Below are 72,089 nucleotides of genomic sequence, written 5' to 3'. Positions count from 1 at the left end.
ACTGTTACATAACAATTATCTATTTACTTCCAAATTTTAAGAACCTCTTCTGATGAAAACCTAAACCACTTTCAAATTGCTCGATTCTGTTCTATTGCCAATATGGAAAAAGCTCAGAAGCTACTGATAAGCAAGAATATTTATTTCTCGTAAGCCCCGTGCAGGTCCGGGTGTCAAAAGAATTGGCCTGCAGCAGCGCTAAGCTTGTCGTAAAAGGCGACTAAATAGTGCTCAGAAACCTAGCCGGGGGATATGCGCTCTGCTCACAGAACAAATGGGATGTGTGCTCCAGGCAGTGGAATTGGGTACCCCTGGCGTGTTACATGCTGGGGTTGTCAGGCTATAATACGGAAAAACAGACCGCAAACCATAGTGGTGCACCGTGTTAGGAAAGATGTCACGTTCCTCCACGTTAAATAACCCTGCTGTGGTATTCGATTGGAGTAGGAACCTTTGTTCTCCGCCACAGGAGGCTAAATTGCTCAACCTTACCCATCCCTCCCTTTTTCTAGTGGCAATCAAAATTTGTCGACCCTATTATCCTTGTGTCCCATCCCTTTTTTTTTCATTTCATCATCATTTCATATTCATGTTATCATCCATTTCATGTACATCGTCTGAATATAGCTGAAATTTGCTGCTCGGACGTTAAACCCCAACAAATATATTTCTCTCAAATGATGGTAATTGATATGTTCAGCTATAAAACGAACAGTTTTAGGCGTAAGTATCATATGTCGTGCAATGTTTGATTAAGATAAGTTGACCAAATGGTACCATATTATTTAGGTTAGTATGATATACAAGATAAAATATGATTGTCATACAGGTTCTCAAACTCCTGTCAAACATACCAAATACGTTGCAATGATAAGATGGCATATTTTATTCCAACAGTACATTTAAATATATAGTATATACATAAAACACCCGGTGTTATCTGTTATCTTGATGATGGTACTTTTTTTAAGTGAGCCCATCTTACTGTGTTGGTCTTTATTAAAGGTTAGCAATAGCTCGTATGTTACAATATGCAAAATATATCTAGAAAAAAAGAATATCTGAAAAAAAAACAAACGTTGAAAGTCCTTGTTTGCATTTACAAAAATTATACAATGCAATTTATAGGGACACTGATTTTAAACTAGTACTGGGGGCTTGTTGTAACTTGTTTTCATTACTTAACCCATTATTAAAGTGCAGCTACATTTGTGATAACTCAATTTTGTCAATTTGAAGTATTTATATACCTTAGATCGGTTTAAATTCAGACTTTCTCAAAATCCCCTTCAATGTACACTCTTATGTATTACATTATCAATAGCAAATACATTGATAATAATTTGCAATTTTTGTGCACTCATATTATCATTTCTAATCACATGATCAGGTACAATCAACGATTACAACTTGAGCTGTAACATGGGCGTTTTACAGTGTTTTTATTGTTGTTTTTTTCGTAAATCTAATTATTTTTTCTTTCACCGAAAGTCTTCTTTTGATCAACAATAATAATATATATGTTACAAAAGAACAGTTTGATGAACAAACTTTGAAAATTACTAGTTTGGAAAACAATTCTCAATCGCTCGAAAAAGCAGTGATACAGTGCAAAGAAAACGTTCTTAAACTTGAAAATAGGATAACATTTTTAGAAGGTGCTGTAGCAAAAGGTAAGTTTTGATATAATACATTTCAGTCCATTGAGTTTTAACAATAGATTTTACTGGTATTTCACAATCAAGCATTCCTTATTGTCAATTCACGAATAATGCAAACAGGAAAAAAACACAAAACGAACGTACCAAAATTGTTTGTTTTGTAATCTTAATTTTAATCGAAACTAGACCATCAAGATGAAAAAAAAAAACCACATTCCACGATATCATGCAAATAAGCTGGAAAGCTAGCATGCTTGCGAAATGACAACATCGGTTAGTAAATTTCCTCAAAATACTTTCTTCTGATTTTCGGAATATATTCACGTTTCGAAACAAACTACACAATCATTATTATTTTTTTTTGTATTTTCTTTTGATTAATTTGATATTTTCATGGCTTCATGAACAATATTGAAAAAAGGAAGGCTCAACTGCTATATATATTGTTTTTTTTTTTTCAGACAGTGCAACCGTTGCATTTGTAGCAGAACTGACCAATAGTATAGTGAACCCCCCGGCCAAATTCCACATCGTATTTGACAACATTTTGTTAAATAAAGGAAATGCTTACAATTCTAGGCATGGCTTATTTATAGCCAAAGTCCCGGGTATATACCATTTTGCAGTTGAAATTACATCGCCACCACAGTCATTGGCTGGTCATATGATGCATATCCTGATAATGAAAAACGACAAACCATTTGCCGTAACATTCCTAGACAGCAATACACATCAATATCTAAGACGTACAGGATCCATTTTACTAGAACTAGCTGTCGGTGATGATGTTTGGTGTCAAACTGATCAAATGAACGGACAAAACACGATTTTCGGTGGAAACACATATTCAATGTTTTCTGGGTTCTTACTTAAATCTCTTTAAATGTATATTGTCTTTAAAAAAAAACATTTTAAAATTACTGACAAGAAAAAAAAAACAAAAAAAACAAAAAACAAAACAAAACAAAACAAAAAACAAATTATGGTCTTATTGTTTTTATTGAGAGTTCATGATTATTTAAACATGATACTATCTTAGTACTTCCTTTCACTTATATCAAAGTTCAACACATAATTATTTTCCTGATCACCATTCTTCATTTGTTAGCGTTTAAGATTTAATCAATGCATTTGTAATACAATTCCTTCAATATTATCTGATTGTGAAAGTGGTTACTTAAATATAAACAGCAGATTTAGTTCTTCTTAACCATGATATTTAACAATGGACCAATATTTTGTTCCATTGTAATTATGATGTTTTTAAATAAATACACGTAGATACAGCTAGAAAGATTATTTTCACAAAGCTTATTTTGTGAACAAATGAATATTTGATAACTGTCATTTATGTATTATACTTTATGTTGTGTCACATCAATTGCAAATCATAGATCAAACATATGTTACTTTAAAACTGGAAATAAAATCAAAGAATTAGAAGATGTGGTTGCTAGAGGTAAGGTTTTTGTTGCAAGAGTTAATAATTTATTATACCTAGATGTATATGTGCAGAATACATCAAAGTTCATAACTAAGTTATAAGTACAAAAGCAACCAATAACTATGAAAGCGGACGAAATATTAGTTTAAAAAAAAAAAACAATTGCAACGAAAAAGCTATAGAAATTTGTAAATCTGGTAAACTCTTGCATTATGTTCTTGTGCAGAAGAAAAAAATACTTTTGCTTTGCAATGTTGTGATTATAACATTGATAAGGTGGTAAATATATCAAATTTTTACAGGTTTTACAAAATTATTTTGGCCAGTAAATAATTGAAATTAGTGTTTTGGTATATACCATACATCCAGTTCCACACGCTGAACATAGATTAAGGACCTCTTTTTGTCACGTAAACTGTTTCGATTATAAAATAGATTTCTCAATAGATTTGGATGACGTTTATTATATCCGCTTGTTTCAAAACGTTCAATCATAACATTGTGATACTAAAATTAGAAACACATAAATATTTTGTAATTCAATGAGATATGTTCAAACAAAACCATGCCGATGTTTAAGTCTTATATTTTATATGTCTTGGAAGCTATATTTGTAATTTGTAGAGATGCACTTCATTTAAGTTTTTTATCGATTTTATTCAACATTTGTCAGGCTGCATTTCGTTTTCGTTGCTGAACTGACCAAAGACCTCGTGAAAACATTCCACGTTACATTTTAACACGTTGCCCTAAATATTGGAGATACATATAACCCTAGACATGGTGTTTTTATCGCCAAAAATTTTGCTAATATCATTAAGTAATGGACAGTGAAATCAAGGAAACATAAAAGAATGTAATTCAGGGATAAAAACTATAGACAGGAAAACTGACACACTGCATAGAACACGGAATAATAAAAAAATAATATGTACAAAGAAATGGAAGTAAATAAGACTCAGACTCTACTAAAAATTTGGAGGTTGGACCAATTGTTCTGAAAGTGTAAGTGTCTTTTGCTTTTCTAGAAACATCCGCCGAGTTGTTCATAAAATGTCAAGACTGGGGAAGGCAAAAATGAATAAAAAACGACACGATAAACACATTTTGTGAGCATAGAAGGGTCTGAAAAATTGCCGACTATATTAGAACTGTCAAATTTGCAAATGTTTGGTCGTTCGCTCCGCTGTGACATCTATCAACACCGCCTGTACCCTAGACCACTCGACCAGCTAGGCTATATAAAGATATTACTTTTGATGGATAGGTCAACCTCCAACAGTGCTGGACTAAAATCCATGTATAATCATTTTCGTCGGAAACTTCACATGTCATGCAGACTGAATATAAGACTTCTATAAGATCACAGCGGACTGGTTTCTTTATCAGCCCAGGAAAAGTCCATAACAAACAAGCATAAGAAATCTTGAAGTGAATAACTATTAAATGTTTAGGTGTTGAAATTTGATATAAAGTATATGATATAGATATTTTACAATTACAATTAGGTTTCTGGCACAGGGTTGTGTCAAGATTGAAGTCATTGCTACTGACGTTATATGGATCCGTACGGTGTAACCATCTGCACCATGAAAACTGATTTGTTCAACGTGTCATAGTTTTCCTTTCCTCTTTCGTCTACCCCAGACTTGACTTTTATGAGCAACTAGGCGGTTGTTTCTAGAAAATCAGAGTACGCTTACCCTACCGGGTTAAATGTGTTTTACCGTTTTAGGGTTTTTTGCTTGTAAACTCCATATCATAATGTATATTTTGTAAAAGTTTTTCTCCTTGTTTTGTCTGATTTATCTATATAAAAGTCAATGTTTCAAATTTTATGTTTTATTCGCGTGTAAAAGTATGGATAATTTAAAACATATCGAATGAAGTAGGCTAGCGCTTCATGTCCAAAATGTGCGACCGTTCCGCTTTGCACACAAATGAAACATAAAAAAGGAAACATTCAACTCTTATAATTACATTTGATATATTTCTTTCATTGTATTTCTATTTTAGTCTTAAAAAGTACATAGAAAATACACAATACACGGTGCTAAAAAACAATCCAGTAGCAAGAAGATGTGTTTATCTACTAATAAAAAATCATTGGAAAAGATGAGTATCCAATGAGATTAAGATATTTTAATTATATGCATAACGAAATAATTATGTACGCTTAAGTCAAAATATTGTTTATCAATACACATGTATAAATACTAAACATTCCGTAAATTTATGCGCAGCAACAATAACAAGCTAAACCAAATAAACAGAACAATAATTAACAAAAATAAAAATCAAAGTCGAACCAATAATATTAAATAACAATTATAAAAAGAAAACCAAAACCGATTGGGTTGTCTATAACTATATTTCACTTTTTCAAAGCGAAAGAAATGCACTATTCCCGCATACACCCCAGATCACTATAGTAAAATATCAACGTCAATACATAATTGCGAGTTAGTTCTTTTCTCTTCAATATATGATTCATATTTAAACGGTTAATTTACTTCTCTTATACAATAAAATATAAGAGTTTTTGTATATGCCCCACCTTACACACATTTTACCTGGTTCAGTGACAGTGAAGTTCTTTAGACACATAAATACTATTTGTAAAACATCTTTATTATCATTTCGCTTTGTTTAAGTAAACTGTGCAAAACGATTTTGTCCAAAACAAATAATTTTACACATGAGCACAACTACGTGACATTGCAAAATAAAACGATTTTGTCCAAAACAAATAATTTTACACATGAGCACAACTACGTGACATTGCAAAATAAAACGATTTTGTCCAAAACAAATAATTTTACACATGAGCACAACTACGTGACATTGCAAAATAAAACGATTTTGTCCAAAACAAATAATTTTACACATGAGCACAACTACGTGACATTGCAAAATATATTATACTTAATTTGAAGAGAATAAAACTGCTTCCTCAGTTATGTAAAGGTTTAATTGTCTTAATCACGGCTTACAATTGAAGTCATTACTATAGCTATCACGCGATGTGACGATTAAAAGATACCCAAACAGATAAAATAAAACAAAATATATCAAATTTATAATTGAAGTCGAATAACGCATTGAAGCAATTTCTCAAAGCAGCATTTTAATAACTATCAAATGACTACAGCATAGATTTATGACGTCAAAGTTATAGTTTTCCCTGTAATTCTTTTATTTTTTTCTGTCAGGAGAAAATTGTTTTCGCACGATTTATGGGGTTTTATTCCACATTTAACAGATTTCTGTGCGATTCCGATGGCTCAGAAGTCTAGGTTGATTGCTTTCTAAAAGAAAACCAGGCGAATTAACTTGACATGATATTCATCATATCGATCAAATCCTCACAATTGAAGCCTTCACATTTTTATTTTTGGTTTTGAGTTTTTCTATGCACTTGTATTATGAAATGTACAGTAATTCATTCAAATTTGTCTGGTCAAAGGAGATAATTCCCATAAAAATATAATAATTTCTAGTGTATGCCAGTGTCATTAAGCATATTTTTCTCCCTTAATTTTGAATTTTTCATTACATTCTATAAAATTTAATTATCCTAAGATCAAAGTCTATATTAAAAAAAAAAAAAAAAAAACAACCACATTTCTGTTGATTCATACATTTCAAACAAAATGAAAATAAAGAAAATATTTTTGCTTCCGAACCGTGTTTCACTTTTTTGTAGATTGCTACTTGAATGAAAAGAAAAGAAATTTATACGCGGGTAGTGAGATATGCACTACAGATATATTGGTAAAAATGATAAATGCCCACTTGAATTCGCACCGTTCGTTTAGTCTATTTGTCCCGTTCTCTCACTTTTTTCTTCTACTATTTACACTTCTTTATCGTTGTTTTGATGTTTCCATTTTTTGCTTTCGTTTTTGGTTTTGTTTCTATCTAAACTCTGAATATCTGATGCTGAATATTTCTGATAACAATCAAGGAACATGTCTACTGTATAACGCATACAAAACTAATGATTCGATAAAAATAATTAGTTTTTTTTCAATTCTTAAAAAAAATATTGAAATTAGGAAAGATATGTTTAAACATCATCTTTATTCTTGTTTGGATTGGTGGTACTTCGATAACGAAGAATACTATAGATGGGTTAGAAGAGATGAACAAGGGTGGTCGTAAAGCCCTCTTCTTCCTGGCGTCGTTCATTTAGCGTATTGGTTCTTCACAATTTTTATTGTTCGTAGGACGATGATCCGAACTAATTTTTATTTCATTTTGTCTAGACATTGGACAATCTGAAGAAATGTAAAAGAAATTTAATGATCTCCATAATTCGTTTTGACGTGAGATTAAATCTGGAAAACTTAAGAGGATAGAACTAGCATAATACTTGGTGAAGTACGATAATAATTGTATTGGGTAAACTCTATGGTTTATTGGATAGTGGGAATAGGAAGATGGGGAATGGTCATACAGTTCCTGAACCAATCAGTGCAACAAACATTGCAATCGGTCATCGATCATCGATCAGTTACCGATCAGTCATCGATTTGTCACACCGATCCATTTAAATGGTGATGGCACCACGTAACCACAGTGCGGTTAATGCATTTTACCGATTTTGTTGTTTTCTTTGTCAATTTTACACATATGAACATAATACAAAAGATTTAAACATTAATTTATACATAACAAAACTGCAATCAGATCGGTCACCGGTCATTGGTTATCCATCCGTCAGCGGTCAACGGTCAAATTGTTGCTGCGATCGGTTTAAAGACTGTAGTTAATTGGGAGGATGGTAAAATTATTTTTTCAAGTATTAATTTATATCAAACTTTAATTGATATAATTCGAAATAACAGACATATTGAAAAAGAATCTAAAAATAAAATAAGGTAAATATTTGATAAAGAAAAATGCAATGCATGAGGCTTCAATGGGGATTGAAATAAGGACAATGGGGAATCGGGGATGTTACATGAATATGGTGTAAACTGGAAGTTTATATCATTCAAGAATTGCATATAGTTCTAATTTATTAGAACATCGGAAGAAAAAGATTTCCAGAGAAAAAGAAAAAAGAAAACTGAAATAAAAATATATGTTAGAACAATTACATGTCCTTTGGTAAAACATCAATGTGTAAATTGTTCATTGACACAGACAAGTAGACAATACGGCAATGGTTTAGTAGTTTATAAAATATGTAAATTAGAGCTCAAATCTACAAATGAACGATTCATTAATAACTCAGCATGTGTTTAGATATTTCTTAAACTGAAAATGCCGATCCGTTTTTTTTGTAATTAATGTTTTTAATTCGTATGTTCAGACATCGGAATATAATTTTCAAATTCAATATCGAAAAAATACAAAAAATAAATAAATAAATAAATAAATGAATGAATAAATAAATAAATAAATAAATAAATAAATAAATAAATAAATAACACGATTGAACCACATTTTTTCTCTATATTTCTTTAAATGGAACATAGAAGAAATTAAAGTTTTTGAAAGAATCATGCAAAATAGTAAAAAGCAGAAACATGCATATACCAAGCCATGACCATTGCGGTAGTTTTCAACTTTTCTGTTTTTAACTTGGTTTTGCGATTTGTTGTACGAACTTTTCCACTTGACCATTTCTTTTGACTTTTTCCTCGAGTTGATCAGTTTGGTAATTTTAAAAGTAACCACCAGTTACAGAATGTTATATTTCCAAAATCATATATTTTTTTCAATTTTAAAGCACTGTCTGTATTCTTTTAGTCCTACAAAAATGTCGCATATGTTAACTAACAGAAATTCAGTCGAATATAGAATTGTTTTCACTTGAAGTTCTTGCACGCGTGAACATCACGCATACACACACACACACTTTCAGAAACAAAGACATTGTTTTTGGAGTGCTTAATAATGAGGTAGATGTTCACTGCAGAGGTGTAATTTTATCTCAAATAATTGATATACAATGAATACAAATCGATTTCGATGAGCTGTGCAAGTGTTTCATTAGCAGCATTAGAATCAAATACATAGGAAGCTCCAAATATACAAAAGTAATTGCATGCAAGAAGTATTCAAATCAAAAACCAAATTTATAACCAAGAGGTCTACAATGTGCAATACAAGGACTGAAACCTGCCTAAAATTTTGAAAGTTTTTGCAACAGTGCTAATTTTAATAAATAATACATATAACAAACTGCGGAAACATAAACTTGGTTGCATAAAGGACAAATATAGCACAATTCATTCACAGTTGAATACGGCATACATATGTATAAATACAAATACAAATGAACAGTTTTAAAACATACTATTACATTCGACTATACAATTATAAAGTATTGTATCAGAACAATAAATCTAATCATATCGATTGATATTTCTCGATGTAAATACAGTTGATATGTCGAAATCACACGATTCAAATATAGCATGCATACATTTGAATGTGAATGTTGATGGTTTAATTTATTGCACCACCACACCAAAATCTAATGATCGATAGCTTCTATTTGATTGATTAGTTGTCGCATTCAATTTGCGTTATCTATCTGGTGAGAAGGCGGATCATGTCAGCATCAATATTCTATTCTACTAGTAATAATTATATATTGATGTAGAGATTAATAAGACTGTCAATTAAATATCCGCTAGAGTCAAAGTTTTGAAGACTAATTTGGAGCTTTTAGTAAAGAGACATTTCCTCTCGAATATTGTTTCTTCTGATTACTCTACACTATTCAACATTAATCAATAAGTAAATGCATATGACAAAGACGTCGAAGAAATATTTGTTTTACAAAAACCATGTATTGTCTAGCTTTAAAAAGGCAATTTCCAAAACGAGTTTTTTCTCATTGTATGCCATAATTCTGATTCTACTAAGAGGGTTATTGTTGTAATCTTACCATTATTTATTAACTGATGACTTAAAATACAATGTAAATTGCCCCTTTAATACAACAGGAGGTTTTAGCAACCATAATTTATACAGGGCAATTGCCCTGTATTAATTTAATACAGGGTACATGCCCTGTATTAATTCTGGCCCTGTATAAAAGTTAAACTTGTCCGCCATTTTGTTTGAAACAGCAAACTTGGTATATTAATATAGATCTATATAGAAAAAAACAGTTGGGGTGAATAAATGCATCAAGAGATCTGGAGTGTTACAGTCTTCACTAGGAAATATGTCATACTGAGCTGTATTTAAAGGTTTGTACAGATTACTCCTGTTATTTTAAGTCATCAGTTAATAAAGGGATCATAAAATGGTTATTTTCATATTAATCCTTTATTAAGTCCTCGTACAGTCGTATTGGGTTTCGACCACTTGTATTGGCCCTCGGCTTCGCATCGGGCCAATACAAGTGATCTCAACCCAATACGACTGTACTTGGACATAATACAGGATTAATATGAAAATAACCATTTAATAACCCTATAATATTGACCGTTTTATAATTGCAATAACATCACTTACGACTAATCTGAATGTATTTGCAACTGGTATTGGTATATATAAAACAATTTTATTAGCAGCAAATGAATAATTCTTGAATTACTTTACTGAATACTATCAGCGTACGCAATACCCTGTCTTGAAGTTACCTGTGTGATGTTCAGTAAATATAAATGAAGAAAACTTGGAAAATGGTAGATAGACCTTTTGTAGCAAAGACACACAAGATACTATGTACTGGTTGATATATAATTAGTAATTGAATCTCTATCAATGTCATGTCTACAAAACTGAACAAAGACCTTTTCTATATTACAATTATTACGTTTGACTTGATATTAGGACTTCTTATAACATCTTGACAATGACGAACGTTACATTTCATTAACTGTCATGACAAATAACTTGGTAGAATTCTTAGCTTTCTTCCAAATTATACCATAAGTCAAATAGTGTTTCAATTACTGACAATAATTTCGTTAGAGTATTGGTGGTAAAACTGACTAATTACTCAATTTAATTAACTTTAAAATTCGAGAATTATAGTATGAATTAGATCGTGAATTTACTAAGAAGGTACCACTTAATTATAAATCTAAATCATGAACAATGTTAAACTTTTATGAGTAAAGCTGGGTGTTTTTACCTCGGCATCAATTCAATAACTAAGGCTAGTAGCATATTTTACATTTTCCAAGATTATTTGATTTTCAAATAGTCCAAGCAAAAACATGTGTTTAACATCATAAAGGCGCAAATGTTTAAGACTTGTAATGTGGTATATTATATGTGCATATAGAACACGACAATACAAATGACTTCCACAATTGTTTGGAAAGCAAAGGCTTATAAAACACAATAAAACCATGCTGTAATTTTACCTATGAATATTTGTGTAGACAAGTAAGGAATCTTTACAGTTCACAAAGTGATGTTTTTGTCTATTTTACCATTTGTCTGGATTTTGGTGACTTTATTCAAAGATTTTATTACTTTCGTACTTTTCGATTCAAGACGTTTTTCTTTTCAGAATTACGAAAAAATAATAAAATATACAACGATACATGTAACACAAGAGAACAAACAAACAAACGAACCAAAAATTAAACCTATTCAAATACAATGAAAATAAAAAAAACGAATAAAATTCATATATATGCTTTAATTTACACGGAGCACGTACGATATTATTAATGTTTACACAAAAAAAGTGGATGAGTGCTAATGTTATGATCAGACAAAGCATTGGAATAAATGTAAAACAGATCCGTCTTCATATTTGCTTTAGCTTTCAATTATCCTAATTATGAATGATACATTTATGAATCGCATCAATAATGACATTACCTCTGGTTTGCTCTGAGATTTCAAAAGACCTGTCAGACGCAAGAAAATGAATACGAACAAATGATCTATTAAGTGTTAGGATAATATCCTCATATGAATTCAAGTCGAATATCAGAAAGTGGTAACTTGAATAAATTATAAGTTAACTTCTAACAGAACCTAAAGGATTAGATATCGCAGTTTTGATTGAATATGATGGATGCTAAATTCATAGGTAATTGATATCGAAATTGAAACCGTAAAAGAAACTTGCAGATCTTCTATACATCAGTTAAAATTAACACGATTAATTTAATTCATAAGCCAATTTTAAAACATAATGACTCTTTTTCACTGTCAATAACTATTTCGAAAACATTTTTACTACTGTTTGTTACTACATGAACATGTATGAGTTTAAATCACAATTTATTTATTTTGCTAAATCACTTATAATTATTTTTTGTTGAAAAATGATTTACAACACGAAATTTTCAGCATAAATAGTATTTATAAATCGTCTTTATATTCCATTTATGTTAATATGAAAGTTTACTATACAAGACTCGGTCAAAGTATTCAGGCGAAAAAGTATTCTTAACTGGTAGAAAATAATACACACAAAAAAAATAATAAAAAAATATACAAGTTATAAATCATAAACAAGAATAAATTTCATTGGAATGTAGAATATATTTATACTGGACATTCACCGATACATGCCCTCACAAAAATAGTAAGATTTGTCATGCGCAAGTATAAATTAATTAGAATTATCGTCGTGATTGATGTCAGTACAAAAATAATTTTGATTATTAGATATCATTAAAATAGGATGAGGCAACAGATTGATTCCTCCGAAAGAAAAATTTCTTAATGATGAAATTAAGATACTTAAAATAGACAAAGAGTATCAGTTTGACTTGTTTTGAAAACAACCTGCTTAACAATAAACTGTTAAGGATTGTGTGGTCTAGTGCCTTCACAGTTACCCTATAATTTTTTATATTAATCGCAGTAAACGCCTTGAAAGAGTAATCAAGGGAACCAAGGTTATAGCAGTAATCAAAAGAATGTAATCTAGGGACAAAGACCAGACACGGAAAACAGATATATTCAACAAGCAATATAAAGAAACTAAAATCATACATACAAAGTAACAAAAGTAAATGAGACGGACTCCACTAAAAACTGGGAGCATGGACCAGATGCATCGGTAGGATAAGCGTCCTCTGCTTTTCTACAGACACCCGCCGAGTTGAACTTTCCCAATGTTATTATAATCTAAGAGCTGCTCGTGATTTTTCAACCATACTACAGGCCAAAAAGAATCGTTATTGTTCAATGCTAAAAACTGACTATTTTGTCATGCGCGTAGAAATATTGAATGTTTATCACTAAAATTGAGCTCTGGAACTTCAACGATCTGTTAAATGTTCAACCTCTGACAAAAAGCAAAACAAACGTGTGAATAAAAATAAACCTTGTCATTTGGATCAACACGACATATAACGCCAAAAGTGTTTAACATAAAGTTCAAAACTGAAATGATATGAAACCAAACACCAGAATACAACTTTAAATGTTTTGTAGAGCAAAACATATTACTCCATTGTTGTTCTGAATTCCAGACTTACTGACTTAAATGCATTGTCCGTATTTGTATTAGTTGTTTTCTTTAGTTTTAGTGTGAATGAATTTTACCTTTTTTGAAGTAAGTGTTGTTATTTAAAATTTGCTCATTTACGTTTTTTACCCTACCGGTGCACCTGGTCCATGCTCCCAGTTTTTAGTGGAGTCCGAGTTGCTCATTTACTTTTGTTACTTTGTATGTATGATTTTAGTTACTTTATGTTCTTTGTTGTGTATGTCTGTTTTCCGTGTCTGGTCTGTGTCAGGAGAAGTAAGGTTCTGGTTGATACTTCCATCAAGTTAGATATAGAGGTTGTAACCAGATACCTACTAAATGATCTTTCAATTTTGTGTAATCATAAGAAGTATTTTTAATTAGTAAACAAAAAAGTCAATATAGATGGTATAAGTTACCTCTTATAAATGCACTCCTGTGTTATTGCGTTTTACTAATGATGCATATATTTATTCTGATTGTTTTCTTTCTTTTAGTTCGCAAGAAATCTTCGATCGAATTTTGTAGTTCGAAGTCTGAGTTGCTCATTTACTTTTGTTACTTGTTTGTATTAATTTGTTTCTTTTATGTTCTTTGTTGTGTTTGTCTGTTTTCCATGCCTGGTCTTGTCTCTGGATTACTTCTTTTGATTTCCGCTAGAATCTTACTTCTCCTGATTACTCATAATGCTTGCTATTTATTTTTTTCTTTATTCCATTGTCCTTTCTACGCTCCCCCATGGTATCAGATAGATCCAACCATGTCAAGATAAATGGTCTTACTCAGATATTAACCTGCTTTAATCCAACTTTCATTTTGAAATGCTTGTACCAATTCAGGACCATTGGGGTGGTTTTCCAACTTTCCAGCTTTTGCCATGATATTGCCATTTGTTATACGGACTTTCCTTTTAGACTATTCTTTTTTTACTTCTGCCTAGACTCTATCAGTTTGGTGATTTTATTTTTACTTTTCATGTACATTTCCTATTGAAGTTAACTAAGTTTGTTCTTCTTATTTATGCGAGATGAAACATGATATTTTATGCAAATACAACAACGCATGTAATGTCTACTACGTTCATAACGGAACATGTGCATTTCTTTATACACGATTCCACAACAACATCAGATACTTAAAGATATTTTTGTTTCGTTGTAATGAAGTGCTTGTTTAACAAGAAGATTTGTGCCTTTCTTTTGTACTCTTCGTTTAATATCATGAATGATATTACGCCGATATATTTATAAAAATTATTGCGCTAATGATATGACATATATCTCCATTTTAAGCGTTTGAAAATCTGACTTTAAAGAACCGAATAGTAGCCATAAACATTCTACCCAAAACAAAATAAAAGATCTTTTTTGTTATGAATTATTAAGTTTGTAGACAAATACTTTTCGAGACAGCCGTATATTATTTAACGTTCTAAAAATAACAGCCGAATAATAATATGATTGGAACAATGATGAATCTTTAAATATATATTCGATATTACTTTTTAGCATTTTACGCTTCGTAAACCAGACCTCAAACTTTTTGAAAGATTATGCCTCATCATATAGCACATCAGTCACTTATGTCCATTTAAATTACATTTCTTGTAATTGCTAATCCTACAAGAAACTCAAGTTGTTTGGTTAAAATATGAAATGTAAAAAAAAACATCTGGTCAGCCAGTGTTTTCGTTTTATTATCACATTTTTATTATTATTATGATTATCTGGTATCGTGAACGCATTGAAATGCTTTGAAATGACCGAAACACCTGATATATCTAGCACTAGGATATCTTACATTTTATGTTGGAAAAGTACCACGTCTTATAAGGTAAAATAATACGATTACTACAGACGTGATGTTTTTTTTTTCGCGATTTTGACTTTTAGAGTGCCAATTCTGCAAATCATAAAAAATGAAATAATGGATATCTAGAATAAAAGTTGTTATAAAGAATAAAGAACACTAGCGTGTCAAAAGAATGAAAAATATTGAATTTAGAAATTCAACTGGTGATCATTGCAATTGTGTTCACTTAAGGTCTTTTTGGATGAAATTCAACATTATATTGATTAACCAAAAAAAAAAGAACTACTTAAACAAAAAACAAACCAAAAACAAACAAACAAACGAACAAACAAACAAACAAAACAAACAAACAAACAGCTTCATATTCTAATGTGTATTTGGGATACAGTGTAGGGAATAGGGTATAGGAATCAATAATGGGAAGAGTAATCAAGGAAACCAAGGTTATAGCGGTAATCAAAAGAATGTAATCCAGGGACGAAGACCAGACATGGAAAACAGACATACACAACAAAGAACATAAAGTAACCAAAATAATAAATACAAAGTAATTAAAGCGAATGAGCAATTCGGACACCACTAAAAAGTTTGAGCTAGAAACACCCGCCGAACTGCTTATAAAAAGCCAAGTCCGGGTAGACGAAAGAGGAAAAGAAAACTATAACAAGTTGAACAAATCAGTTTTCATGTCGCAGGTGCATTTAGATTTCTGTTTAGAAATATGTTTTACTTCTCCCTCTCAATTACAGTAACGTGTCACTTTTCGGATTATCAATTCAAATCAACATTTGACTTAATATGAAAATAAATATGATATCCACCCATCACAATAAAAGAACGAAATCAAGCTTACTAAAACGAATTACCATTCCAGCGCTGATAGAAAAGAAGACACATAAGTTAATTTATAAAAGTTCTTACTTAAATTTCGGGTGATTTTATATCTTCAATTAACTTCATTACACACATTTGTTTAAGAAATCGTTGTATGCACTATTCTTCATCATTTATATTTATGCATTGTCGGTAATCAATTCCATTTACAGCAATGTCTTTTCAGTTTAAGGAGAATTTTTACAAGAGCCGGGTTCGAAAGCTATTAGCCTATTCATCCTTTTAAGAAAAACAGTGGGTAATGAAGAACTTTGTCCTAATCGGTTGTGCCCATCTGCTAGTAGATTGACTTTGGAACGTTTCATGCCTGAGACATTTTGGTGAGGCCACTTGGCCTTAACACCACGAATACAGTACTTTAATGAGGTAAGAAGCTTCATATTATAATGTGTATTTGGGATGGAGAGTAGGGAATAGGGATTTCATATAGGGTATAGGAATCAAGAATGGGAAGAGTAATCAGTATTGTTTACAGTAACGTGTCACTTTTCGGATAACTTCAGCAATCAAAAGTAATAGTTAAGATGATTACATCTTAAATAAATATGTGTAATGGAGTTAATTGCAGATATGAAATCACCCGAAACTTAAGTAAGAACTTCTATGAATTAAAATTGGTTAAAATATCTTGTCTATGTCTATGATAATTCAGTTAAACTTCATTAGCTCTATATTGAACCGCGCTTGTATACTATACTTCATAATGGATTATAATCAATCTTGAATGTACATGTTAACAATGTAAACGATTCGTAACACCAATCAAGACATACTCAATAAAGGAGTTCAACCCCAGATTTTCCCGTGTAAATAAAATAAGTCAACACCAGGCATATTCATGTTAATAAAGGAGTTCAACATTTTAGAATCTGGTAGTCCAATCTAGCACCAAGAAATTCTACAAAGTGCAAGACAAGAGATAAAAATTCTGTGTTTTAAGCATTTTGAAATGTGTAATGTATTCGGGTAAATAATCTATGATTATGATGATGATTTAAATCGGGTCAGACAAGTCAGGCCAGTGAATTTTCTGGCACATTTGGTCGACCAAAAAGGCAACACACAATATTTGCTACATAAAAAAACTAGCACACTCTTTAATATTGAAAATCGGTATGCTGTACACTTGTTTTCAAGAGGAATTTGTCATCAGCAGCATTGAAATCAAAGTCATATGATTTTGTTCTGATAAATTCTAGCGATGGTTGGGTTTAACTGATTACTTAATATCTGTTATACATTTAAGGAGGGGGGTCCATGCAAAGAACAGGCAGTGGGTGGCACATGACGAATTTTGTTTAAAAAAAATATTGATCCAATTAGTGAATGCATGATATAAGAAGCATTGAAATTCAGGTAAAAAGGGAGACAACTTTTTGATTTTGTGCAAAATTTGGTTGTTCTCTTAGATGATTTTAAAATCGTTTTCTTAGCCATTCATCGTCGAATTGAAAGAATCTTCATACTATTTGACATACATATGATATAAATATTATATTGGAACACAAAATTCTGTAAGATAAATTATAGGAACATCCTAGTTTCTACACGGACTTGTGTAACAGAAAACAACACTAAACCAAAAACAAGTATAATTGACAATCTGTTAAAGTGAAAAATAAAACAAACAAACAAAACAAAATATAACCAAAAGTAATCATATTTTACGGACGTACGAATGCTAACACATTTCCAGTCGTCCGGTAAATTTCAACTATTTGTTAATAAACAGGCTTTATACTTTATAATGAGATTTATGATTATTCATTCCAAACTATCTACTGTAAGGAGAAAACCCAAATAGAAAATCCAATAGTTTCTATATTATCTTAGTATCTTTTACAGAGTTACCTCCCTTAATGTTGAATTCTAAACATTTTTTTCTCTCCAAAGAGCACAGTTATATGAAAAGCCACATCTTAATTTCGGTTAGCTTTGACATTTGAAACAAAATATCATAAATAAAAATATAAAGGCTTTCCAACCATAAATCACGTTTTGCATGATTCTTAACTGGGGTATTCTTAAAACGTTAGTAATTTAATATAATATTGCGAGAAATACATAGGTTGCAATATGTTTTTTTTTACAAAACAACAAATAATGTTCTCACTGACTTTATACAAATTGATCGTCCCTTCGATTATGTCCTGTTTTGTACTGATGGAAGTTATCTGAGATCTTTTGTCTGTTTAATAACGTATAAATATTGTCAGCAGCACACTGTTTTCTTTCATCGCTAATGCGTTTAGAAAATAAAAAATGTCAATAGGTATAGAATTTAAAGTTAACCCACGGTGAGTTTTATCAAAGCGTTAGCAATAAGCTAATACAAAACTTCATATGTACATTAGGAAATGAAATTTCTGTACTTGTTGATGTATTAAGTTAGATCGAAAATGCATTGATTTTTAAGATATGAGGAACTATAGATGATTACATAAGCGACTTAAGACCAACTTACTTCAAATATGAGTAAAAACAAACAAATCGAAAGAGAAAACTAAAAAGCAGAAAGTTTAATCAAGGAAACCAACATTCTAGAAGAAAATCAAAAGAATGCAATCCAGTGATATAGACCAGACATGAAAAACATACATACAAAACCTAAAATATAAAATAACCAAAATAATACATACAAAGTGACAAAAGTAAATGAGCAACTCTGACTTTACTAAAAAAAAATTGGATCACGGACCAGGTGCACCAGTTAGTTAAGCGTACTCTGTTTTTTTTTTTTTTTTTTTTTAAATATCCGCCGAGTTATTCGTGAAAAGTCAAGCCCTATGAAGACGAAAATGGAAGGCAAAACTATGAGATTTTGTTACCTTAAAGACTTAATCCTACAATTAAACAATATCTAAATGAACATATAATATTTTATTAACAATAGGGGTGCAAGATTTTCAATAATGAAGCATGTAAAAATAATCATAAAAAACCGCGTTTTTGCCCTTAACGATTGAATTCAGTTTACCAATGGTTATATTTGTAGTATTTTAGCCCGGTCCATTATAGTGTTAGGAAAATCAATGGAGCCAAGGTTTGAACGTCAATTAAAGGGGTATAGGCTAGAAACCACTAATTCCACTTCCCATAAGCTTCAATGCTAATTTCACAACATTCAGTAGTTTCTCTGGACTTTACCTTAACATTAACATACAGATGACTATATATATCAGCATGTTTCTACATATGTAAGCTGGCATTCCTCAGAACGGCATGTAGTGTTAGAAGGTTGGCAGTACAGTGCAGTAACGGTCAACGGAAACCGGAAGAGAAAGGTCTTTAAATAGCATGGGAATCCCCAATGTCTTCACAAGGTAGGGGTTTAATAGACGTCTTTTTTTTTTAGATTAGGCTGTAACCTATAGACCACAGATAACGCATAGACAGGGAAAATAGATACATACACAAACAAAGAACATGAAATGACTAAAGTAATAAGTACGAAGAGACAAGAGAAAATAAACACCCCGGATAGACAAGGAGCACAAGTATGGGAAGTGACTTTTGCTTTTTTGCTTTTTTGTCATGTTCCAAAGACATTAAGTAATACGTTCAAAGTTAACAGTTTTAATGTATACATATATTTATGAATGATAGTCGGATGATATTCTCCAGAAGATATAACGATTACTTTTAAGAATTGTTAATTTTAAAAATCAAATACATGCATTAGGTTCTTCGCACACAACGATTTAATATATTACTAATTATGTTTTGAATCAATTATATTGTAGTGCTTTCTTTGTAAATATATATGAATTGTCTCCCTTTGCAACATTGTACTTCATATCTTTCTTTGTAGAAAAAACATCTTAAAAGAGAAGAAAAGTGATTATCTAATAAGGATAGCATTTAATAAAACTAATCAAACCGAGTAAAAATCGAAAATAATTAGTGTGTGTTTTTCGACGTCTTTCCTTCTACAACAAAATTGTTTTTTCAAAGAATATTCTCAAATTATTGATCTGGCACAGGTAATGTCCCTATGCAAAGTGCATTATTAGTAAACAATATATCTTCAAAGTAAAAGTTTTGATAGTATAAAACTTCAAATTTCTGAAAGAAATGTAAAAAAAAACAAACAAACAAACACAATCATAGGAATTCAATTTCTGAAATTTAATGTATTATAAGCACTGAAAGAATTCCGCGCAAGTTGGTTATGAGTGTATACTTATATATACAAGACAACAAAGGGACTCGGATTTGAAAAAAAAATTGACCAAAAATATATGTATGGAACATAAAAAAAGTCTATCATATATCGAAAATTCGAATATAATACAAAGGTAACTCAGTTCACATGGCTCCCAATGCAATTTCTCTATTTTTACTCTTTTTAACTCCTTTTGACCTCATTGTCAATCGGGAACTTTTTGGAAACGGAAGTCAAAGTGAAAGGAGTCGTTTATTACGGGCACTATTGTTGTAAATGAATTTAGCCATTTTTACCATTTTTTATCGACAATATAACTTTTTAAAATTAGGTGACTACATTATTTCAAGGTGCACAGAAAGTCCAGATTTAATAAGTGTACACAGGCAGATAGTTTTCACGTGTTCACATAAAAATCGAGCTTCACATAAAATTCATGTGAGCTTCGCATGAAATTAACATGATTTTCACGTGAAATTCACTTAACATTAATTGCATACAAATAACTTGTGTGAATTTCACGTGAAGGCTCGATTCACACGAATTCCACATGAACTCTGTCACAAAGTTTATTTACTCGATTGGGGTGAAAATCATGTGAAATAATTATGCTTGTGTAAAGTGGCTGAAAAATAGTTATTACAATATGCTTTTTATTAACTTTTTGCCAGTAATGCTTAATTTGTGCCAATAGAAATGAGTGTTTATATGCGCGCCGTCCTACCTAATTTTAAACAATTGAAAGTTACATAAGCAATGATAAATCTGACTTTTGCCTAAAATGTAAGGTAATAAAGAAGACATTTTGCGTGAACGCATCAATGTGTACAAAAAGGATTTTGACACTTATAATGATAGATGAAATACTAGTATTCTCCACATAATTATCCTATTGTTGTAAGATTACTTCTAAATCTTTATTTTGATGAGGATTTACTTTGATTGCTTAGAATAAACACTTCTATTGATTCTGATGTCTTTGATGATAAGGGAGATCTGTCATAATCAAACAATTGAAAGTCATCTTCTGACCAAACCTACGTCACAATGATAATCTCGTCAAACATCAAAGAAAGCTAGAATTGACAGGAGATTATTGATGATAACATTCGTCCGTATAAATAGCACATCTTATTCCTGTTTTAAGAACGAAGATATTACCACACAATTATCGCAAATGATGGGGAGAAAAAACGACAAACAGTACTCACGAACTAAAAAGAAAAATTCAAAACATAATCTGTCATTAATTTGGTTTTATCGTATTGCAAAGTAAAAAAATAGAACGAAGATTGGGCTTTGATTGACCATTTAAACAGCTGTCGCTAGAATATTTCCAATCAAAGCAAATCTATAAAACTACTCAAACCGTTTATTATTGTAGCATAAGTGATTCCATAGATAGATACATGTAACAAGACGTATATGTTTCCAATAAACTAATTCTAATTAAGGTTGTCTCACGAAGGTGTTTGTATTCAGGACGTCATTACTGTAGTATACTGACGAACTGACAACTATCTAAAGGATCAGTTACAAAGTATTTCCAATCCTTAGATTATCTACCACCTGATTCCAATAACTGAAAATGAATGTTCTTACTTACATTTTCACCACGGATGTTTTACTGATATGGGAGGCTTATTCAGTAAGGATTGTTGGAACAAAAGATTTTCTGTTTTAGGACAAAATGAAATTACAAGCGAAAACACAAGAAAATATCAAACTTCGATGACTTAAAATTTTTTTTTATATATTTTCTCTATCGATTTGCACATTATACCAGAGCAGCTCTTTGAGGTACACAGCTACAATCTGTAAAAGCCAAAATATGAAAATTGGACCGTGGCACATAAAAAAATTTAAATGTATTTTATACGAAAGCATATTCATCGTACCTAAGAGAGTCTGAAGGGTAAAAAGCATACTTTGAAAGTTTTACATCCAATGTGCATAGTGGTTGGATTAGACACAGAAATACACTCTGATAAAGAATTTCATTGTGCAATTATACCACCGATCCGATCAGCCTCATTGGAGGTTTCGATTTTAAGATTTTCCTCTTAAATTATCAACGCTAAATGTCAGCCACACTGCATTTTGAAATCTTATTCATTATTTGTTTCCAATTCAATCTAGGATTTGGAATATAGTTATATATTGTCTCCCTTCTTTATATGAAATGATGTTTGTCTTGTACATTTTTCCACATTTCAAAGTGTATCAAAAGAAGGGGAACAAAAAACCACGGCGGTACCCAATATCATTAATTCATTTTGTAAAAACGATATAAATGTCTAAGTTGTTGTGGTCATATCCTGAGCCTGCAAATCCCCATTACAAAAATATCAACTTTTTGACTAGTATTTTTTTTTTTATATTTTTCGATACAAAATAAAAACAAAATTGTAAATAACTAATTATTAGTAGTTTGTCATTTCACCTTCCTGTAAAACTGATAAAATACAAAGTATTTTTAATGATTGAACAATATGTTTATATATGTCAATTTTAATCCAATCAGTCATTGGTGTATAGTAGATATCTCCCGTCGATGATTATTCAGTGATCTATAATCAGTATTTGTCAAATTTGCAATGCAAATCTTTGGTCGTTCCCTCCGCGGGACTCGAACTCGTACCGCTGTGACATCTATGGCAACACCGTTCTAATATCGTTGGGAATTTTGCAGATCCTTCTATATATATGTGTGTGTGTGTGTGTGTGTGTCGTAATCATTTAACAGACAAAAATATTAAGATATTACAAAGTTACACATAAGAGTTTGTCTAATGAGAACAATTCTGGTCAAAACTTAATATCTGGAAAATAAATGGTTTATAAAAAAACATCGTGTTATGGGATTACGTAGAAACATGTATGCATGATTAAATAGAAACATGTATACATGATTAAGCGTTTTTTGTCGAATCTGCAATATTAATGTTTATCTTTAATTGTCATTTCAGAGCAATAAAGAAAAAACGATTTTCAATAAAATGAAGATATTTTTCATTTAAATTTATCATGTTTCATTTAATGTTATCAATATGAAAGCAAAATATCTAATGTGCTATTACCCGGCGGATTGAAACAAAAATTACATTATGCCTTTATCTTTCTCGTTTGATCATCTTTAATACAAATTCAATTTATGAGAATATCAGGTTTATGGAATTGCGGTGATAATGTCTGCAATGAAACAATGAACTTTATAAAGGAAACATAAAGCAACAAACCACCTTTCCGAGTATATTTATTTCACAAATCATTATGCAGTTCATTGGTCTAACGACTTTCCCTTTGATTAAGTACCGTATTTAGCATTCACATGTGCTGACTAAATAACCGCTTCCAGCTTCTGTAGTATGAATCACCTTGCTAGCTTACCGAATGAGAAGTATACATTACATATCTGATGTATTGTCCAGTCCTTACCTACATTAAGTTGCAGTGTTTAGTACTGCAAACGGCAGAGGTTGAAAAAAAAACACATAACAAACCTGTGTTTCATAAAAAAAAAAATAATAAAAATATAAATTTTAGGTTAAAATTTCTTTTAATTCTTGGGGTTATCTAAAATTTTAAATTTCAGGCGAGTTTAGGAAAAATTCGAGGAAATTTCCTGTTTGAGATTTATTACAAAATCAGGTTCTGTGAAACAAAACTCCCTAAATAGTCTAAGCAGCTTGCACAGGAACTATGGGAACAAGGAAATAAAGACTAGTCACTGCTTCAAAAGTTCTACGTTCGTCACAATCATCTTTTTTTAACGTTATAGCGTTAAAAAGTACTAATAAACTAGCTTTTTCATACATTTGCTTCCTCTTTGTTAGACAGACCTTCATTAAAAAGTACGTTTGGTGCCTTGCAAGATGCATCAACTAGTCACCTTTCACGTCCATTTGAGTTGACTGCCGTTTGTTTGTTTGTTTGTGTTTTGTTCGTGTTGGATGTATCGCTCGTCTCTATTCGATATTTCATGTTTTGTCTTATTTCAATGACTGCTATGTCAGTTCATGTGTTCTCGGATGTTTTCCCATTGGTTCCTCCTCTTTCATTCCCCCTTTTTGTTATTAACACTTCGGTATTTCTTTAAGTTAATAGTTTGTATTATATCTTTCACAATTAAATTTTATCTATAATCATCAATACTGATAATATCTACCACCAACGTTAGATAACCAATCCCTGGAGAGACACAAATTTGAATAGTGGCAATACAATGCCACAGCGTCAACAGGTGGGGTACAAATGTAATTCAAATACCTCCAAATCTAAAAACATGGACTGAACGTGAAATCAGGAAACAAAAGATAACCTACATACATATAAACGTAGCTGGCCGAATAAAATTACACCTAAATTCTGATGATAAGGAATACGAGACGTCACACAGAAAAAAAAACCTACAGCACTAGTAATATGAACTACGATAAATGTGAAAGGATAGATCAAAATTACAAAAAAATGTAAAACTGCGCAGTGGTCTAGCACAATAGTTCTAGTGATTCATGACTATATAGATATACACATTATGTTGCACATGTATATATAAATCAGCTGTAATTTAAATTTGATTTGTATCTAGCTTTCTGATTGGTTTGTTCTATTTGAGCATACTAGGCTAATTTGCATAACCTACATGTAGCTTGGTACTATGGCAATGTCGATTAGTCCGCATCATGAAATTCAAATGAGATTCAAATAAATCAGTAATGTCAATTTGCACACTAGTAACCATAACGAAAGTCTCGAATTTATAATTTAAAAAAAATCTTACGATGTGAACTATTTAAGTTTAAGGTTTCATTGGTTGTGCTTCATCTCAGACATAAATATTTTATTAAGATTGGTAATTGATGGCTTTCAAAGTAATAAATACTATATTTTCATTCTAAACACTTTTGATTGACGCTGTTTACATGAAACAACTGGTAAAAGAAGAGCAAGATAAAATAATCTAATAAACGTGGTAACTCTTCAAACTTCATTTTTTTTTTTTTTTTTTTTTTTTTTTGTGTGAAAATGATTAATGAGTTCTCTGATAAAACAAAGATTGCACCTGACTTATTATCATTCCATTCTTTGGCAACAAATTCGTTCAAGTGCGTAATTGTTAAAAATGTACAGTGTTGGACGCTCTTATTATTCCTAACCTCAATTTTAACTTGCTAAGTTTTATTTTACCTACAATTACCTACTGCTTGAATCTAATTCAAAGTTCAGCAATTTTAATATTTCTAATAACAATTCCATGTATCACTCAAGATTAATCTACAATTAGTTTAGGTTTGTAAGAAATTTATTTTAAATTTCGTTCGAAGTGATTTCTGTGCATTTTTACAGTAAGATCTGTCAATCTATGAAAAGGTCGTTACATGTGTCCCCGGGCCAGTACGTCAACTGTTACAGTGCAATATTATTTCTCCACGTTGTGTTTCAGTCCATACCACTTTGTGTCCTCTTTAACAGTTAAGATATATCTTAGTGGTTAACAAATACACCTAGACGAAGACAGGTGGTCTTCTTTCTTAGTTTCGAATATAACTCTAGCTTTTTTATACAGATTTCACCTTCATTCTTCAGAAAAGCAAAAAAAAAAAAAGCAAAGCAAAACAAATAACGGAAATATTGAAACGCAACTAATAGACAAGCAAACAACCTAAATGCAAAACTTTAGACAGTTTCACCATAAATTTATTAAACAGGTGGAAACACCTTTAAATCGGCCCTGAAAGACCCGACCACAGGACATGCAAGTCCGTGATAGCATGAAGACTGCGACGAGGTTAAACTAATTTTATAAGACTTCCACATATTTGTTTCCACATGTGCTGGTTGTTCATATAAACACATCGGATTATAAATACTAACGTTTATAGGACGAACCGAACTTCATAGAAAGAACTTTCATTAACAGAAGTATAAATATTTAATTTACCCGGAACTTTATTACAATGAAATACAAATAAAAGATGCCAATATGCACTTGTTACAACGATAAGGAAACATAAGGCTTTGATGATCAAGAAATTGATTGAAATGAAAAATGAACTATAAAACCTTTAGGACAAGACGCGTCGTACTTCAAATAACTTTTATTCTTATGTAAGCTTGTTTTGAATCAACACCTGGTGTTCTGTACGGTTTTGAATCAGAAAAACACGTGAATGTTTGCTATGGTTGTTTAGCCATTTCTCACTGATTAATATATATAAGAATTTTGTTGCATTACGCTTATTACCTCAATTTCCATCTAGTAATTTCTGACTGATAAATATATATAAAACTATTGTTGCATTACGATTATTATTTCAATTTACATCTACTGTATGCATTTTATATACAGTAGTCAGGACGAAAACGACGCTTAGTTTCGTCAATTCATCTATAAAAATACTGCTGACTTTTTGTATACGGAATTTATAATGATTGACCATAATGTTTTGAATGGTCGTTAAAATTCATAAATTATGACGACGTTCTTTTTTTTACTAGTACTTTGTATGTTTTCTGATTGTTTAAGTAGTACTCCAGCTAAGAATCATGCAAATTCTGTAATATGTGATACACCCCAAAAAAGGCTACACATTTTATTTTTTTGTTATTAGGTTCCGATATAGGTCTATATGATGAAATGTATAATCATTCATTCCAATCTGTCTCCTTCTCAGAGATAATTCACACTGAAAAGCCAATAGTTTCTACTGTATTTTAGTGTCATTTACAGAGTTATCTCCCTTAACTTTGAATTCTACAGTGCATTCCATGTAATTTAAATCTTATAAGAGCAAGGGTTATATTAAAAACCATATGTACCTTTCTGTTTACTATGGCAATTCAACCAAATATCAAAAATAAAAATATGTAGGCTTTTCACCCATGAATCACATTTTGCATGATTCTTAGATGGAGTACTACTAAATTCTTTGTTTTTGTTTATCGTGTTTTTGTTTATGCTTGAAAAATGTAGGGTTTTCGTAACATAAATGATCGCTCACTACTACTGACTTATATCGTTGTTTAAGACCTTAACATTAAGTCACATTGGGCTGGTTAAAATCCTTATTGGCCTCTGCCAATACATGTATTACGTACTGGACTGTTTAGTTGATAAACGTATTATTGCGTAATGTTTTCCATATTGACTTAGTTATTGCTCTAAGTAATAGTGATGATTGGTTAATGTACCAACAATGTAAAAATATTAGTTACTTTCCTTCCGAGAAGGTTCATGGTGTGGGCAGGAGTTTCAGCAAGAAATCAGTTTTAACACATTCAAAACAACAGGTTTATACAAAGTTTGTGGCAAATGGAGTCATTCAGGAAAAGGGTTACGGAAAGTGCTATCTTTTTTTCAGCAATCAATTTTTATAGTGTTATTTAGTTACAAGATTTACCATTAAAATCTGAATCACATAACATCATTACATGCCGTATACTTTTCGAAAGTACTTCAGCATAGGTGCTGATATTACTTTTTTTCCTGTTGTCGTTTAAACCGGAAGTGAATATGCATATATGCATACCATTGCAGTCATGTGGCGACAAAAAGTAATACAAAAGCAGGAAAAATATCTGGAGTGGAAACGACTTGAAAGAAACGTATTGTTAAAATGCAATGCCGAGACCTGTCGGTATCAATTAAGGGCCTAAATGCACAATCAGATTTGCAGACGAGACTTTAATAACTTACAATATATTTATTCATCGTACATCACATTAAAAGTGCCGACTTCCGTTCGATGATTTTAATGTATGTTATTATATTGTCATTTTGTTTAATTTGTCCAAGACGTTTCGTTTAAAACTCTATTTATCCTGGTGCTTTTTCCGCGTTATCATTTTGCACTTGTTTTTTACAATATAGGGATTAAACAGTTCTTTTAAGTACATGTATTTACTTTAATATAATTTTCATCTTTAGAAAATTTGCTCAAGGTTCCGATTTATTATTGAATTGAAAAAATGCAAATACAGTCACATTTGCAGACTATTTGTTATATAATTGTAAACTTTAAAAAATATAGATTTTAATGATGACGTTATGTTGAACTAATTTTTCATAATAATGAACTGTGAACAAGGCGGAAAATTTCACAGACCGTGTAAATACCGAATTTACTTTTCTTCAGAAAATTAATTTCACATGAATAATGATAGAATAATGAAGAGGTCAAAGAAAGTTTATTACAGTACTTAAAAACATTGTTTTGTACATCAGGGAACAACTTCAGTCGACCTGCTGAGGCTATGCCCGGTGACTCACTCCATAGATGTATCATAACAATAAGCAACTAATCTATGTTTCTAACAGTGGGAAACTGAATGGTACAATTTCGAAATAATTTCGTTTGCTGACAACTTGAAAACGTCTTTGTTGCATTTGTAGATCAGTTCTTATTATTTTCTTTAGTGGAATCTAAAGCTTTTGTATCTCCAGTTTGAATTGAGCGTCATCTCACTCTTATACCGGAATACCAGAAAATTAACTTTTGAATTCGACATGCTTTACTTGTAAATACAATTTCGCTTACATGCCTAACAATCGATAAATACATGTAGCACAAGATACATGTAACAGAAGCAAGCTATAAACTATTACCTGAGCAACCTACGACTTCATACATCAAATTTTGAGATTACAAAAAAAAAATAAATAAAAAATAAAAAAATAAAAATAAAAAAATAAAATAATAAAATAAAATAAAATAAAATAAAAATAAAAAAAAAAATAAATAAATAAAAGACTGATCTTATGCAAATAAGATCCATTTTTACGAACTCAGGACCTTCCGTAGCTACAGGCAACACCAATACCAAGGCGTTTAATCGACAATTGTTATGTTGCTATCGACTTGTTTACGTTACGATGGCAGACATTTTTGTCGGTAGTAGCTGGCGGTAGTCCCAATTTATGTCATAAAAGTACACACGACGGTGTTTTCCGTGCAAAGGGGTATAGGGTATGTAAGTCTCGTCACGTGACTCCATGATTTTTTTTATGAGATTTGGTCCTCGTCTACCATTCAAATGCTTGGAGATTGGTCACGTCAATGGGTTCAATATTAAAAGCAAAATGTCTTTTTTCGAATTTTCAGGAAGTAAACCACCAAATGCAGATTGGTCTTCAGATTTCAATACGTTCTACATCGGAAATGCCGGAAGGGAAACTGAAACTAGAATTAACCAACCTTATTACTTTTGTAAAACAGACCGTGCACAGCTGATTTTGACAACACATTGTTTGTTTACATACAATTACGGAATATTCATATTGCATAATGGTAAAGGCAGCAGAGGTAAAAGATATAATCATCAAGAAATTTAAGAAAAAACATTTCTGGTCTTTTTAATTGATTTCACATTGTAAATGACTTCCAATATGTATTTCTTATGCAAGGTCATGAAACAAGACGTGAAATGGCGCGAACTTTCCGGTCTTGGCGGAAGTTGATCTCGAAGAAAACCGGAAAGAAATTATGCTAATTTGTTGTTGCTAGGCGATGAAGTCGGCCTTGACAGGAACTGGTTTGCAATGGAAATCCCCGTAAGGAATTTTCAGAAGGCGGTGTTGCAAGTTCACCGGACCAAAAACGATGTCAACCCCCAAAAAATCGTTGGTCGATGCATTTATGTAAAATTTAATCGTTCACTGTTACACATTTTTTATCTACTTTTTTATCAAAGAGTGGGCGGGTGACCCAGTCTGAGAGTATAGTCATTTCGATTGATTTAAAAAGTATATAAATTCGTCATTTACATAAAACACGTACATGTCGAGCACAAGACGCATTGTGTATGCCTAAAATCTTTCTGTTGGTAATGACGTACTTCGGAAGTCACGTATGCAATTAGGACGTGATAGTTTGAGATTATGACGCAGACGCACATCGTGTGTTATCGAAAGTCATGCCGGATGGTCGAGACATCAACGATATAACATTACCAATAATTAAATAATGTACACATAGCTCCGTCCCTCATAGACAAAGTCTAATGGCATATTACTAACATGTCGAGCGTTCGAATTATTATCTGCAATGATCAGTGATTATTTTGACTTGTACAAAAAGGATATAAAAGAAATACAATGTAGAAAAAATAGATAAAATAAATGTTGAATATTTATTTGAAAACACGGGTTTTGCTGAATATTTCTATATCTTCATATTAGGGTTACATGCACATAGTTAATATTGGCATAAGAATGTTACATCATATAATAATGCATGATTCATTCAAAAGTCTCAAGTTGATATAATGAAAATAATTTATGGATACACACTTAGATCTATGTACCACACTGTGAGGGTACATTTTATATTTAAACAGTGCGCGTATTGTCAAAACCATATGCCCACGCTAGTTACATGAATACGAATATTTTGACGGATTTTGTAGGTTCAAAATAATTAAGTAGCTGTCTTTGTAAGAATCATGCAAAATCTGAAAAATGTGATACACCCCAAAAAAGACTACATATTTTCATTTTTGTAATTAAGTTGTTTTATGGGTCTATACTATGAAATCTGTAATTATTCATTCAAAGCTGACTGCTCTTAGGAGATAATCGACATTGAAAATACAGTAGATTCAATTGTATTTGAGCGCCATTTACAGAGTTATCTCCCTTAATTTTGAAATGTACAGTGCATTCTATATAATGTTTATCTCCTAAGAGCACATGTTTATTTCTGTTTACTATGACATTTCAAACAAAATATCAAAAATAAAAATATGTAGGCTTTTTACCCATGAATCACATTTTGCATGATCCTTAGCCGGAGTGCTACTTAACAGTATATGTACATTGCCTTTCTTTGAAATTATATAAATGTAATTGGAAGGTAAATTGCACAATAGCAAAAATCAATACAGTTTGCGATTGGTATTGTAGCTTTGACAACAAAGCTACAATACCAAAAGCAGAGGACGCTTACCCTACCGGTGCACCTGGTCCATGCTCCCATTTTTTAGTTTGTTGTTTTGTTTGTTTGTTGGGGTTTAACGTCCGAGCAGCAATATTTCAGCTATATTCAGACGATGAACATGAAATTGATGATAAAATGAACATGAAATGATGATGAAATGAAAAAGGGATGGGACACAAGGACAATGGGGTCGATAAATTTTGATTGCCACTGGAAATAGGGAGAGGTGGGTAGGGTCGGGCAATTTAGCCTCCTGTGGCGGAGCCCTATGATTCCTACTCTAGGAGAATACCACAGTAGGGTTCTTTAACGTGCGAGGAACGTGGCATCTTTCCCAACACGGTGCACCACTATGGTTTGCGGTCAGGTTTTCCGTATTATAGCCTGACAACCCCAGCATGTAACACGCCAGGGGTACCCATTCCACCACCTGGGGCACACATCCCAGTTGCTATGTGGGCAGAGCGCCCTAGCCCCCGGCTACGGTTCTGAGCACTATTTAGTCGCCTTTTACGATAAGCTTAGCGCTGCTGCAGGCCTATTCTTTTGACACCCGAACCTGCACGGGTCCCCAGTTTTTAGTGGAGTCCGAGTTGCTCATTTTCTTTTGTTAACTTTGTATGTATGATTTTAGTTACTTTATGTTCTTTGTTGTGTATGTTTTCCATGTCTGGTCTTTGTCCCTGGATTGCATTCTTTTGATCACCGCTATAACCTTGGTTCCCTGGATTACTCTTTGATAACGAACTTGTTACATTTTACAAACACTGCCTACTCAGGTAAAAGTTAAATTAGTCTTTTCTGTTATACAATATTTTTAACTTCCTACTTCTTTATACATAAAACTTGTTTGGGTCAAATGATGAAAACGATTAATTAATTGTTTGTAAATAGGGAATGATCGTCCTGGATCGGTTGGGTATACAGATTTTTGTATAGTTATGAATTTTAGATTTCTTTAATCGAGTTAATTGTGCATGCCAGTATTTAACAACCGTTTAAATGCCGTCATTATATTAGTGGGATTGGAAAAATCTTTAAATATGTACTCCCACAAAAGAAAAACAAACAAAAAAAAACAAACAAAAAAAACAAAAACTAACAAAACAAAACCAAAAACAAAAACAAAACAAGCAAAAAAGTCGGGATTGACATCAATTGTCCCGGATGGGCAAGCATGTCCTGCTCCGCCAGGCCACAGAAGAAACAACACAACATGAACGAATTTGTTCAGAACTAAAAACATCACGTGTAAGATTATTAATATTTAAACAACGGTTACATTCATTGAAATATAGTTCCATATCTTCATTGTAGAACGCTTTCAGAGATTTGTAGCCTTCTAAGAAAAAAACATTTCTTCTGAGCGAAATATACAAATTACATATACCATATATTTACATTAAAATATAACTTTTTTATATATATGGATTATTACTATTTGTTTCAGCCCTATATCTTCTACCCTATATCGCATACCCTATATCACACCCCTAGACCAATATCGCATACCTTATATCACAGACCATACTTGTAAATAAATGTTAAAATATATGATATAATGAAATTCAGTGGCCTTTGGGATGATATAGAAGTCTCAGGTTGATATTGCCTTTGATACTGATTTTTACATGTAATATTCTGCATATACAATAATCGTTCGTTGTTGTGAGGGACAATGCCCTAGCTGTTACAATATTCAACCCATTAAACTACAACTTTAACCGGAAGGTGATACAATGTTATTATGACTGATTATAGACCAGACAATTTATTACTTCAGTAACCCTACCAAGAAAAACATTTCATTTTCTAAACAAATAAAATGATGCAGTCCACGAAACGCCAGATGCAGTATAGATATTGACGCTGACATTAATGGAACCCGCAGCTAAACCAATAAATATGAGTAAATCCAGACTTTTGTTTTGACATATTTCTATGAAAAATCAATGATACCATCCTCGCCGTACCACAGTATATTCTTAATATCTTGGCGTTGATGCATCTGGGACTACTGAATTCCTATAGATGCTGAGATCTGGAAACGATTTCTTTATAGTTGGACTTTAAAGCAATGTTTCTGTCGATTCTGTTTTTTGTTCGATAGAACACATTTAATAAAACCCACGCTGTGAAGTATTTGTATTCGTTTTTTTACGTAGACAATGAAATAAGGATAGGATAGAGTTAAACAGAAAGGTAAAATCAGCAATAATTTAAATTGCAGGCAAAACATGGTCGGATAAATAAAGAAAATGCAAATAATGAAACCTTTAGCATATTCTGTTAAAACGGGATATACACAATGGTAGAAACTCGATTCTTCTGTTTGCTTAAGTCACATGCATGTTACTTATGTGAAATTGAAATTATACCAACACCTAAGCAATATCAACTTGTGATATACATTGCATGGAAGCAAACAGTTTGCTTCGTAATTAGCTTATCGTATCACTATTCATTATTAAATACTACATTTAGAAATCTATATGTGTGCCAACATGACATTTCCATAACAACCCCGAGGTCTGCTCTGCTCTATGGCTGATTTGACTGAGGAATAAAATGCCATAAGTTGTTTAACACGTATATGTGATTACAACATAATTCTAGATGACTGTTTCAAGTCATATTTGACTACAATGTCTACCTATAAAAAATCATTTGATTTATGATCAGAACTTTACTATCTTTACCGATGACGTTGCCATTGACAACAGGGTGATATCGATAATGTTGCCATTGACGACAGGGTGATATCAATGATCTCGCCACTGACGACAGGGTGATATCAATGATGTTGACGTTGACGACAGGGTGATATCAATGATGTTGACGTTGACCACAGGGTGATATCGATGACGTTGCCATTGACGACAGGGTGATATCAATGATCTTGCCATTGACGACAGGGTGATATCAATGACGTTGACGTTGACGACCGAGTGATATCAATGATAATGACGTTGACGCTGGACCGTGCAATTCTCAGTTACCAGATCGTGGCTGCTACTTGCAAATTCCCGGCGTTATAAAAGGGGCACAAACGTCCATATCACTTCCAAAATGTGGTAAGTATTTGTATAGATCTGCGCACTGACTTCGCAACAAGCCAGTAACAACGGGTATTACCTAGATAACTCGATCTAATCCAAGTCTCTTTTGCCAGCATGTAAATGTTTGCCATAATCACAAGCAACGCACATGCATATACACATGTAAATGTATATATAATTAGTGGTATTGAATTGATATATGTAAGTATCATGGATTCATGGGTGAAAAGCTAGTGTAAGAAATGCTAGACAATATAAAGATACAAATGTCGGCAATATTTGGTCGGAACCACCAAATGCTTCATATTTCTATACTTTAAAATACAATAATTAGTATATAGAAATGTTTTATGTTAAACTTTATTCAATTCAATAGAAATTAGTCAATCAAAATGAAGATTTTATAGATCAGCAGAAAAATGTAAACAACCGTAAACTTTACAAAAAGACTTGAAACGTGATGTACACGTGTCTGGTATCGAACTTTGTCGAACGTGAACGACTTGTTTGGGCAAGGATCGGTACTGAATACATGTAGAACTGTACATTTAACTTAAATTGCAACGTTCTATCAATGCCTCAGCCGCGTAGTGTTCATAACCGACGCTCGTGAAATATAAATTATGCTCTGGCCAATAAGTACCAATTTCCAATATAAGGTAACAAAATTCCAGGTTAACGATTTTGTTTTCTTAAAATATCAGTGAAAGATAATATTTGAAAACAAGATTTTACGAAGAATGATAAACTAGAACAGGCAGACACTTTTGACTGAAAATCAATCTAAATGCACGTATAAATTAAGGACGAAGAAATAAAAACAAATATAGCAATTAAAAGGCTTACCAATGGTGGGATGGAAACATGTGGTGTACACTAACAGAATCTTGAGAAGTAAGATAACTGTACAGCAGGACAAAAGATTGAGATTTTACAATGAAATACAAAGTCATGTATATGTAAATAGTAAAGAAATATATATTACCCTTCAGTGATAAGTTGTTTAAAATATTCTCCTCTGGTTAACATTCAGGGGTGGGGTTCTCGAAGCTATCGTAAGATATGTCCTAAGTCACAACGTTCAACTTTAGGATGAAGTTGAGATCATCTTACCACAATATTAAGTTGTGTCTCGAAACTATCTCCGACATGTCTCAAGTTAAGACGTCATAAAGACATCCTAAGTATATTCTGTCAAATGTTTAAATTATTTTTTATATCATGTTTTATTAAAAAAATATTAAATACGGGTAAATGGTTGATATTGTTATATCAAATAAACAAAAAATGCATATTATATATGTATGATAAGGCAAAAACCATTTCCTAATTATATGCATGTAAGTGAATTTAAAAACCGAATGAAGTTATTGATTTTTGATTGTTACGTGTATGTATTAGAAATAGAAACAGTAGCATTTTTTTTTTTTTTTTTTTTGAATAAAGTGTAACTGAATCGTGAAACATTCAGGTCGTAGTTTAAATCATGCACATCCTTAAAAATATGTTTGAACCGACGCGTGCCGGTAATTCTGATATTTTTTAATTTTTTCGATATGATGATCTTAAGACACCTATTTAGTCGTCCTAAAGTGAGGATGAAAATTGCACTCGTCTTAACTTACATGTATGATGGCTTCGAGGACACGTCTTAGGACACGTCTTATCCCTAAGATAGTTTCGAGAAACCCACCTCAGATGAATAACTTAACCATTATGAAAGACAGTCTAGAAATAGTTTAAATCGAGAATGGGCTGAAGGAGAATCGGCTTCCTCCATGAAATCAGTAGGAAAAGTGAAAAATTTAAATTGGCGGGAAACAAATAGCAGAAAATTTAATAACTGACCAGTTTAAAATATCACGTGTGATTTTAATCAGCGGCTTCGAATGTAAGAAACATCATGCACATTGCATTTCACAGCTGGAAAGGAGGAGCTATTATTTTTGGTTAACTCGTGAGCATGTGCTATTTATAACTGATCATTAAAATGTCCATAGGCAATTACTGCATGATAATGTCACTTGAGACACCACCATTCATTGATGCCAGTTTCAGATTCTTCAGGCATTAAAATGTTTTAGACAATATCACTGTCCCTTTGGGCAGTAAAATTTTTAGTATGTACACAACTTTTAATTTAGCATGCTATTACAGAACGACTTAAAGTAAGTCTATTTCGAGTGTTAAATATTCCGCTCTCAACTAGTCTGAAGATCAACATTGATTCCCTTTTCGTCAGTTTGTCAGGGTCTTTGTTTCTGTGTAGTATCTAAAGAACCGCTTGGCCGTGCTTTGCAAGCTTCGAGAAAAAGTTGTGGATCACACAATACCATTTCAATTATGATGTGTAGTATAGGATTCATCGTTGATCAAGAGTTTTGGCCCTTTTCACTTCCGTAAAATGAGAAATGCAGCGATACACAATGTGCCTGTTTCCACCAGACCACGAACTGTAACGGTCTACATGAAAACGAATATGATACCAAGTCTTAGTCCAACAGGTTCATTATATTAAATTTCAAAGTGGATTCTGATTGTCATGAAATTCTATCACTATCTTTATTGGTTAATATTAGTAGAATGTAACTTTAATCTTGTGTGAATTAATTACAAGTAGGTAGGTACTCGCACATCAAGTCGGCGTTAAAAATATATCACCACGTTTAAAATTCAAATAAAAAGTGCATTTAGGAAAGGCACATTTTTGACCTTCAGAAATGCATGCAGCGTAAAACATTTGATTACTGAACGATATAAAATTGCATTACCTTCATTTGAACCTAAAATATTTAATGAGAACTTTAAAGAAGTAATTATATCTTTATAATTAAAAAGAAATATATACTTGAGATTGATATCCTTTCGGTCTGTTGGAATTTACCTTTGAAACTACACCCGTTTCTATGTTATGGTGAAATGCACTTTGAGGTTTCTTTGACTTTGTATACTGTTGGAGGAACTATTTGGACGAATATCAAGTATCGCAGATTGAATTTAGCAGAAAACTGAAACTTATACCCAACAAATAAAGAATGTTAAAATGGTCACCACTTGCAAACAATAAGGAATATGGCGTTGATGGTTTTTATAAACAGTGTTTAGACAACATTACCATACATACTGCATCAATAATGAAATAAAATATCATATTCAATACTACCATTTAAAAATATATATGTACTTTAACTTTTATTGACTGAAAAATAAAATCACAATCGTGAAAATGCAAGTACATTGAGCGAAGTGTTGCATCCGGTATTTTTATCTCACCTTGTCGAAGGTCATGTGAGCTATTGCCTTCACTTGGCGTCCGTCGTCGTCGTCGTCGTAGACGCCCGTCGTCGTTAACAAATTTTAAGAAAATCTAGTCCTCTGAAATTATCGGACCAATTGGAACCAAACTGGGTATGAATGTTCCCCGGGGTATCCTGCATAGAACTCTTGTGGAGATTATCGATCCGTCGAAAAACATGGCCGTCGTTACTAAAAATATATCATAGGGGTCAAACAGTATTTTTTCTCATATATCTCCAAAATCGTTAGGTTAACCAAATTCTGACATAGGGTAAAATGTTCAGTATGATGATATATATCTGCTGAATAAAATTTCTTTTAATCTGTTAAGATATGTTGGAGTTATTGCCCTTTTCTATACTTTTTTGCTATTTAAAATGTTATTTGTTTCAAAAATCTTCTGCTCTGACCAATTAGAACCAAACTTAGTGTGAATGTTTCTTGGGGTATCCTGCATAGAATTGATGTTGGGATTTTTTATTCGTCGGAAAACATGGCCGCTGTTACTAAAAAAAGAACAAAGGGGTCAGTCAGAAGTTTTTCTCATATATCTACAAAACTGTTAAATTCTTTTTATTGCTGAAATGATCCTTATTATAAGGCCTACAAAAAGTCTCCAGGGATCAAAGTTGTTAGACGACTCTTTGTAAGACTTATAATATTGCCCTTGAAAGATGAAAAAGTTTTCATCCAATATCTTGAAAACTATGATAGATAGAATGAGACTTTCAATTGCTGAAATATCATAAAGATAAGGCCTACGAAAGTTTGCGGAGATCAGACTTGTGTCCGACTCCTTGTTAGAGTTATTGCCCTTGAAAAGCAAAACATTATGTTTTTAGCACTTCTTAGCCAATATCTGGAAATTATAATAGGCAAAATGAAACTTTCAATTGATGAAATGATCCTTATGATAAGTTTTCAATTAGTTAAAATTGTCGGACAGCTCCTTGTTAAAGTTCTTGCCCTTGAAAGACAAACAATTAACCAGATAAGCGATCCTGGGAGCCTCTTGTTTAAAATTGATTTACTAAAATAATGATGCACTACGCCATATTCTTTACAAAAGTAATCAATGAAACCAATCAAACGAATGTATATATAATCCAGGGGGTCCAGACAGGGGAAACATACACAATGAACAAAGAATATAAAATAACCCCCAAAAAATAATAATACGTACAAAGCAACAAAAGTAAATAGGCAACTCAGACTCCACTAGTCCTTTCAACTTTAAATTGTAATGTGTGTTTGTGTGTGTGTTTGTGTTTAGCCATTTATCATTTATCCTACATAACTTCTTACCCAAATTTCGGTCAATATGACCTAAATTTGTAATTTGTCAATTCATCATACTGTAAGTAGCACGGACATTGTGTTTCCGCAATTACATACTGTGACGAAGATTGTTGCATATTTTACAAAAAAAAAAAATCCCTTAACATGAAAGCGGAGTTTAAACATTTTAACCTTATTGAACAGATGTAACAGATGTATAGATTTAGTCCCTGAATCTCAATAAAATCAGTGTTGTTCGTACCTAAATGTGTACCAGTCTTGTGTCACTAACATTCAACTCCTTTCAAAGTGTGAATAATTAATGAGTGAACAGAAAAATGAGAACCTCACCTTCTATAATTTTATTTCATTTTATCTGTGCTTAGTTCATATTTTTCTATTACCAGGCCTAGACAATGTAAGCTAATTCATCACTTGGCGTTAACATTTTCTTTAAACATCAACTCCTCTGAAACAGCAAGACGGAATTCAATGGAAATTGGTGTGATTCTTCCGTATACACAAAGTTTAGGCTTCAACATTTGATCCCTCGAAAAAAAAGCCACAAATATACTTAAAATAAAAGTTAAGGGTCAGACAGTATTTTTTCGTATATATCTTAAAAGGTTTGGCTGAATTCTGACATTGGCAAAAGGTGTTCAGCATGAAGAGATCTGTTTCGTGAAAACCGGATGAGTCCTTTTGTTTTGCTATTTTTTATTATAATATACCCTTTAAAAATGTTCTTCTCAGAAACTACAAGGCAGTATTAAATGTATGTTGGTATGTTTGTTCATTAAGGCAATATGCACAAATTCTGATCCGGGAAAAGCATTTTCGTTTGTATTAAAAGTAGAACATGATCAGTTTTTCGCATAAATCTCAAGAAAAGGTTTAGGCAAATTTTGACATGGACAAAGAATGTTCAACATGGTAAAAGTTATCAGTAGCCAAATGTTTGCTAAAATCTGATTACCCATGTCGGAGTAATGAAGGTTGGTATGATTGTTCCTTATAGTATTTTGCACAAAATGAATGTTTAAATTATTTATCAGGTAAAAATATTGTCATAATTTGCAACTATTACTAAAAATAGACAGCACTTTTTCGCATATATCTCAAAAACACCAAGTGTAAGCCAAGTTCTGTCATAGGTAAAAGTGCTCGGCGTGATGAGACCTACATGTATCGGTAGCCAAACTTTCGTGAAAATCTGATGACCCATGTTGGAGTTATTACCCATAGTGGAATTTTTTTGCTATCTTTTGGTAATATTAAATTCACAAATTTACTCCTCAGAAACTCATAGCAGAATTCAATGAAAGTTAGTATGATTGTCCCTTAGGGTATTTTGCACAAAAAATATGTTTGAATTTTTATCCGCTATAAATATGGCTGTCGTTACTAAGAATATAGAGCATAGGGGTCAGACATCAGTTTTCAGCATATATCTCTTTAAATGTAAAGTTAAAACACTTTTGTTCTGAGCTTGATTAAAGTTTTTAGAATGATGAAAGCTATCAGTGGTTATTTTTTTATTATGAAATAAAAGCCTTTTTGGTCTAGTTTTTTCTGCTATTTATGATGTTATTACAGATTAAAATCTTCTGGATAGAATTTAATGAAAGTTGATATGGTTGTATATTTGTCGTTGAATTTTCATCCCAGAAAAATCAAAAGATATAGAATGAGTGAAAAAGAGAACCAAGATTCTAGTGGGAATCAAACGAATGTAATCCAGAGACAAAGAGCAGACATGGCAAACAGATATACACAACAAAGAACATAAAAATAACCAAAATATTACATACAAACAACAACAAAAAAATGAATTACTCGGACTCCCCTAAAACCTGGGAGCACCGGTAGGGTCATAGTTTTCCTTTCCTCTTTCATCTACCCCGAACTTAACTTTTTATGAGCAACTCGGCTGGTGTTTCTACAAAAAGCAGAGGACGCTTACCCTACCGGTGCACCTGGTACATGCTCCCAGTTTTTAATGTAGTCCGAGTTGTTCATTCGCTTTCGTTACTTTGTATGTATGATTTTAGTTACTTCATGTTCTTTTTGTTTATGTCTGTTTTCCATGTCGGGTCTTTGTCCCTGGATTACATTCTTTTGATTACAGCTATAATCTTGGCTCCTTTGATTACTCTTTCATGATGGCGATCATAAAATTTCTGTAGTGATGACTTCAATCTTGTAGTAACATAACCCTGTTCCAGAAGCCTAATTTTAAGAATTAAGACTAGCGCGACACAAGAAGTCTGCGTAGTTACGGTAAGCTCTGGGATAATGTATGCGATATAAAAACAGGAGAATAATTCATATTATTCCCCTTTTAAAATTGGATGATCTGTTTTGTTTTTTCCTAATGTAATGTTAGCTCCAAGCTTATTCATTAAATTACCCTTATATGGCTGCGACAGAACTGTTTTGTCTTCCCATTTCGACCACCAAAAGGTGGGCTTATCTCTGAACATTACTTTTGTATTCAGGCAAAAATGGTCTGGGTTGGTACAAGAACGATCTTCAATTGGAAAAGTTCGAATCTTGTAGATACTTTCCTTTTCGCACTTTAAACAATTTAAATGCCCAATTTCATGAAAACCCGGCCTACATTGTATGTAAAGTTACAGTAGTTTGATTTCGGAATCATCTCGCTAATTGCTCAAATTATATTTCAATTAAAGTTACGATAATTTTGCACGATAACTACATGTACCCATTTTTCAATTGGGATTGAATATATGTACATTTCAGGTACCAACAGAATTACGTTACATGTTTGTTTTGTTAAATTATATTTACTTCACGAATATTTACCTTTGTGCCTGTCGCATCGGCGAAATCTTTCAAAGAAATATATTTAAATCATGTACCTATTACGATGGTACAATGTATTTACATACACTTTTTAAAGTCAATAACATGTACATGTAAATTAAAATTGGCGTTTTGGTCATGATTCAAGTGCACGAATATTGCAAAGCTGAAGCAGAACACGTATAGAAAGAAAAGAAGGGTGCAGTTCAATAGAAAATGTCTGTAATTGTTGCCTTTAAACCATTGGCGGATGCAAGGAAAAAGGGGGGTTAGCAGAGGGCTGGAAACCCTCCTTTTTTATTGGAAAATTTGCCATTTTCATCTGTAAAACTGGCAAAAAGTGTCTTATCAACTCCCGTTTCTGAGGAACCCCTGTAAACGTTACCGTGATAAAGAGAATGTCGCATATATATTGATGAACATTTTATAGTTGATGACAGTTATAATGTGTGACCTTTCAAGTTTCATTACTACAATATGACACAGCTAAACCGGACCTCGAAGTCGTTTAAGTCAGGCTTTTGTTAAAGTCCCTTCATATTATTCGCTATACCAGACCTGTTTTACACTATTTTAAGACAAAGCGTAGTTTCAGTCGTATTATTTTATGAAAATTAATAGTAAAATCTTGAACTTTATGTCATTTTAACACGGGTATTATTGAGAGAATCGTACAAACTACGCTGATATAGTAGGAATAAACAAGTCTGCTATACATTTAAACCCCTTTTCAACCCGTTTTAATATGATGTTCTTCAAAGTTCTTTAGACCACAACCAGTGTAAAAAAAGGGATAAACACATGACCAACATCTCGTGCAACTCATAGGTGCGTCTTTTCAATAATCTGAAGAAACTATTCCTATTAGAATAGAAATAAATCTTGGAAACTCCATTTTATCATTGTTTTCCACGGGCTGGCCATTTATGTCGTTATTTCACCGACATAAATGACCAGCCCGTGGTAAAACAATGATAAAATGGAGTTTCCGTGATTTATTTCTTAATTCGTAATGGTTTATAGACCGTAGTATTGATCATATTTATTACTTGTAGCTGTGTCAACTTCTACATGTATTGGAGAAACTTTCTTTGATCCTGAACTTTACGTTAATACTTAAACTGCTCTAATTCAACTAATGGAAAGCTGAAATAGGCATAATTATGCTAAGTGTTCTACATATAGGAATACAATGACCAGTGGCATGTGTTCTACATATAGGAATACAATGACCAGTGGCATGCTTTGATTTGAGTTGTACAAAGATACGACATGATGAAACATAACGATCTGAGGAATTATCCACAAGTCACGACAAGTCAAGGCCTAGCTATACATCTTTAGCTAGAAAAAAAACAACAAAATAACAAAAGAAAATCTACATACAATATTGTATCACAATAGAGCTGTCATCACGGAGAGGAACTTGTACTGTTTGACAAGCCTTAAGATTATAAATCTAATGATTGTAAAGTAAACAAAGTTGTACAAATGCCTTTGTTTACATGTAATGATACAGTCATTCAAAAATCAAGTTTCTATTTGGGAACAATAGTATGTTATAAACTTACTTTTCAGTTGAATCCCAACCCTTTCCTAATTAATCTGACTATCATTATTTTCATAACTGAAAATAACTTAAAACTGCTTTAAAGACGCGATTTTCTTATTTTCTAAAATGACAAAATGACGATGAGTATAAATTACTCGTATCAATTTGCTGGACTTCTTTGTTTTCTCTACCTTATCTAGAAGGATAGTTACATTTGCCATCATTAATTTGAAGGTCAACTTAGAGTAACCGAATTACAACTGATTACAGACCTTTAACAAAACTAATTGATATGCATTGAAATATTTTTTTTGAAAACATCGAACTGAATGTGATAAATGTATAGGTAAAGAGAAGATGCCATTTTTCTTGGTGGTATTTCATGTAGGATTCTAATATAGAATGTCCCCTGTAAATCATAAACATTTATTTCAAATCAGAAATATATTCATCTAAGAATGACACCTTACATGTGAAACTTGATCAACCAGATATATTCGTTATAGATAACGATAAAGGGACATGTATAAAAGGTAGAATGGAGTTTTTGCTATAAGACTAGAGTTACATGTACAAGTTAATTTCTTAACTCAAAATACATGTACATTACCCGTAGGACAACTTGTCCATAATATTATAATGCGAATCCAATACATACATGTACATGTGCAGTATTAATCCATTTTATTTCATAAACTTAACAGCTGTCAATATAAATAACAAAATATTGCAGTTATATGGTTGATCTGGCTGGGCTCTTGTTGTAGTTGATAGTATATCCTTTCATCGTAAATTCTAATATTGCTTCTAAATAGTCTATCACAATTTTATCAGACCACGACATAGAGGAAACATCTTCTATAAAGCCGCAATGTCCGCCATATTTAGGTTTAACCATGAAAAAATTTGGGTAATATTTAAATATATCTAAAGGAATGTTTTGACATGAGTGGAGAGGGTCGTCCTCGCTAGAAATAAATAGTAGTGGTACTGATATATCGTCAACATCTCTCAATGGGTTATTACGTTCCCAAAACTCGTCCAAATCATTAAATCCTTGCATTTTACAGAAAACAGCTTCATCAAAGTCCTTGTAGGTCCACGCTTTTAGTGCCGCTGGAATATCAATCACTTTACTAAGAGCACGTGCATGTTTCCATATTAGTCGTTTCCACGACAACAGAAAAAGTAAATCGTATAATCCGTTAATAGTATTCGAAGTTCTGTGAGCAAATTCAAAAGATGCAGACACACTAACACAAGCACTTATTTGAGCAGATGAACCAAACTCTCCTAAATATGAAAGCAAACATTCGCTTCCTGTCCCGTACGATACACACGTTATAAGGGCTTTGGGATATTTTCCATTCAGATATTTCATAACTTGTCTAAAATCTGAAGGATCACCATAGCTCTGTAACTTTGGAGTAGTGAGGTAAGAATTCCCAAATCCTCTACAATTATATATAACCGGCTGAAACCCTCGCTTTGCGGCAAATGTACACAGTTTAGTCAGCCCTCCAGAAACTCCGGAAATACCTGGAATCACAATTAAAATAGTTCTACGTTTCTTTTTATGGAGATGAAGATTTTGAACCCAATCTAAAGCAACTACGCCTCTGTCTTTTAGTTGCAAGTATTCCCGCTTAAAATCGACGGTACATTGTGGTATCAATGATGGCAAAAACGTCTGAATGTGTTTATTTCTTATCCAAAACGGAGGTGAAAATTGTCTCGTTGCCAAACGACATTTCTTTATTAAATGAGACGCTAATGTTGACTCCTTGAAATAAAGTCTTGGATATACTTCCTTCGTCTGTAATAAATTCTTTATGTAACATAAAGCACTCCATAATAGTGTCCCAATTATAACAATATAAAATGGTAAATAGATAATTGTATAAAACGCTAACATAGCATATGACGTTCTTCCAGTGGTGACTTCAGGTTCGTTGGTCGATCTGTAAACTGGCGTTGTATTGTAGCTGTTCGGCAAACTTTTGTCCAGTTTGTGAAAACATCGCCTTACGGGCAGAAAACACTGTTCGAAGAACATTTGAGCCGTAATACACTGTTGTCATTCGATATAACCATAAAATGTCACGCGTCGTTAAATGATGAAACTCCGCCTTATTAAAGGGTCGATACACTGCGATGCAACACCAGAGACGATGTAATCAGCGAACTGCACGTAAATCTGTAATATATTGGAAAAATATAGTATTATTGTGTTGACTCTCTGCCAATCAGAAAAAGCGTAATCTACTCCAAACAAGTATTATAGCATTGAGAGAAATCCAATTCTTCCACGATAAACAAAGATAAGCCTGAACAACTTTCAATAGGTATTGCTTACATGATTGAAGTACCTTGTTATACAAACCAACCTCTCTCACCTTGTAGTTATGAACAGACAAACACTAGCGGGTCGGTCAATAATATTTTACGTCGAAAGTTTTCTTTCTAATCAAGCAATCAGCTAAAGAAAATAAAACGAAAATGCAAATACTTTGTCAAAGATATTTTTAACTTGATTATAAAAAATATTTTTTTTTAATTTATGTGGAACATTTTGTTGCAGTAAAAAGCGGTTGAATTGTTTCGATATCAATCCTGTGAAAGCTTGTCAGAGCTACTTTGCTCTCTTATCACTCGGAAACAATTTATTGTAGTGAACTGTTTTTTTTTCTCTATTACATGTTGGCATCATCGTCGAAGTCGATTAGCAGAGAAATATTTCAATTATCAGTAAATTATCAGATTGATGTTTTTCTAATCAAACGTTGCGTCATGCTTACCTTGGAATGTTGAAGGAAGGTAAAATGGTCTTAAATACTTCAAGCCCGTTCATATACAATTAAGCTATCATTCTAGTCATTGGAATGTTTAAAACTAAATAACTTTATACTGCACTATAAATGTAGATCAGGAATTCAAAAGAATAGAAATCAAATTCCCCAACTATTTTGCAGTATAACAAATCTGTTAAAAACTGATTAATTATGAGAAATGAAGTCTTACACATTTTATATAGTGCAAATAAAAACAGATTACAAAGAGCGCTGCTGCATGTTATTTGAAGGCAAACCATGCAAGCCAGACAAGGTTCGCTTTTTTAAGCATGTCTGTTCAGCTTTTGGTGAAATCTGCACTTGTATGAAGTATGTCACATACAACCGTGAGATATAATTAAATATAATGTCCGTCCGTTCCGGAACCGCTACATAAATTCGATGAAACTTGCACAATTCTTTTTTTTTATCAATTGACGCCATTGTACATGTACATCTCCGGTTTTGTATTTTCTTCTGAACGTTTTTTTTTTTGGTTTCCTATATGGTATCTGGGAAGGGATGGGATGTCACCCATTGAGCTACATGTATGCTCCCACTTTTTTTCAAATTTCGTGACGTATTGTACAGTTTCAATTCGTCAATACTTTTTGAACCCTCGAACAAGAGCTTAATATTTAACTATTAGAGATACACAACAAAAACATATATTTTATGAAATATTCTAATGGAAATTTCGAAAAGTCTTTCAATTCGACTGTGCATAGATTTTATCTTAGATTTGATGTTAAAACAAACATCCATCCCACTCCTCTTTACGCCGAGAGTAAAATTGGATACAGATAGAACTAATTGGTCTATTACGTACCATCTACACCCAATTAAACTTAAATCCGTCAACAATTTAACATCTAAAGTAATTTATCATTGTTAGCCTACAGGGGGTACCTACTCCAATTATAGCCAATTTCCTTTAAGTGGATTCTGACTGATTATGAATATTACGAAAGTCTACAATTGACTACAACAGCTGTGTACAGTGTTACCGTTGACTTCGATTATCTTGCTGATCTACATATGTACAAGTCTTTCAGTTTAAAGTTTAAAGTGCTTAATAGTCTGAACATATAAAATCATTGTACGAGTAATAATCAGGTTGCTTATATATGTATTAACATTGACACATTAAGAAGAGGTTGACAACTGAATTAAGAAAATATGAGTGGGGCAGGGGAGTAGTCACAGTTACGGCAAGTACGGCTTGCGCTGTTGGTATGGCATTCCGTAATTTAAAGTTTTGTAAATTAAAAAAAAACGGGGTATTATTTCCATAAGAAGCATGCCCCATGTCTTCCCTACTTATATATACCAATTAAGATTTGGGTGCTCTGCCTCTTTTGGCGGGATGGTCATACATTTAGGTGAATGCAAAAAAAAAAAAAATGCCAAGAAAATGAGAATTGAGAATGTTTAAGGGATGTGAAGTGAGCACTTGAGAAGTAGAAAGCAAAAAAATGCCTTATTTCATCACATGTATATTTGGCAAATAAGTTCTTTTAAAAGGCATGATGATCCCACGTGAATGCTATACACATATTTTGATCTATCAGGTAGTAATTACGGTATTTACATACTACTTATACATGTGCAGTAGTAATGACAAGTGATGTTGTTAAAATGTCCACCAGTGGTTCAATCCCTTGGTAATCACATAATAAATATCTTACATACACTCTGAACGTATACAGTGGCCTGTATATGAAAAAGAAGAACGGAAAGGCGGTATATCTGAGCAAAACCAAGTTAATTCAAAATATACTTAAAAATTATAGTGAAAAATAAGGGTTTTCGATTTCAAAGACCTTATAAGCTTTAAAGTAACAAAGTTCGCAATCTTTTCGGATTATTTATGGATCTTCAGTGGTTGTAAACATTAAATTCTGTAGCTTTATACAGGCCTAATTTTTGGGGGGTAATAATATGTATTTCGATTTGGCAATACAGAAAAGAATATTCCTTCCGAGAACAGAAATAAGTATACAACGTATCAAATATACATTTAATTATATATTAAACCTTTTAACCTTTTAACCTTTTTAAAGTCTACTTTTACCCGAATGTAAAAATCTGATAAAAGTTGATAAAAAATCAAAATATATTCCGTTGTTAAAAGAGCTTAAGCAAAACAAAGTCACGTGATTGATTTATACTTCAACAATAATCCATAAAGCAAACTTAATGTCTAAAAAGTTTCAAATGGACTTGTAGCCGGGAGATATTGAAAGGTCAAAGAACTGTGTCCAAACACTTCATTAATGTACATTAAGTAAATTTTACCCATAAGGCGTATTATGGCTGACGGCAAAGGGGTGAACAATCTGAATAAATAATACATGAATGTTGTAGTTTATATATCAACATAACAACGTCAGTGTACGATCAATTGTCAAATTCACACTACCATCAATTTTAAAATTCTAGTAGCCCCTTAATTCCCCAATAAGAATAATATAGGAGTTGCTTTAGTGATCGAAAGATCGTCCATTTTTATGTAATATAGGTTGTTAAGAATGCTTTAGAGTATTAAGATTCAACATTTCATAAAAAAACTCTTGTTTTCTAATGGCAGGAAAAACAATTCTTTTAATTTCTTTAAAAAAAAAACGCCTATGTGGCCTAAGGGTAGCGTGCTCGCTTCGAATGATCGGGAGATCGTGGGTTCGATCCCCGGCCAAGTCACATCAAAGACTTCAAAACTACTAGTGTCTGAGTGGGTCGGACTAGTATAAAGCAGGGTCTGTTTGATTGGTCAATTGTTACTTGTCCTAAAATTCATGAAATATATGTCATAGGACGTTAAACCATAACCAGTGAAACCTTTTAAAGAGAGAAAAATCTTGATTTTGCGATAACTTTTATCTTTTAAATACATGTACCTTTTACATGAAAAATATATAATATACCATTATATGAAATAAATGGTTCTAAAAAAGGAAATAATTCAAGATGGAGCTTAACGTTTTATTTACATTTGTACAGCGGTTAAAGTGAAAAAATATTAGAAGAATCAATGCTGCCATCATTGAAAATAAGGCGCTTGAAAACGATAGCAATAGAAGCTTATAAAATTATCATTAAGGACAGTACTGTATTTTTACAAAATTATACATTATGAAAAATAATTCCTATAACTTAAGGTATACCACCACAGCAAACATACCAGAGTGCAAACAACCAGAGAAGGTCTGAAATCAGTCAGGTATTCATCCCCAAAGATTTGCATGTGCTTTAGATTTATAGTGCTTCAGCTGCTTGGTCTACTTTATGTTGCTTCAGTGCTTCAGATTACTTATTGGCTATGGCTTATTTATGTATTGTGGGTCTTTATTTAATTCATGTATGTCAGCATGCTCGTATGATTTTATATTTGTACAAAATGTCTTGTGTCCATTTAGTTGTATCTTATGTATAATTTGTTATAAAAGCTCATGAGGGTTTGTTATAATTTTTAACATGAAACGCAACTCTATATAAAAAGTACTTACTTACTTACTAGCTACATGTACTTTAATTGAAAAATACAAAAAAAAAGTGAACTGAGAGGTTCCACTGGTCTCACTCAGTCTTTTACTTCGTGATGATTTTCAGGTAACTTTATACATCCTGATTACGAATCAATTTGGCGCTTAAGAATATTCTCGGATTTTTTTTTCAGTATAAACTTACATTTGTTTCCAACTGGGTAAACAAATCTACAGTAGTTTGTGTGCTACATAGGGGTAGAGTTAATATTTTAAAAGTTTGTGGACATTCTTTGGAAATTAGGTTTTCGTGGTTTCATGATGATTGTGGAAAATTGAACTTTTTAGAGTTATACCAAGTCTAACACGTTTTCGTCCTGCAATAATTAAAGATTCCAATTACTTCGACTTTGAATTGGATTATTCGAAAATCCCGTTTTTAGCAATACTTAATAAATTTTTTTTCTCAGCAACTTATAAAAAGTGGCAAACAAAAACCATTACTTTTTGGGTGACATTGAAGGTAAAATTGTACCTGAAAATCTTATTGGGTTAGGTGGGTATAGGGTGCACGGTTAGAGGGTACAATGCTTCTCAGCCCACGTACTAGCTATTTTATGACGTAGTGAAGCAACTAATACCATGTCATGGGGATTTCAAACTATTTGTAATTGTTTTAGCGAAACCAGTTTCCATTAAAAATGAAGCACACAGCGTGCACATGTTTTTTCTGGGGATACTGACGTCATACTATCAATATATTTTAAGTACATGTAGCAGTCTTTATAAATATCAGCAGGTGTTTCATGCATGTTAAATATTTCACTTTTATTTCTTATTCAAAAACAGTAGCAGCCCATTTGTCATTTGATTGCTAAAACTCACGATTTTGTTGATTTATTTTAGAGATTAATGTACGGATTTCTCCAAAGTAGCGTGACCGGTTTAACAAAACTGAGATTTTTCTCAAATCTTTCCTGAACTCATAATTTCGACCATTCAGATCAGTTGAAAGTTTTGAGGAGAAACACAGGATTTTTTAGGAATTTCTTAACTTGAGATAAGGCCAGATTAGTTTACGGAAATGACTAAGTATACATTGTACGTAAAATATGGCGGATGTTGAGAAAAAATATTTTCTGTACCATGAATCACCTCCACCAATGGTGGTGTCTGTACCATGAATCGCCTCCACCAATGGTGGTGTCTGTACCATGAATCACCTCCACCAATGGTGGTGTCTGAATTTTATATGGATTGGTCCTTTAATCTTGACTTGTTATGATTATGTAAATTTGAAAAAAAGTCAAATCTCATACATGATTCCCACTGCTCAATAACTTGTATGTATGTATGTATGTATGTATGTATGTATGTATGTATGTGCATTAAGAGTCCACTCATACAGTGGGGTCAAGACAAACGAAATACATTGGACTTGGTTATTATTTTGAACAAGCTTATTTATAAAAACAATGAAATTATTTCGGTTATTTTTATAGAAAGGTGAACTCCTCACTTTGCATTAGGTATTGGGTGATCATACTGTCCACCCTTTCGTTCGTCCACAATTTTTTTGATATTTTGACAGAATCTTTTTATATGTATGCAATCAACTTCCTGTTTATATTTTGACTATATGGTTGCTGAGATTTGGAGTGGAGAGTATCATTCGGTGATTTTGGTCTAGCTTTTAACATTTTTTTCCCATTTTACATGCCCTTTACTTATTTTTACCTACATTTTGTTTTTTAGGAAAGTTCTTAGTGATGATATCATCAGTTACCTTTAACTGGGCCTGTGATTTGGTTTTGGTTGGTAAAAAAATCCATTTAAATTGTACAATGCGTTGTTATAAAAATAATGTTCATTTTAATCTCAAGTCGAGAATTAACCCTTTTAAATTTTGTAATTAACCTGTGAAAATATGTTGATGTACTCACTCTAGGGATACTCCATTACTTTTATTCTACTACCGCACACAGATATAATCTGTCAAAATTTACCTTATTCAGTAATAAATCCCGTCTCATTATTTATATTAATGCGCAGAGTATCAAAAGAGCTTTACTAGTTCAACACTAATTATTATGTACGTTTTAATCATTACATGTAACTGTTCAACATGCATTCGAACGATCCGATTATCTTACTGAACATCAATTCAATAAAGCGCTTGATCGATAAGTGGTCTACATGTATATATGAGATGTGATCGATGATAATTTTGATCAGTCTAATTTGGCTTTAATCCGTTTTTCAGCTTATACATGTACAAAAATGTCTGGGATTCATATTTCTCTTGAGACTACCCCATGGTTACATTATATACATTTCATGCATGACAACGAATTGTACGTTAGAGTGATACTAGTAAGTGGTGTGAATAATGAGGTTTTAGCGCAATATGTAAGTTTTTTTTGTATGAAGTTTTCGTGTTTTCTCGCATAAATTGTATACATTATATGTACATGTATATGATATACAATGTCGGTCAAAGCTAGACCTCACCAGAACAGACCTCAAGTCCAGGCATTAGAGGCACGGATGGTTTCGACCACCCCTTTTTTCTCGAGGACTTATATTTCCTTCCGATTCCATAATGTCTAATACCACCATCATGTGATTATAAAATCGAATTGGGTGGTTGAAACCGTCCGTGCCCCAAATGCCAGTGATCGCTAGTCTACAATTAAGTGTATTGTAGTCATAGCACATCTAATTGGAGTATATGATGAAACAAGTTTTCGGGTAAATTTTAATCAGGGAGAATTGTCAATATGTACATTTTTTCTACTTTTTGATCAAAAATTGTATTGGACCAGTAACAAGTCTAGACGGACGAATTCGTTAAATAAATTGAATTACAGGTCGCCATGTTTCTTGATAATTCGACCTGTCTCTACTTAATTTTCACTCATCCTAAGGTCTTTAAGTACTAACATCAGACATTTATCGTCAATCAATTGGACGTATATATTAATTGCAGTCGATATATTGAGTTATTACTTGTCGTAGAACATATTAAACTGCAGATACATATGGGTTCTTATTTTTATTAAATATGCACCATACGTGTTTACAGAGTATAATGGATAAATAAAAAATGATGTAAGGAAATACAGAATTGAAAACAATATTTCAACAAAATTCTTCACAACCATTTTCCTTCTTTTTATTCTATAAACCCGGTTTGATAATTTTTCGTTTAATACGTCCTTTTCTTTGCAATAAAAAGAATATTTAAAATCTATAGGCACGTGTCAGCAGCCATACAGGGCCGTCTTAATAATTTGGCAGGGTGCTGCCACACCTTTCCAAGATGTTAGAAACGTTTTGAAAAAAAGAAACATTTCTGAACACTTCTATTGCATTCTGATGTGGATGTTTCATAAATTACAATGAGGTGGGTGGGATCTCAAACAACGCTAGATGTGTCTTAAACCTATTGCCAAACAGGAAACAGGGTGGTTAAATCATGGCAAATTTTCAAAAAGTGTCATTTTAAAAAATATTAAAACAGTCAATATGAAATATTTAAGTGATAACGTGACTGACTTTCATTTATTGCTTTATGTTATGAGAGTATTTAAATATTGAAAACCATTATTTTATCTACCGATGTTTGACGTAAAACGGCTTTGTTTGGTTCATAAAAGTATGTTTACATTACGTTTAAGTGAAGAAATGAATTCGTCAAACTGACATTCAATCTTTCGATGACTTATTACATAATGACCTCAAGATCCTTTTTTTTTCAAATAAGCATTCGTTTAGTTATGTAGTTTTATCAAGTTTCGTGTCAATGTGTCAAGTCATATAACTTTGTTAACTACGATCTTGTAATTTCGATTTTTCACTAGTAAGATGCAGGTGATAAAATTTAGATCATGTCATATAAGGTCTATATTGTTGGCCTACGGTACATGTTGTCGTAAATCTCAAGGAAACAAGAGAGGAGGTCAAGGAGATGTTAAAGAAATAAAGCGGAAATTTCCCTTTGAATTATTTTTTTTCATTTACATACAAGTGTTATTTTCCTTTAGTAAAGACATACATGTAATCGAACCGGTCTCGCGATTTATGGTAGAATCGTTAAAATATAGTTCCGTGGGGCATTCAAAGAGTGGATTCAAAAAGTTCAAAGGAAGGTCAAGGCTATAACTGGCTATACCCTTATACACTTCATTATAGTATTTTTCTAAGAAAACGGAGTTACAACCTCCGGAATATGCCAATATAGCTTACAAATTGAAAAGAATTGATTGAGCGAAACCAAAATGAGTGACGGACAATGTCACAGTGGCTTACGGATATGTGTACACTGTACATATACATGTATTAATCGGACGGAGAGTTAGGTTTTACGCCTTATACTTCAATTATAGATGCGTCTGTTTGCAATCGTTAAGTCATAATTGGTATACAAAGGCAATGATTAGAAAACTAACCGAGTTTCCATACATTATAATGAATACTTATTGAAAATGTTGGCCTTGTGTTAAATAAAAAATCATCGACTACATCAAAGTTTTTAACAATTATAATATTATAACGCATGTACTCACCTATTTTCCTTTATGAAAGAAAGCATGTAATTCACACTTAAATGCTTGTAGATTATGTTACGGGAAGTCATTAAAATTATATACATTGTGGATTTGATCACAAAAGGTATATCACTGAACTCCGTTTTGATGACGCAAATCCGGTTCAATCGATTACAGTAATTTTATTTTACAAATAACGAAGTAAATACAAGACAACAATGACATTACCATCCATAAATGAAAGCTGTAAAATTAATTCATATTGATATTACACATTATTGTATTGCATTGTTACAATAGTTATTAAAGCTTGTAATCGATAGTTCGTGCTACAAAAGAGTTTGACACTTATTGGGTCTGAATAGCTGATTTACAATGTACGCAGCACTGACAACATCATGACACTTAAAACGAAATTTGACGGAAATGAGAATAGAGAACAATACTACATGTATAGCACGCCTCCAATGGGTAGGTTGTCTTCTGTCTAAACTGCTATAGGTGGGAGAATTTTATTTTCTAAGTGGGTAGAAATGTTTCTGGAAGGATTCCGTGACAAACTCGAGACATGCGAAACCTGAAATTCTCCCAACGAAACATAGATCATAACCCTTAGTATCGCAGCTGGTCCGTCGGAATCTCAGTTCGATTTTTCGAATATTAATATTCTGTTATGACGTCATGATATCGCGGGAGTTAGAAAAAAATATGTACTAGAGACCCCTTTCCTTCCACGTTTTTGGTGGTTCAAGGTACATAGCATACTGATCAGATTCTTAATATTCAATTTAAAGTTCTCTACCATTAAGCTCAGTTCGGCGGCATAATGATGAGACAGGAACTATCTTGAATGCCCCAAAAGGCACAAACCGGTTTGCTAAATCAACAATTTGCGATTGAACTATGACCGCTTATAAAATTCTAATTGCATTCCATTACGATCCAGTTTGGCATGGTCAGAATCGTCTTTGTACCGAATAGATGACGGGTGACGACAATATATTAAGTATAAAGTAAGCATTCCTGATTCTGTTCACAATTTAGCCCCGTTTTTCTTCGACCTACCATGTCATATGAGTGACCATTTAATGCAGATTTGCATTGGATTTAATAAAATGCATTTTGTTTTACAATATATGCTTAAATAAATTTCTAGTTACAATTTTAAATTCATAGGATTTTTTTTGTCAAATGGGATTTTTTTCTCCCATGGGATTTTAATTTCACACATGGAATTTTTTTCTCCCATGGGATATCTTGTGTTAAAATACAATGATAGTCATATAGAGTGTATTACATATTCACTTTGTGCATTTATCTGTGCAGTATGAATAAAAAGGCTTAATGACTAAAAAAAGAGATTTATTGTATCATTTTGGGATATTTTTTTAAATTTTCAATCTTTTATAGCTTTGAAATGAAATCACTTTGAAAATTATGAAATAGAAAAAAAATATTCAAAGACACTTTGACTATAAATATACTGCTTAAGAATGTCAACTGAAAAATGCTATATGTGCAGAACTATTATCATAGTATATGAATAATTTATAAAAATTCTAATGAAAGTCTAAACTCAGGTTCATAATCAGCTTTTCAGCACTTCTTATTCTTTTTGGTCAGCTTCAACCCATGAAACATACTTCCTTTCTTATTTCTGTAGAATTAAACCAGTGAAAATCTTTATGCAAACAAAATACATCAAATATTTTACAATATCATTTTATTTGTAATTAAAGTGATCTTTCTTACTTGATATATGTTCATTTCAAATATCAACAGCTGAAATTACTTGCAATTAGACTTTTAAAAGATAACATGAACAGACAAACAGACACACAGATAAAGTGCTTTCTATATAAATTGGCAGCAGCATTTTTTATTTGTTGTGCAAATTATGAACAACAGATGAGCGGACACTGTTATGCCATAATATGTCCCGTCTCCAAAAGCAAGGTATAAAAATTCTGGAGTTCAGTGTATACCTGATATGAATAGCTACCAAGTTTGCAAATACTGGATTAGTCATTTACCATAGAGGCAAGTAGGTGGCTGGTCCCTGAAATGGTGAAAAACAATTCTGCATGATAATACATATGGTACCTTTCAACTTGGTTGGATTAATTTTCATTGCAAGAATCCTTAAAGCAGTTATCTTGTAGTGCACATAAGTAACAGTTAAGTCAAGTCCAACATGCTGGGGTACGATTAATCAAAATCCATTCAGAGATTTTGGAGAAAACTGTAGTTGAACTTTCAAAAAATGTAATAAGTTTAAACACAAGGCATGTTGATGTTGCAACTAGGAGAGTTCAGCTTAAAAAATACTGGTCCAGTTCAACTGTAGAATTGGACTTGGCAAACTCTATTTGCAACTGAATATTTATACAATAAAGAGATTTGTTTTGGGCTTAATAATATTACATAAGCACCTGTATATAAAAAGAGATATCTCCTGATAGCAGAACTTAACATCTAGCTAGAGCTTGTTTATCTTTCCTCATAGTTGTTTTAATATTTGATTCTGCAAGTTCTATGTCACTCACCTTTTATAAGTCATTACTAAGAATCCTTTCATGTATCCTTTAATCTCTCTTGAGCAACATAGAGCACCTTCAAAACAAAATTATACCTATTATGCATTATTTCAGAATTAGATAACTTTCAGATTCTATATATAGACTGTAAAATGAAGATATAAACATAACTGAAACAGGGGCTACTCTGGCTTCCAAAATTCTATCACCATTTTTTTTCATCAATTTTTAGAAATTAGAGCAAAAATTGATTACAACTTATATGCAATATATATATATACAATACACAATATACAATTTCCGTATCTAAACACAATTTCTCTTCAAACACAAGAAATCTGACAGCCCAATGCCCACTAACGAAAATAATTTGCATCCAATCTTCAGTGCGTGATGGACAGATAAAAAAACTAAAACTAGTATTTTAATATCTAAAATAATAAAATAAAATCTCTATACTAAATTTGGGTCTAGAAGCACTGAATCTATCATGGTTTCAAATGATCATATTTATATTGTTAATTTCAAATTTAAAGCCTTTCTGAATTGTTAATACAGAAGATTAACAACATAAACAAGTTTCATTTGTACCCATAACTATCCATATCTACATTTTAACAACAAAAAATAAATAAATAAATAAAAAAAAAAACAACATTTGTATTGTATTTTATGTGAGAAAGTACTTACCTCTATCTAGTTGGTTTTACTGCATGCACATAATTAGTGGTTTCATGTATAACTGTTTGTATGCAAAGTTTGTATAACATTAACAAATTTTCATTGCCTTTTCGACGTTTTTCGCTACTTTCAATGTTATTTTGTTAAATCGTCTCCTCTGACACTATACTAGACCAAACTGAACCAAACTTGGTATGGATGCTTCGAAGGGTGTTCTGCATAGAAATGATGTAGGGAATTTTGATCTGCCAAAAAGTACATGGCCACGTTACTAAAAATAGAACATAGAGTTCAGAGAAGTTTTTCTCCAAAACCGTCAAATTCTGTCAAAAGGGTAGAAATGCTCAACGCATTAAGATATATCAGTGGCCAAATTGGCGTGTTACTGTGTTAAGTCATGTTGTAGTAATTGCCCATCTTCGACCTTTTTTCCGCTTTTTTCAATGTTATTTCTTTCAAAGATCTTTCATGAAAATACTGGACTAATTAGAACCAAGTTTGATATGAATGTTCCTTAGGGTTGTCTGTATAGACCTGATGTGGAGATGTTTGATCCATCGAAAATACTTGGCCACCGTTACTAAAGAAACATAGTGGTCAGAGAAGTTTTTTCACATATATCACCAAAAACCGTTAGATTTAGCCAAATTCTGTCATATTAAAAATGCTCAGCCTAATCTGATCTATCTGTGGTTAAATTTTTGTGCAAATCTGTTAAGCCAGACTTTTGTTACATGTATTACCCCTTTTCGAGTTTTTCGCTTTTTAAATGTTATTTATTTCGAATTTTTTTCCCTACTAGAACAATTAGAACGAAACTTAGTTATGTGTTCTGCATAGATATGATGTTGGAAGTTTTGATACGTTGAAAAACATGGTCGATGTTACCTAAAATAGAGCGTAGGGGTCAAAGAGAAATTTTTCGAATATCTCTCCAAATTCAGACAAATGGTTTACTGATATGCTCAGCACGATGAGATCTATCCGTGATGAAATAGTCATTTTCATATTTACGAATTGCAAGCCATTTTAGCAAGTTTTTCAAAGAGACGCAACCCACCAACACCCGGCAACTTGGTTGTCGGTCTCATTGGGGGAAAGGAAGAACAGTAAACATTTTTCTTGGAAACCTAAACTATTTACACGTCAGTAAGTAGCTTAATGGTTTGAAATTAATTATTCAAAGTAACCAAGTACTTACCACAGCTAGAATAAGTCAAATATTTAAATTTGAAGTCTACTGCTGTTCCTTGCTCCAATCGGACAATTAAAAATGTAACCAGACTGTCAGGTTGGCAGATTACTTTTCTTTGCTAAAAATTAAAAAAAAAACGAAGTCAAAGTCGAGAATATGAAAGGTACAAATGTATATTTACATGAAAATCTATTTAGCCATGTAGGAGTTATTGCCCTTCCTCGACATCATATTTGCTATTTTTAATTTTTTTACTCCTCAGAAACTGCTGGACAGAATTTAAGATAATTGATATGATCGTATGAGCGTAACATTGTGTAGGAATTTTTATCCAAGAAAAAAACATGACCGCTTTTACAAAATACTTTTAAGTTTATTTTACCATATCTGTCTTTTTTATATCTTCAATTACACGTAGATCCGACGTCTCACCGGATTGACGGGCGTTTTCCTTTTGCGCCAAAAAGGATGCATTTTGCGCCTCAACTCTTTTGCGCCAGTTTACTTTTCGATTTTTATAGTTAAATTGCGCCAATAAATTAATGATCCTTTTGCACCAGAATACAGGTTAATTTATATTTGATATTATTTTAGTGCTACATTAGATGCGTGGTGTGGTTTTACTTTAGAATTTTACCTATCTGATTTTTAATTTCCTTATTTGTATTTGGCGCAGAAAGTTAGTCTTTTTCCGGCGGAAAAGGACTACACGATTTTTTTGGCGCAATTTAACTTCGTTTTTTTTTGTATCCCGTTGGCGCAAAAGGACGATGCCCGGATTGACTACCCACCGAACATGACACCTTCCAGCGCTATATACATGTAGTAACTTCTTTGACACTTGTCAAAAATGCCTACATTTTGAAAGTCATAGGATTCACTACGTTTTCTATTTATGTACAAATTTTTAATCACATCGCTATAAAAACAGTGCATTTAAATTACTAAAGTTTAGATATCGATGTCTTGCGAGGTCAGATTTATTGTATCCTCTACCGGAAGTGGATGTGTTTGATAATGAATTTAGCATACTTCAATATACTAAATTAAATGACTTTGCTCTTGTATCTATGCCATAGCTTGGCTTTTTCAAAACTCATTTTATTTTGAGTTGTAGTCTATACTTAAATATATGACATGTTCTAAAATATGTTCCATATCCTTACGCAGCTGCGGTCATAATAATTGTTATTAATTTCAATTGTATTTGACGATTAGCGACTTTGAAGATTTCAGTCTTTGATTTCTATATGCTATCATGTTAGTACGTTCACCTAGATATATACATTTTATTTCTTTTGAAATCTTCAAGTATTTTTTTGGCCCTGCGTTTGTTTATAATTCATTGTGATTTAAAGTTCAAGATCTAATTCAAAACTGAAAAAAAAATGTATTGATAAATGGCGAATGTTTTATGGTGATTTTTCGTTGCTTTAATATAATTTGTCAATTTCGGATGATTGTCTACCATTTCCAAGTTGGTTGCTGCGCTTGCAGCATGTTACTTGGTGAGAAATAAATGATTTCACCCCAATGTCAATAGTGTTTGACAATGTTGGTCATTAATGTGTCTTCGTGTCGTTATTTGACTTTTTTAGAAATTAATATGCATAAATGAAAACCGGAAGTAACGCTCAATTACCATATATGGAAATGCTACGTCATTGGTTCTCAATTTTCATTAGGGTACATTGAAAATATTGAAAATGTATACACGTATCCGGAAAGATTAAGACATTTTCGAAAATAGCTTGTACATATATAATGCAGAGTGGTTCAGTGATCTGAGTATGGGTGCCATGCTATCTGCATGTACCTCTCTGCTCCGATCGTACTTTTACAATAGTAACCATCTGCTATTGTAGATTTTATTACTTTTGTTATCATGGCTCTTCAGAGCTTACATGAAGGTGTATTTACACTTACTGCAGAGTTTTTAATTATCTCTGTAAGTATTTACTTTATTTATAAAGATTACACGATGGTTCTTTTGTTGCTTTTCATCATATCGGCTCCTGTTTCTGTTTCGTATAAAATTTTACTTTTTTCCTTTATTTACAAAGAATTATTCTGATGTACCACCCTACCTTCAAAGCAAGTTCGGGACAGTGATGTACATCAATTTATCCGCTCCAACTGGAAATGTGTCTTTTCCCGTCCATCTCATTGTACATTGTTCATATTTCCGCCCAAAAACAAAATCTGTTAAATATTAAAAATAAATTTTGAATTTGACATAATTTACCGTGTTGTACACTAATAAATTGTATGACAAAGTTTTTCATTACCACTTTTTTGCATGTTTCTTTAAGATAGATATTTTATTGTGCTATCAATATGGGTTAAGTTACTGCGATAAGAGTATGGCCTGATGTTATGGTTGACCCAGTCATAAAAGTAGTCCATGTTAAATGTAAAGTGATGATGTAGTTCTTACGTAGTATTCATTAATGTCCACAGCGGTGAATTCAATACTTTTCAGTTTATGAATGGAAGTGTGAACAGATATAAGGTTAATGTTCATGCATTAACTGGAAAAAACACTGGTGTTTCTGGGTATTGAAAATTATTTGAAAGGATTTAAACACTGAATTGTTATGAATAATCAAAGGGATAGAAGTTAATTACATGTATAACAAAGCGAATATTCACTAAACGGTGACTACATGCATGCGCATGTATATTGTAAACTATGAGATGGAAATTGTGTCGGCGGAAGTACTAGGGATAAAGCAACAAATCGAAAAGCAAATCAAAAAGCAATGTGCCAATTTTGATCCAAAATAACCACAAAAACAGATACGACATAATTGTGGAAATACATACGAAACAAGGAGTGTAACTACAAATGTTTGATAAAATCTCAACAGGCATACGTATACGGGTGCACTGTTTATCCCGAACGTGTAGCTGTGAAAGTTCAACAAATTTGTATAAACCACATTACAAGCCACAACCATATCTATAATAACATTACTGAAATGGACAACAACAAAAAACTAACCCGTCACTGGCTTACAATGCATGTTATCCAACTTCAACCCATCCATATACATACATGTACATGTATATGTAATCGTAATTGAATTTTAAAATGCAGATTTGAAGTACTACTCAATATACAATTCAGGCACTGTCTGTAGTTGAGGTGATTCATGGTATAGAAAAAAAAACACCGGAAAATGATGCTTGTTCGGTCTACATATGATTTATTTTTACACAACAAAGTACTTTCTGTATTTAGATCTGTATATTTTGTAAAAAAAAGAAAAAAACAAACAAACAAATATTCATCTCCCCTTGAAACAAACCAAATCAACGATAATTTTATCCATACAAAATCTTTTTAACTTTTATCTCGAAAGTGCAACCACCAAATGACAAACAGGACAGGCAATGATTGTGGTCTGTAACTGTTTCTGAATTGGGAATTAAATTGAACTCGATGGGGTTTTGACATACATGAATCACCTCCTATCAGATGTTTTAACATACTGCGTCAGTGAAACCAGCAAAAATGTTCTGTTAAAGATTCAATACGATTTACATGTAAGCTACTTATATAAATATAGTTTATAAGGTCAAAGGTTAAGAGCTTTGTAATAACATATTACTGCAATAATACCAGATGATACGAGATATTATGGGCATTATACATAAACTGTGTCAGGCTCAAGTGGTCAGACGTTTAGACATATACATGTATAAAACTATTTTTTATTCATATGATCCGATTATAAGCAGTTTATCTCTTTATAAGTACACGCAAAGTCAAGTTGATTTTATGAACAAAATGCTTTCCTTGTAATCACATGTATTAAATGTACTCAAAATTGACCAAAATTACTATATGTAGACAATATACTTGTAAGTTTAGTAAAAATGAAAGTGTAGATGAAAGTTACAGACAAAATGTAGTCGGAGTTTACTATGTGAAAGTTTAAGACGATCACCAGTCAAAGTTCACATATTAATATACAATAGTTCTTGGTTATCAAATAAATTTAAGGTTTTCATGTAGGTTACAATAAGAATTAAGAAGTGTATTCAAAGAAGTACGTAAATCCCACTTTGAAAAATTTGGAGACAGATCTATACACAGAAACACTACAACTCTGGTGTTCAGAAGAATGCTACAGTTTTCATACATACTTCTCCATCATGCTTTGGGTTAGACGTCAGATGTGCACCTACACCTTGGGTTAACAGTTCCTGGTGTGTAGATACATCTTTTCCACGCATGAACATATAGAGTACGCAGGTTAGTATCCGCCTTCTAAGGTATATTACATATTTACAGTGCAGTATAATGTCTAAGTAATCTGTTACCGGCTAAGAAAGTGTGTGATGTAACATGAATTATTATAACAGATTCCACAACTGTTAATTGGATTTAAATCAGATGTTTCGTCTTGATGGGAAAATTGAACTTACAGGTATATGTAGGTTAATCCTTCAAATAGGAGGTTATGAGTATTATTAATTTTATTCACTGCAGCAAATATAGGTGAATTGCACTACATAACCAGACAAAACGTGATCGGAGAAATACTGCATGACTAAATATTGTGAGAGGGCTCATTGTGAAACGTTTATACATGTACATTTTGTGCATGTATATAACAATACAAAGACCTCCAGTAAATCACATGACATGACTAGCCGGTACCCTTTTCTCCAGTGTTGTAAGATCCAGTACACTATGGAATGAAAAATGTAAAAATCTGTAAAAATAAAAAAAGGTAGAACAATCATTGAATCTAAAAAAAAAAGAAACAAATCCCGCATAGCGACCCGTCTTTTGGATCAAAGGACAGGGATATACAATATAACCATAATAAATCGGTAAAAAGAAAGGCGTATGAAAACTATGCGTTTTTTTAATTAGTAATATAAACTGGTTTTAAGGATAACTGACCAGACTGACACAATAAATGATAATCCAACATCTTCGGGTGTACGTCCAAATTAACGGATCATAATCCAACACCATCAGGTGTAGGTCCTAATTAAGAAATGTTTGAATGATGGCCTTGTCTTTAAATCGATTTACAAGCCTCAATAAACATTTTGATAAAAGACTCTAGTGTGTAGTTAGACGTTTGAATATCAATGCCTACACAGACTGTACTTAATAGTCAAATTTCATCATTGATTTAGATTCAAGGCTGTGTCTTTCGTCTAATATTGCACCTGATCAGAAAAAAACATCTTACATCAATCAAATTTGGTATGAAGGCAAAGAACTAAAACATGATCAAACTAATTATCTAATTGTTAAAACACTAACACTTAAAAAAAACCAACAGGACAGATATTTAAAGGAACAAAACAGAACAAAAACAAAAACAAAAACAAACAAACAAACAAACAAAAAACAAAACAAAATACAAAAAATAAAAAACAAAATACAAAAAAAAACAAAAACAAACAACCAAAGAACCAAAAAATAATAAAGCGGACAGAACAGTACTCGAAGATCTATTCACTGCAGCTATATTGGTAACCACAAGACTTGAAAGCATTCATGAAAGTTCTTGCAACTATATGATGAACATGCATTTTCAATTACTGTATATCGTGCAAGTACTCCTACACGTGTGATTTACGGTTCATGTGTACTTTAATACTTGAAATATCTAATAACATATGAAGTAACGACGACCTTACAAAATTAACTTGATAGATAATATGTGTATATGAAAATGATAATGTTTTCATTCATGGTTAAAGTATGCTGATGTAGGCCAGTAAAGATCGAATCATTGACTAGAGTAATGCCAAAGTGAGGCATGCAACCATAAGACATTATAATGTGTGATACATATTCTTGCGGTTTTATTTGAGTACCGGGAGAATTAATGATAACATATTGTGTGCAATACGTTCGTAAATTTAAATTTTGACAATGAAGTCGAAGTATAGCACGACTTCGAATAAACTCATTAAGCGTTTTCACAAGGAGAACCTTTACCCAGTATCGTTACATGTATATATTTATCATGTAGTTTTTCAGACTCGAATTTGTGTGTCATGTTACTCACAAATGGCCCAAGTAGAACCACCAACATTTATTCACTCTGAACCGAAGTAATAAAAGATTCCCGTTTTCTTCTAATTATTCTTTTTTCATTGCATTTCGTTCTCTCACTTCTAAAATGAAACTGGAAGTTTCCACATTATTTCAGCGCAAAGTACACGCAGTTGACTAGTTAAATTAGAATGATGCACGTAACAAACAGGCGTGAATCCAGATACTTTTGAAAGGAAGATTCAGATGAAAAGGAAAAGGGAGTAATATTGACATGATATCATAGATCACATTTGTTTGCACTCCGATATTTCCAATTCTCCTTTCTTAAAGTGTACACTGTTTCCTGCAGCTCAATTCATTAAGACTTGAAACATTTCATTTCATACAATATTCAGCAATCAATTAGATGAAACCTATAATAAAGTACATTCCCTTTAGAAGTATTCAGTCATTTGTAGACATTTCATGAACACGAAACGCTATTTTGTAATGCCTATAAGCATAGATTATAAATATCACAGATCACATGTTACGATCAAAACGAATATTTCTTTTTATAAATCAGTGATTATGAATGTAATGGCAGATAATGAATATATTTATTGCATTTTTATTAAAATATATGTCACGTCTTTGAAATGAGGTTAATTTTTATGACAAACTAGAGTTAAGAAAAAAATGAAGTTATTTCAGTTGAGGCGTATCCAGTCAGTTGTTGTCCTATGGTTTAAACAAATTTAATCACTTCGAATGCACATGGGTCACAGAAAATTACTATTTCCATTTTGATGGAGTTCAAGCCATATTGATGAAGCTTTTTGTAGTTTGTTAAGACAAATAAATATCAGCAACAAATACCAAAGTGTCAATTATGGGTCAATACATCAAACCTGAACGTGAATACAGGAAACGAACACTCAATGCAAACAGAAAAAAACATGCTTACAACTACATACATAGTAACCTTGCGAATTCAATTGAGATCACAGTTTGTAAAATCGTTACGTACACAGGCAAATGTGCGACACATGAGAATCATATGGTTTGCATCATATGATTATCATATACATCGAGAACCACATGATAATCATACGTTTCGATGTACATATGATTATCGCATGATTATCATATGACAATCATATGTTTTTCGCAAACATATGATTGTCATATGTTTTTAAGCCAAACTTACCATATGAGAATCATATGAATCGAGCACCATATGATTATCATATGTGGCACATCTGGCTGTGTAGGTGTACTGGAATGTTATTAGCCTTTTCGTCTTGTCTTTGAAGGTTCATGATGACAAGGCCTTCGAGAATCATATTTCAGCATAGAATGTATTAAAAGTAAAATATTTTACAATTGAAAAAAGTTTGATATGGTAGGAGACAATTTAATTTGGAATTGGTATTTATTGTCCTTCCATATTTTGTGAACTTCGACAAAGTATGATAAAATGTTAATCCCTCATGTTGGTGTCTGTTTAACTGTACAAGATATACTCACACTAAGCATTCCAAACAGTTTCTTAATAAATCGAAGGAAAATATAGCAAAGTTTTTTTTTAAAACTTCTTTCAAATCTATATATTTAAAGAACTGCATTCATTTGAAAAAAATAACCGATTTCGTGTAATCATAAACAATAACTAGCAGTAGAAAGAAATAGTGGTCGTACACTTTTATCATTTCGTTCCACATATTTGTAAGTGTCATACTTTGTAAGAATCAGGCAGTGGATGAAATATACAATTAGTAAATAAAAAACCCATCATTTTGAATGTTCAATTGAACTATTTGCACCACCAGAATCAAGGAAAAAAGGCAAGTTTTTCTATTACATTAAGTACAAAATTAATCTTTTATTTCTGGTAAATCAAGTTCTCAACAATTGTTTTAATCATCGTTGTATTTATTCCACAATAAATTGAAAATTTTATTTATAACTTGCAAATGTTAGAAAAAAAGACAGACATTGACCATGGTCATTGTCCCCTTAAAAGTTCTACGTACATACATTATGAAAGACCGAGCCTTCTTCATGTGATTGTCCATACACAATATCGTCAATACACGTTGCTGCTTACGTAAGGAACCTATTCTATATGACTTGCATTGGTCGTCAAAGGCTCTAAAGAATTTCAGCCGATTTGGCAACTCTAAATAAACCTTTTATGTACATTTGTACTTGTTAATCACTGGTGTAAATTAACGTTTGCTGCACGAACACACCAGCCACTAAAAAACAATATCAGTTGTAACGCTGATGTGATTACCCTTCGTTTGCATTCATCTGCAGGTGGTGAATAAAACTTGAATGAGGATCTGCATGTTATACTGTCATGAAACTAGTTTATTTCTAAATATCATTCTATTACCTTTTTCACAGTTGTATAACAGAATATAAACTCGGAACGTGTCTAGTAAATGAAAAGTTCCCTTGAAGTTTGAACAATACACTAGTTAGATCAATATGGGTCTGGGAAATAAAGTAAACGTTCTCGATGATCGACATATCCCTAAATGAGATGAACGATACCAGAGGAATAAACGAGGGCAAATTGGTGGACAAAACAACACCAAGGACGCCAAACGGACAATAAAAGAATAACAGATAGTACAACATAAACAAAACTTGCCTAATAACTGGACTCATGTGTCAATTTTTCTTTATTGCAACACACCCACTGTCAATTTTGACGAAAGAGAAATAGAATATCTATGACAGATAGAAGAAATTGTTCATTATATTGGAAACGTATACTTAATAGTGTATACCAGTAAATTGTGTCTTGGTGAGGACATCAGAGACCGTAAACTATTGGCCACATATCTCTTTTATCAGTAGATTTAGCACCAGCTGCATAGTCTTAACCATAGGTTTTCAGTGTAATAGTCGCTATTTCGAGCAGAGCGCATTATTTGAGAAACATAACCCAAAGCACTGGGTCAGTTGCTATAGAGGAATAAAGAGTTGACTACATAAAATCAGACAAAAATTGGGATCAGAAAGTTTTTTTTTACCAAGCCAAGGCAGAAAAAGAAATTGTGCAAACTTAGAAAAAATATCGCCATTTTGTAGCATACATGTTAAGTTCGTAGGTCCCCAAATTTTCAACCGCAAAATCCTTCAATTTTATTATGGTACCAACAGTTCTAATTGTTTTTGTTAATAATTTATTCCGCATAGTGTGAAGTTCGAACAAATTTAAAACTGTTTTTTGATGTAACTTATAACATCGGCGACTGCTTTGAAACAAGTTTACATTCCATTATATTTGATTGTTTAGTTAGATAACATTCGAAACTCATATACAAAGTATTATTAAAAATAAAATGATTCATTAAAAATAGAAACAAAAAACATGTCGCTCGGCCAAACAATATTGTGTCTATACTTGGTAATGTTATTTTGAAAACATTAAAATGATTTATTATTACACAATATATTTTAAAATGTATCTGATGTTTAATTTCACATATATATAACATATGCATCATGAAAAAGTTTTTTTTTCACAAATACTTGAATATGATATCACGTGAGTGTAATTTGTCAGTTTTATCATATTCTTTATACAAACTCAAAACTGCTTTACTCTTATACTCGTATTAGACGCAGTTGATAGCAGGACATTTGGTAAGATTCTGAACTCTATATAATAATGAACGGATATGGTGAAACGCAACAAATACACCAGCATATAATCAAAATACAAAATAGTTAATCCGTTCACAGGTAACAAAAAGTCTTCGACATGTGTAACTATACCTTTATGTGAGCTTTGTATTACATCAAATTGCATGTGTAAATACGCCTTTAAGTGAGCTCTGTATTTACATCTAATTACATGTAGATATATGTACATTTTATTTTTCTAAAACTGAGCAGTCTACTTTTGGTTTATGTTATCTGCTCTATCTTTCCAAAATGACAGGAAACAAAGGATCCCTCATACATGTACATAATTTTATATCTCGATCTATCCTTACACCGTGGCACTAATCATCTTTTTTTCACGTTATCGTTGGTCCGTACAAACATGTATGTAGTAAAATATGTGTAGTTGGAATTTTGTCAACAATCAAGGATAAACTGTGCGAAAAACCAATTATATGTACTTTATATTATGAGTCATCAGTATTCTACTAATTTTACCGAAATTGATAATAAAAATAATTAATGTGTAACGAGAACAAGTAGCAGAGTGTCTTGGGGGGTTGTGATCACTCCAAAGTTCTTTAATCTGGCATCTGTATGTATTGTTTCGTAATCACTTTCAGTCTACTTTTATGTTGCTGGAGTATTTGGTGACAACTATTTCACTGTACCTGTGTATAATGTTTTTGGGCCACAACTGCAGCCGGCTCGGTGGTGTGAGGGTTTCGTCGTCGTTCATGGAAAACCTTAGGGTGGCCTTGAACTGACTGTCATTACAGTGGAGTTGTTGTCTCACTATTTCCATTTTAGTTATATACCACCCGCATATCCCCCTTAGAAAAATCCTCACCCCATAGAATCTCCATAGCATTTGTCTTAATAATATATCTAAATTATCAAATTTAATTTTATATTTGTAAATTCGTCATCATTTAAACTGTTATTTCTAATTAAATTTTATGTATTTTCATATAAATTGTAATTAACGTAAGAACTAATTTCTCCATCCTCTCCATTGAAAATTCCTATCCCCATACAATATCCTCATTCCATATCCACATCCCGCCTCCTTCCCATTTACCATTCCGACTCCCGCATGCACCAAAGAATAGGAAAATTATCAAATACAAGAACTGTAGATTGGTCATAACCTAAGAAAAATATTTTAGTGCAGGTGAAACTAATGATCATTTCAAATTTGCAAATGCATGATTGTATCAATAATTTTGTTTCTAAGCAGCGTGATCAAAATGACTTAAAACTGGTTTTATCGTATCTTCATTTTTGTAATAAATGAAATGACGAAGTTACGAACAATAAAACTTTGTGTCTAGGTAACATTTTGTGTCGATATTAGAAAATACAAATCTAAGATATATATTTGTTTGAAATTATGTTACAGATATGGTTGGCAAAAACCATCAAACAAGTATTTCATTATAAAATATTGACGCTATTTATTTACAACATTTGTCGGCACACAATCTAAAGTAAAGATTAAAAAAAAATTCTTATTTAAATAATTTGATGTAAGGTAGATATGATATAATTTAGGGAAGGGAAAAAGCTTGACAATTACTTCTCAATTAAAACCTATTCTCCTTCATATAATGAATCATTACAGACGCTTTAAGGTTCGTTACGTTGCTTCCATAGTTACAGAAATATCTCACACGTTTGCGGTCATTGTCGAGTAACTTACAGGTATATATGAATATGATATGTTCTAATAATAAACAGCTGTTCTTACAATTTAAAACTGAATTAAAATGAGTTTTGTATGACCTCAATTTTTTAACCCTCTTCTTTTTTCTATACATCTACATTTTTCATTTTCCTAAACAATTGAATCTTGTTGTGATCTTGTTTATACTGAGAAAAGTTGTTCTAATGATTGATTGTGTGTCGAGTGTTACCTGACCAATCGATCCCGTGCAGCTTGGGATCGCTGCTTAATAATTTTCTGAATAAAAAGAAAAAAAATGAGCATGCGCAAAACACTTGTATTGAGTCCAAATATATACAGTTATAATGGATCCTTCTAACATTTTAACAAACCGCGTTAAAACGACTAACATTTTACAACATTATGCGATGAAATGATATTTATGTAAATGAAAATAATTGTGTTTTTATTCAAATCACGTTAAAAGACCTTCGGTAATCTGAATATGACTAAGGCTTTTAGACTATGTATTCACCCCTAAAATATCCAAACATTTTAACCGAGCCGCTCGAGGGACACTCAGCCATAAATTATTGTATATAGGGTAAAACACTGTTGTATTAAATTCCATTGTGTACAACAAAATAGATCAACTATTGATAAACGTGTTATTTTATGAAATATTGAACGATTATTGATGTAAAAATTGTAAAATTGATAACTGATTAAACTATTGCAGGTTTTAAAACTACACTCCTAAAGAAAAATAGAGTTTTTTCTGCAATCAGCATTTCTCCAAAAAATAATGTTTAGTTACATTATCAATTAAATGCAATGCAATTGATTTTAACAGCAGGTATATCTTAAGTAAAATTGTAAGAAGTTAACTTATGTCAAGTCATTATAGAACATCAAATCGCTCAGGTAAATGGTCACCTAAATATCATGCAAATAACGAAAATGTGGAAAATTCAATATTTCCAATGATAGTTGTATTTTAGGTTTTGAAGAAACAAAATTAGCCGAAAAATATTTGTCTTACTTTTTTTCAAGTCAGAACACTTTATAATCAGTATTATTTTCATAAAATTGTACGCCTTAATTGCTTTAAGCGACTTCAATCACTAATGGTACACATTGAAAAAAATACAAAAAAATAAAGGAAAACAATAACAAAAACACACACACACACACACACACACACACCATCTTGTAATCTTTATATATTTTTTATAATAGTAAATAAAATTTACTTGGATTTTAAGTTACCTAAAATGAATGGAACATGTCCTTTAGAAAGGACAATCCAGAAAACGATTATTCCAACGAAAACGACCAGACAAGGAAAACAGACATACACAAGAAAGAACAAGAAATAATCAAAACAACACGTACAAAGAAACAAAGTAAATGAGTAACCAGACATCACTAAATTCTGGGAGCATGGACCAGGTTGACTGTTTTAGGTAAGCGTCCTCTGCTGTTCTAGAAGGCATGAAGACGAGATCCATAAACAAGTATTCAGGAATAACGTACTGACAACTTTAACGTATGGTTAAAAGATATTCAACCATATTGTCATAGAATTAATATAATTAATGAACCAGTAGTCGGTTTAACAAAAGATCGTTATGACGTCATAATACCTTGACATATTATGACCACATAACTTACACTTTGAAAAAGGACTGCACTTCACAGTATAAGTCACAAAACGTCAACCTAGCATTTCTATTACACTGCGCTACATAAACCTTGAATGCTCCTGACGTTTACTTTATAAGATACAAAATATGAACTATTGGAGCTGTATGTTGGATGATTGTCTCATTGGCAATCATACCACACACATCTACTTTAATATTACAAAAACACAACAAAACTTTTCTCTAGAAAGATGTAGGCAATATTGGAATTTCCACATTTACAACTTCAATGTTATGACAAGCCACATTACCGTTAACTTCAGAATCTGTATTTAATACGGTAACAAACTTTCAGTTCCTGTTAACAACATCATTAGTACTTAGTGGAATTATGCTTGAAGTAACATGCACTAAAACAAAACATGCCTGATTAAAGAGTTGAGTAAATTTGGTTCAGCTGCAGAT

General features: G+C 32.1%; 2 protein-coding genes and 1 long non-coding RNA gene across 5 annotated transcripts; 1 reads left to right on the top strand and 2 right to left on the bottom strand.

Moving 5' to 3' along the window:
* The first annotated feature begins 770 nt into the window (after positions 1 to 770).
* LOC148607768 (complement C1q tumor necrosis factor-related protein 2-like) lies at positions 771 to 3,240 on the top strand. The gene is made up of 3 exons (XM_088543564.1): positions 771 to 789; positions 1,416 to 1,673; positions 2,123 to 3,240. Exons 1-3 carry the CDS (start codon positions 771 to 773, stop codon positions 2,542 to 2,544), a joined length of 699 nt encoding a protein of 232 aa, XP_088399690.1. The 3' UTR covers positions 2,545 to 3,240.
* Positions 3,241 to 44,006: 40,766 nt separating this feature from the next.
* On the bottom strand, positions 44,007 to 54,377 carry LOC148607767 (protein ABHD15-like). 3 transcript variants are annotated; one of them, XM_088545361.1, is made up of 3 exons: positions 54,221 to 54,346; positions 45,736 to 45,818; positions 44,007 to 45,536 (listed from the first exon to the last, which is right to left on the bottom strand). In XM_088545361.1, the coding sequence occupies exon 3, from the start codon at positions 45,393 to 45,395 to the stop codon at positions 44,073 to 44,075; it is 1,323 nt and encodes a 440-aa protein (XP_088401487.1). In that variant the 5' UTR covers positions 45,396 to 45,536; positions 45,736 to 45,818; positions 54,221 to 54,346; the 3' UTR covers positions 44,007 to 44,072. The 3 variants fall into 3 exon arrangements, with proteins under 3 accessions (XP_088401487.1, XP_088401486.1, XP_088401488.1); XM_088545360.1 differs by lacking the exon at positions 45,736 to 45,818 and having other exon boundaries at positions 54,221 to 54,377; XM_088545362.1 differs by lacking the exons at positions 45,736 to 45,818; positions 54,221 to 54,346 and adding an exon at positions 45,696 to 45,714.
* A 1,569-nt stretch (positions 54,378 to 55,946) lies between these two features.
* Positions 55,947 to 60,887, bottom strand: LOC148607766 (uncharacterized). The gene is made up of 4 exons (XR_015915195.1): positions 60,703 to 60,887; positions 58,622 to 58,733; positions 56,749 to 56,815; positions 55,947 to 56,261 (listed from the first exon to the last, which is right to left on the bottom strand). It is a non-coding gene; the product is annotated as an uncharacterized LOC148607766 (long non-coding RNA).
* Positions 60,888 to 72,089: the final 11,202 nt, after the last annotated feature.

Source organism: Perna viridis, chromosome 9, assembly GCF_037379345.1.
Source record: "Perna viridis isolate PV_CMFRI_1.1 ecotype Kerala chromosome 9, ASM3737934v1, whole genome shotgun sequence".
NCBI lineage: Eukaryota > Metazoa > Mollusca > Bivalvia > Mytilida > Mytilidae > Perna > Perna viridis.
This window is presented reverse-complemented; position numbering and strand designations above follow the sequence as displayed.

What these genes read in the sequence shown, in the direction of transcription:
- LOC148607768 (XM_088543564.1), top strand. An exon ending in AGAAGGTGCTGTAGCAAAAG is followed by an intron (nt 1,674 to 2,122) that starts GTAAGTTTTGAT and finishes TTTTTTTTTCAG; the next exon opens with ACAGTGCAACCGTTGCATTT.
- LOC148607767 (XM_088545360.1), bottom strand. Translation starts at nt 45,395, where the DNA reads ATGTTCTTCGAACAGTGTTTTCTGCCCGTAAGGCGATGTTTTCACAAA.